This window comes from Solanum pennellii, chromosome 11 (genome assembly GCF_001406875.1).
Source record: "Solanum pennellii chromosome 11, SPENNV200".
Lineage (NCBI taxonomy): Eukaryota > Viridiplantae > Streptophyta > Magnoliopsida > Solanales > Solanaceae > Solanum > Solanum pennellii.
Window position 1 is genome coordinate 50647872 of NC_028647.1, and position 69860 is coordinate 50717731.

At 38.7% G+C, this 69860-nt stretch overlaps 1 protein-coding gene and 1 pseudogene across 1 annotated transcript; one reads left to right on the forward strand and one right to left on the reverse strand.

Annotated features, from left to right (window-relative positions):
- Positions 1-19874: 19874 nt before the first annotated feature.
- Positions 19875-48014, reverse strand: LOC107003911 (annotated as a pseudogene).
- A 5810-nt stretch (positions 48015-53824) lies between these two features.
- LOC114074752 (ATP synthase subunit a) lies at positions 53825-60108 on the forward strand. Its single transcript, XM_027912735.1, is given in 6 exon segments — positions 53825-53933; positions 59273-59535; positions 59537-59672; positions 59675-59739; positions 59741-59963; positions 59966-60108. Coding segments are annotated over 6 exon segments (939 nt in total).
- The last annotated feature ends 9752 nt before the right edge of the window (positions 60109-69860 follow it).

A 69860-nucleotide genomic window follows, 5' to 3' on the forward strand; every position in this document is an offset into this window, starting at 1 on the left:
CCGTCCGTAACAACACGTGCAAGTTTCCCTGCATATGGCTCGTTCGTGATAACTTCTTTGAATTTGCGTGAAATGGAGGACCAATAAGTAAGTGGGGACGCTCTCTCCAACATGAGCGAACCTTTTCAAAACTGGTTAAGAATGGGCGCTACTATCCTAGCCCAGATCTAGCCAGGTTCTATTGATCATGTCCCCTTCATTACCTTTCAACCAACCCTCTCAATTCAGTGTTTGCAGCAGTATATAATCTCAGACCCGATGGATGCCTACAGAAAAATGGGTTTTCTAGTAGTGATAGCAAGAATCCACGAAATAATTTTCTTTGTCCTTTTTGCGTTCTTTCTAAATGGAGGTACGCGAGGGAAAGCTCAGCTTTCTACTGTGCCGCAAAAGGGGGCCGCTTTCTTCCCCCAAAAAATGCCACTTTCGCCATCAGGGCCTAGCAAGAAGAATAATTCTGTTCCAAAGCTTCGTTTCATTCCAGCAACAGTAGTTTATGGTTCAAAGCTATGTGTTCCATCTGCCGCAAATCCTCTCCATACCTAGTATAGTGGAGGTCTTACTTGTATTTCAATAAAGAAAAAATATATGAACACAAATAATGAGCAGACCAACCCACTTTAATATGTGGGTTGATTTCAGAATGTTTTTTTGTTTTGAATAAAGAAGTGCATGAACTTTTAGTGTAAGGCAGGTGTTTTTCCAGGTGGATGGATGGAATAAATTCCTATCTTGTTTTATAATTTTATTGTTATGTTGATGTTATATTAAACAACGAAATCTAAAAAAGTTGCTTAGTCCCATTCGTTAGAATTGACTTTCTCATATTGCGTAAAGGAACTTCAAGTCTGAATTGTGTACTATACTCAACAGAAAGTGTCAGAACCACCCCGATGTCGATCAATATTATTAATTTGAGAAAGTCGTTTGTTTTTTTAGCTAGAGCGATTGGTTTACTTGTATCATGCAAATGTCTAACACATAGGTTCTTTCTATGATCATCCTATATGAAAGATGTATGACATTTATTGATAATGAATGACTTGCAAGGTATGCAAAATCTTAATTACAAAAGGTAAGACCTAAAAATATAAAGGAGATTAGCACAACACGGGATAGAATCCTGATACTAAAAGGAGAAAATCCATCACTGAACAATCATAGGAATATAAGAAATGGGTTCAGAACAAGTGACAGAACTCTCTATGGGTTGGGCTACATAAAAGATCTTTTTCTACTAAAATGGATGTAAGCTTAACTAAAGCACAATGCAGGTTGAACTCTATGGAATCTAAGACTCACTACTCTTACCCTCCTAGAGGGTTACAAGGAATTTTTGGACGGCCCCATATAGATTCATCTTAGGGGTTTATGATAGATTGATTGATGGACCTAAGCTAAACAAATAAGATTGAACCTAAACCAAAACCTATAGACTTAATTAGGAGAGTAGAGGTTTAATTCAAGACCAGGAAAGCAAGTTATATTGAAGCCTAATGCCAAGCAAAGCCTTGGATAATAAGTGAAGAAATTGGGTTCAACTAAGCCCTTAACCCAAGATGAGGTGGAGCCTTAATCCGACACAAGAGGGGCCCTGTAGGAGAGTGCGCTTAGTCAACCAAAGATAGGTTGTTAACCAAAAAGAGGAAGTCCCCTAAAGCGGTTGAGTGGTAGCAAGAAGATGCATTGGCTGATAACATATCCATCGCCCATCGTCGGTCCATCCCCATAGCAAGCTTCCTATTGGCTTCTCACCACGAACTGAGAATCTCTCTTCTCGTCCAGAAGAATAGTTGTCTTTCTTGTTAACTAGGCATTGGTCTTTGGCACCAAAGGAAGTCGAGAAGGTTGGGATGTAAGGTGGTTGTCGCTTAAGAAACTGTGGAAGCAGATTCCGTGAAAAAGTCGTGTGCATCAAAGAAATGGAAGGGCTCTCCCTTTCCATCTTGAACCTAGCTCTGCCCAGCTTGGATAAACAAAGTGTGCAATGCGTGGAGTGAGATCACTACCATACCCTTTTTAATTTATCTAGTGAACATAGGCTTTGAGTGCGTACCAGGAGAGACAATGACTCTTTTAAGTGGACACCCTCTAATCCGTGCTTCCATTTGTGACATGAAGCCAAGCCATTGGCGAGCATCGAAGGACCTTTTAAGCCTCCATGCTTCAATTCGTTTGCTTTCCCTTTCTCACTCTGAAAGAAAGAAGAAAGCCTAAGCGAGTGACATAAGAAGGAATGTTGGAGCTATTCCTTAGTTGATTCCTTGCCTCTAGCTTCAGTTCTTAAGCAACTGGGTGGATTAATACTGTATTATCGTATCATTCTGGGCAAGACAATTTGAAGTGATACAAAGGGTCGGCTAACTTTCTGGAAGAAGTAGCTGCTACAGTGATCATATCTGCTGTTCGTATATCCGATCAAGCAAGCCTGTCCCATGCCGGCCAAAAAGTTTCTTTTAATTTGATGTGAGGGATTGAATTACTTTAGTATATTAGTATAAATATATCTTTCCCGGGGAAAGAAATGATAGTAGCTTGTTGCACGATCTCTCTATTGATTTATAGTTTGAGGATTCCTAAGAAGTTGGGGTCGATTTTTTTCTTTGTTGTTGATATCCTATAGATATTAAGTCAGTATGTATTTCATCCCTTTGTATGGTAGATTCATTTTATTCGTGCTTTTATCGGAATGAGTTGATAAACAAAATATTCCTTATTCCCTATGTTTCGTTACTTTGTTTATCAACGAAATGAATTGAACATAGTGAAACAAAATGTTCCTTATTCCCAAATCCCTATTTCTTTCTTTTCGTTTATCTTAATAGCAACGAATAAGTATATCAAAAGCATCAAGTTCAAAGGCACCACCTGTAGCGAATCGAAGCATACCAAACGCCCCATTGTCTTTCGCTCAAACCCCCCACACTGATGCTTTTGGATCCCGAGGCAATTCTGCCTTTAACAAAAGAAAGGAGGAACTTATTCTTTCAAATATTAAACGATCTCTGGGATGGAAAAAGAGTTGCAAATTTTAATGTAACAACTAATTTGAGATTATTGAGGAGATGAAAAAGGAAGCGGGAGCTAAAAAAGAAGATTGCCCTGCGAACAATTCCGCGTTTAATGGTATTAGGGAATACAAAAGTCACGTCCAAGATGGACTGGATTGAGGGAGACCTAACAATTGTTCAAATCTGGAAGGGGGAAGACATGAGTACTCAACGGGGATAAGGGATCCCCTGGGTAGAGTAAGTAATAGATGGATCGCTTTTGGGAGGTAGACTTGGACAACAAGATATCTGTTGTCCTAACCCGGAAAGCAAAAGTAGCTCGAGCGCAAGGCGACAACAAGAGGTAGAATCAAAATCTTTCTTTTCTACATTTTTTTATATTACAAAATGGAGAGCGTTATTTTCAAATCATTTCAAGTAGTAGCATCTCAAGCCAGCATAAAAAGTGTTTCCATCAGATTAGGGCTTTAGGCAAGCTAGCTAGTCAGTCAGCCAGAGTGGGTAGGAGTCACTTCACTTCGAACAAGAATTCTCTTAAGCTTGGCACTAGTTATTACGTGCAAAAGGGCTACTTTTCTTCCTATCCTTTCCCTTGCCTTGCAGCCTATGCATCAATCCCATTTTACCAATATGTACTTCTTTGGAACAGCTTTCCCGACCCCATCATACTCTTTACCTTCGAACCCCTTTTTGGTATTTGGTATCTTGTGGTATGGTCCCTTAATTTTAGGCTTACCACGTGGCTGATTCCTCTTGCGACATCTGTCAAGAGGTAGCATCCCATAGATCTATCTACTAGGCCCTTCGTCGTGGAAGCAAATGGAAAAACAAAAGTAGAAACAACTAGATGAACTGCCGATTTAGTCGAAATTGAATCCTTCGCTCCTATATCCATGGTTGGGATAGCTGGCTTACCTTCTTAGTTAGGAAATACAAGCTTCACGTCTAATAACTGGACATGACAAACCCCGACACTCTAAGCACTCGTCTTTACATGAATTGTCGCAGCTAAGCATAGATGACTTCCCGCAGATTGGGCTACTTTTATTTATCAATATAGAAAGAAGATTATACTTTACCATGAAGACTAAAAGCGAAAAAGAACCTCTCATCTTGGGATGAGACCCCGGAAGCTTTGGCCCGGTATCTACTATCATAACAGGAATTAAAGGTGATCATTTCTTGATCTTAGCATCTATGGCTATTCATTTGAGTATTTAGGTAATGAATAAGCAATGAGCAAAGGGCGCAATGACCATAGCTATAAGTTCAAGTATCTACCCTATAGTAACAGTTCTTGCGGCTCGACAGACCTTGGCTAAGGAAATCGTGTATGTAATCCGCCCTCAAAGAGAGCTCAGCTCAAGAGGACTACATTCAACAGAAGAAATAACGAAAAAGGAATTCCTACTGGAAAGGCAAATTGAAGCCTTTGGAACAACATAATAGAATAGATAAACAAAGAAAGACATAGATAGGTTGCATCAAAGAATATGACTGGTGATTCTTTACTTCTTTCTTCTGTTTGTTCTCCATCCAAGTTCCTTATTGATTCAACTGCAAACTCCGAAAAGTGATCCCTCCTTATACTGCTTGCCGTTCGTTAGCCACTACAGTTCTCACTTCAAGTATTTCGTTCGTTTGGACTCTCCATTCTGGTTAGCTCGGTAGAGTTGCAGGCGAAATCCGTCTCTCTTTATAGATATTGAGATAGATATAAGTAGGTAGGCGGCTAGTCACTTCTTACTCGTGTGGTAAGAAAAACGTTATTTATTCTTTGTTCAATAATGAGTTGAAGGTTTGCGATATATCTTTCCTTTCCTGGATAAATGATGTTAAATCGGCTTTTTTATTATTACATATCTGTGAAAATAATCGGTTCATTTGTCCCTGTTTCCGGTTGGAAGTGTCATCTGTAGCGGGAATCGATATCTATATTTGTACAAATTTAAGAGATGCTTTTTGCTTGGTCTTTCAAGACGGATCTAGAATGTATGGGTAAGGAAGATATCTTCCCTGCCTATTTGTTTGGAGGGTTCTTGTCTCTACTCTGAGTCTTCTCTCATCCAAGCAGCTGAAGAAAAGCAAGAGTGAAACTACGAGCTAAAATTTGGTGTACTGCTATTGAGAATACGAGACCACCTCCCACTTTATTTAGCGCACTTGTTTGATGAGTGCTTTTAAGCCTATGCGCTCCATATGTAAATATCTAGCTAAAACAAGGTAGAAGTAGTAGTCTCAGTAGTGGTTGTAGGTGCAGATGAAGAAGACTTGGATAAAGGCGCGTATGTGTAGCAGAATGGAAGATTGGCTTTTATTATGAGGTGTCGAAAAGAAATTTTTTCTCTTGTGCAAATCACAGTTTTCCTACTTGTTTTACCTTTATAGTGGGTAGAGTCCCATCCAAGCATATCCTGATATCCTATTTTAAGCCTTTTAAAGTTGGTTTCGAGATAGTGTAAGATGCATTGAGTTCCTCGCCACTTCCAGTTGTTGTGCCAATTGCTAATCACTTTCCCAAAGGATGTCGTTGGTGTTGTGTTGCAAAAATCTCTTTAGAAAAAGTGGAGCTTTTTAGATCTAAGAGAATTTGATGCCACTGAGTTCAATTCTAAGATAAACCCATTCAACTGCAGTCAAAAGTTAAAATCTTCCCCAACATTGATTGAAAGAGTTCTCTTTTAATCCAACTATTAATATCATAAGAAAAATGTTAGCTTAGGGCAGAGGTATGACACAAGCCTACTGAGTTCCACAACATTGATGTCGTTGTTTATTCCTTTTTTGAGTGACCGTTCAGGAAGGAACAGTTACCAATTTCTGTTAAATCGAACTAGAAAATTAGACACCTTACACTCTAAACTCTGACAATTAGAACAACTAAATGAAGCTTCTATTAAATTTTTTTTTGCTTTCTATTCTATCTATATTGTTGATTGGATTGACATATGGTGAACCTATCAACATATCATAGAACATGTTCATTTTCGTCTGCTTTGCTTCATTAATTGCTCTTATATAAAAAGTTCATTAGGAAAATCCAATTGCAGCAATAACCATTAATGCATTCTATGTCAATAGTGAATTGTTCGAATATCAACATTTTGTTTTTAAATAGATTAAAATAGAAAGGAGGTAAGAGAAAGATTATGAATTTAGAGATAGAATCAATCGAAATTGAAAGGATGAATCAAATCCAATTCAAATCTAAAGGGAAGGACAATTAAGGAAAACAGAACTCAAGGTGCAAGTACTATAAAAAAGTAGTTCAGTAATACGGGAAATGTTTTCACCGATTTTGTATTTGTAGCATTTTGGCGACATGGCGGAGTGATAAGCCAGAGGACTGCAAATCCATTTTCCCCAGTTCAAATCCAGGTGTCGCATGATCAACAAAAAATTCGAAATATATTCTTTTGATATAACGCCCGGAAAATTCCCCAGCAGTCGGTTGATAATTGTTTGATTCTAAAGACTAAAAGTATTGCATATTTAGGATTCTTCAAGGAAATATTGGAATACTGGAGGTTCTATCAAGAGTTCTAAAGATTTCTTACTTTATACGATAAGTTAGTAAAGGCATTTTAGGATATGATACTAGTGAAGAAAATCCCTTAGTAAGTCGGGAGTGTCGAAAGGGAAAAGGAGAATAAGCAAGCTTTTAGCAAAAAAAGATGAAAATCGACTCTTTATCCCCTGTTCATTCTTCCAACAATTTATACGGCTTGATGAGTCACGCTTTTCATGAAGAATCAGTGTTCTCTTGTGCCAGCTGTTGAAAGATTCCCTAGTTCTATCTAGATCTGATATAGCACAGTTTATCGCGGCGGTGTGGATCAATGGCAAAGGACCCCTGACAATTTGTTCTAAGGATAGGGGTTAGAAGGATCCTTTTTGTGTAAGCGTACGTTGACGGTCCCTCTAGAGGAGGATTCCTATAGGTGTAGGGGTTAAGAATGTCCCCTTTCATAGGTTTACAAAGAAAGGGATGAAAACACATTAGGTTTTAAACCTGAGTTTTGTTTGACTTTAAGAGTCGAGAACTTTCTTTCTGAGGGTGATCTTTCACCTGAGGTTAGGAACCAAATAGCTTTAATTATTAAGGTGCTTTATTTAGTTCTTGTTCCGGCGGTTGAGCTTTAAGCATCTTTAGTTGTTGGTGTAAGCGCGTAAGCGAGGCCAGACAGATTGGACTTAAGCCAATCATTCGTATTTCAGTTTCCAACCCTTTTTTTAAGGAAGTCTTTTGCACCTCAGATCACCGTATTTTACATAGCCTTAAGAAAGGAAAAAGTATATACACACTATTGATGATCTATAAGATATAAATATCCCTTAATATTTGATATATGAGAAAACTCACTTCTTGTATATCCTATTAAAGAATTTAAGAAAATAAGTATATAGACTATCTAGTGAAAGTATATATACACTATTGATGATCTATAAGATATAAAAGCATCACGTATGTGAGGGGTAGAACTAACAACATGTATATACAATTACGCATTACCACCCGAAAATCAATTGCGTTATGATATTTTATTATCCTAAACCACTCTTAAGTGGATGATTTCCTCGAGCATATTTTCATGTATGACAGGTCATAAATCCTTTTTATATGAGTCTCGGTGAAAATGCTTTATATAACTATGATCATAAATTTTGTTGTATATCTAAATATCAAAACATTGTCTTTGATTTGTTGGATAAGGCTAAATGTGAGGCGTATACACACCACCCTGATTGTTTAATACAATTACAAAAGAAGATAGAGCCTCTTGCGTATCCTTACGATAGTAGGAAGAATATTTTTCAGGCTGCACCGCAGATCATGAAATAATTATTTAAGGATGATGAACCCACTGCTAGAGGTTATTTGCTTGATAAGGAAGAATATCTCACTTTTGAAGAGAGAATGTTTATAAAGTATTTTCATATTTATACCCTTGAAGGTATTATTGTTCATATATTTGGGTTTGTCTTCAATAGTATAGAGGATAGCCTCGCTGTTCGGCTTTCTAACCTAGTTGATCAACTAGATCGCACTGTTAGAACTCAAGCTCTAATGATGTATGAAATGGATAAATCTATAAGGGGTGAATTTTCTCTTGATGGTAAACATAAGAATGTAGGTATGTTATTGGTAGTATTTTTATTACAAAACTCATAACTATTACTAATAATTTCTCTATATAAAGTCAAAAGATAGAAATTAAAGATAAGAAGGGTAGGTTTTATAAGAAAAGAGCATCCTATGTTTTATGTAATTTTGATGTAGGGATTATTCCCATCCAGCTAAATCTGCCTATGGTATGTCCGCCTACAGATTGGTATGTTGCAAAACCTGGTGGTGGTAAATATACTAGTCTATCGGACCTTCCCGGGGATTATTTATACGACCCCGTCGTTGATTTATATTTTTATAATCTCTATAAGTTGTTAGCATTCCGTGACAAGGATAAGTTTTGTATATTATTGAATGATAAATATCAACAAATTTGTAATGCAGTGAACTCATTGCAAAATGAGTCTTTTGAGATCAATGTTGTTATTCTAGATTTTATTAAGGATAATTATAAATCCCTAATTAGGGAGGTGCTTCTTATGCCTCGTATTCTAGAATCGATTGATAAACCTATTGCAATCAAGAATTTAGGGGATACCTTCGTTAAATATGAAAATAAGGGGTCTATCACATACTAGTGTGTGCTAGATGTGTTGTTTGTTGATGTGCAACGAGCCTGTTATGAAGATTTTATACTAGATATTGCTTCAGCCTATGCAAGGTATGAATTTTATCTGTCGGTCTTCGTTAACTTCTGTGGTAGGATTTACCACTACGGAGTATTACATTTCCATGAATGTGATATAGAGAGGTATTTACTTGTATTCTCTAGATGAACTTTTAAAGAGAGTGAAATGAATACCCCCCCCCTCCAAAGGGGGGATGCTACAGCTCAAAATGTGTATTTTGCTGTGACAGCCTTTCATTATCAAAAATACCCTTCCTATGAAGAAGCCTTGGAAGCTGGTTTAGATCTTGAGAGTCTAAAATGCCCTGAGATCTCATAGAGCGTGCTTCAACAGCCAGGGACCCCTATCGGTAGATATCCAAGATTGTTACCCTAGCGGCGGAGTCTACTAAGGTATCAACGTATCAACTTCCTATAACTCAATATGCATCTGCTAGCGCTTATCAGATAATTAGTTACTTTATGTTAGATTTCGAACTTGGTAAATATACAAATTTTTTTCCTACTAACGTTCATAATTCTGAACCTCTACGTATAAATGATATTTTCGATTTCTTTCTATCGGAGCTTATACGTACTTAAAAGCCAATGAGAGTAGAATTGGGAAGGATAGTCCAATTATTATCAAATATGTTTGCTCCCTTGTTCATAGAAATTTCGTAAAATCACTCCTAATGCCCTTGGTCTATGGGAAGACTACGTACATTATGGCTGACAATCTATATAATGAGTTCAACTACTTTTAGGTGAAAAAGAATGCTTGGAACTGGCTAGACATATATAATTTTCTTTAAAAAGAGATTCCCTCATATAGTCATCCTAATGACATTAATATGAGCCGTAGGCAGGGTTGTATATCCAAGTGGGGCACCTTTCTACTATTCAACAACCCCTATGCCAACTAAAGTGTAGGACTATATGAAATCTGAAGGTGTTAATAAATGCTTATATGATCGTCAAAGCAAGAAAAGACGCCAGGTAACAGTACGTGTTCCTACACTCGAACGTGATCGAAGATACACTACATCAACAATTTTTGTGAATTTTATTCATCAGAAAGATGCTATTATAGCATTTAATATGATCAAAAATATGAAAAAGAGGGGAATCCCTATATATACAGTTCACGATAATTTCACCAGTACCATGGATTTTTCACATGCAATGGGTGAGAGTTACATCGAAATCTTACTAAATAGCCCCTACCCAGTGGAATATATTAACTCATTCCTTGCGATAAATCTCATTGATGAAGCCCATACCCCCGGCAGGCTGTGTTAGATAGATCTTGTTGGATGCTTCGCTGTAGATTATTTGTACAGGCGCCTTGATAATATACCCTGCCCTAAAGAATACACATTGACAAAAAAAGAGAGGGATATATGGTATAAGCGACTGACATACTTCTACCAAGCCTACTATCATTATATACTATCTATACGATTAAAGGAATCAGCCCCTGTACCTAAATGTATTAAATCTTCTTCTGATCATCCTACTATACTAGATTAGATAAGTACCGCAGGGAAATACATAAATGGATGTATTACCCATATATTTATAGTTTGCACTTATGAATAAGACTAACACATCAATCATGTGGTCTAATATAATATAGAAAAGACCTTACAGTAGGAGGATTTGTATGGACTACTTAGGGGGTCTTTAATATATCAGGAAAATGTATTGTAAAGACCCCTATCCCGGGCTGAGAATAGCTTATGCTGAACAGATCGACGGTTTATTAAGATGTAAAGAGTGTGAGTTATAGTGAATCTTATTATGTACTTGATATTCAACTACGCATACCCTAAATATTCGGAGTATGGAAAATTCACTATTCATTAGAACATAGAAACCACTACCGGTATAATCACTTATGCCCTAGACCAAGCTATCACGTTTAGAGTGGGTCGGGTAAATAAGCCTGTTTGAGATATAGTTGATGAATATTTTAGGGAAAAGGCTGAGGCTTACGGCGATTCTGTTCTAACTGACATATTCATTCAAATCTATAATGATCAAAACCTCTCTAGTGTAGAATGAATATCTCTAATGATCAGATAGCTTGCCTGATCGCTGAAAGCGTGGTGAGGGCGACGAGGTGTATGATCGTATAGTTGTGCGAAAGATTGAAAATCGTAAACCTAAGTACCTTAAGAATATAACAAGACTCAAACCTAATTGCAAGGAAAGAAGATCCTTCATTGTTGAAGATACTGAAACCATTCTAGTAGAAACCGTTACTGATCAGATAGATAAAGTGCACATGCCATATGCCGTGGCTTTGTAGTGGTCAAACACGGATCTACACCATCTAAAGAGTAGGTTGGAAGTATTCAAACATATTTCAGTGAAGATTATCCTGTTTTTCTATATGATACTTTTCGTAAAAGGATCTATAAGATGCTGACTGAGTTTATCGATCATTTATCTAAAGTAGTTCGGAAAGATCCATCTATTCATACAATCTACTTCCAGAACTTATCTCGATTTGACGGCTATCTCTTTTTGAAATTCTTTCTGTCACACTTGGAATCTAGACCTAGACAAGACCGGCGTCGTTGACCTCTCAAAGGTCGCTGACAAGCCTGCATGCGTCATCCTTACTTAATCTAGGTTTATTTTAACAAAAAATTTGAAACTTCTTGTTTCTTAACATACATTTATACATATTACTTAACAACATAGGCGTTCACAAATCAACCATCTAATAAAGAGATAATCAAATGAAAGAAACAGATCATAATTTTTATATAAGTATTTTTGCCAAAACAAAACCAATACAAAGTCTGAACAAAAGTTGAAAGAAACAGTAGTGGAACATGCTCCACCATCTATAGCCTACATCTAAGCTAGATTATAATGGTAGACATCCTCAAAAGCATGAGGACTAACAAGTCCAGACGAAAGCTCCACGTCCGGATAACTGTAACGTCAACCTGTAAACTCTAGCGTCCACCTGTGCCTGCACCTAAAATTGTAGAATTGTGTGAAATTAGTACACACTTTTACTAAGTATGGGTATATGCAAGCATAAACCAAGGACATGCATGAGTAATAACATCTCTTTCCTAACAACATGATTATGGAAAGTGAAGTCAGTGTACTTGACAAACTAGGAATAGGAAAGTTAGTAAGACTTCCAAATTTATATTAGGAAAATCATGCCATCAGAGTAACATGCATCATCTTACTAATCATACTGCACACAACACATAACATCTTACATATAGCACATATCGTTTTTCATATAGCACATAACATCTTACACATAGCACATATCGTTTTGCATATAGCACATAACATCTTTCATATCATTCATTCATATGGCATGAAATCTTAGAATCATGGAATTGATAATAAGAATTCCCAAAATGAGGTCTCAACATATGGTACCTAAACTACGATTTTTTAGCAAACACAGAGTCTGCTTTATTCATTATAAGTATTTCACTTCATTTTGTTCATAGGCTAGTGTGGACACCAGCTATACCTATGATGTAGTTTGATATTTTCATCAGGTTCAATGTGCAATGATCAAGAATGACCTAGTGTCATTAGTTAGGTCTAGGTCAGCTCTTGATTATCCTATCCTAACACCTTTGGTATCATTCATTTCATTGTGTACATCATTTGAAGTTGTCCTGATTCATTCATGTGGAACTTTAACTTTAACTAACATAGATCATGTGTGAATCATGAAATCCAGTGTCTCCCCTACACCGAAAGAGAGGTGGAATCACCGGCCAAAGTGACCCTAATTATGCTAGCGTACATGGGAATTGAACACCACCAGATTCCTATATTGGCAGTATAGGTTCGAAGACTAGGAGATATAAGGAGACCCATACCCAGCATGCTAGAAAGTCTCATCTCATGAGAGTTACGTGAACCTCCGCCCTTCCTTAAAGAAGGCATCATCGCTCATGGCTATTTTATCGTTGCTAAGTATAAAGTTCCTTTACATTCAACTCATACGTCATGGAAGCAGGTTTCTAGTATGAGTACATCATAGCTCAATAGATGATTTCTCATCTCATCTTTTTTATTAAGTGTGTATTAATCTCAATACTTTCATTAGAGTGTTCATAGATACTGGTCTCTTCATGAAATTTACACTCGTATAGGTGAGTATATTTTTGTATCATTCACTTAGGCTCATTTGATATTGTTCTCATCTTTTACATTAGCCTCTTATCATATTGTCACCCCATTCATTAACTTTAGCACATTTGGTCTTAATAGTTACCCACCCCTTATTACGTGAATGTTCATTTCATCATATGCCAATGCACTTGTCCATTTACTCTGTTTCACACTCTTACTTAACCCTTCTAGGGTTTCATCACGTCATTGTTCATTTCATCATATGCCAATGCACTTGGCAATTTAGCGTGTTTCACAGTCTTACTTAACCCTTCTAGGGTTTCATCATTTCATTAATCATTCATAATTTCATTAAATACATCTTAGATTCACTTACTTCTAAGTGCATGCAAGACTTATGGGTCCATAAATACAAACCATGAGGCTCTATTCATAGTTTGTTTAAATGATTCATTTCTTCCTAAGATTATGTGATAAAAAACTTATGCATCTTGTATGTATGCCAAGATCTCAGTTTCGATCTATGTAGGCCGCATTATTCTTGAACATTTACTCACGTATGACTTATGTATCAATAAGGAATTTGGGCAAGGGAACCCAATTTCAAATCCCATGGACAGCATTTACATTTTTATTTATTTTGATTTGATCAACACGACTGGGGGACCCAAGACGAGCCCCGAAGCCTTCATTTCATTTTCCCTTGATTTCTCCCTGTAATTTTTTTTCGTTCATTGAACTGAGCGGATGTGGGATCGAACCCCCACAGCCTCGTTTTCTTTTTATTTCCTTCTCTTTAATTTGTCTCGTTTGGCCGAGGGAGTGTGGGTTCGAACCCCCACAAGCCCCACTTTAATTTTGTTTCCATAATTTTGTTTGGTTCTGCCAAGAGGTCGTGGGTTCGATTTCCACACGCCTCAACCTTTAATTTTTCTTTTTATTCCTCCTTAAATCTAATTTAGAGGGGTGGATTCGAATCCCATTCCTCTCATTTCTTATTTTTTATTTCATTTTCGGATCAAGGCACATGGGTTCGAATCCCACATGCCACATTCTCTTCTTCTCACATTATTTCAATGACTATTAAAGTGGTGAGCTTACGGGTTCGATTCTTAGTAGCCTCACATATTTTGTTTCATTTTTACATAGCATGATAATCCCCTTAGCTTGGCTGAAACTCATCAACAAGATGCTGGATATTTTTACAGCATAGTTTCTCACATCTCTCACATTAAATGTTTAGACATTTTAAGTAGTTTTTAGTGAGTTCTTTAGATGCATTTTCATGGATTTATTTGACTATTAGTTTGCACTCAAATGAACATTTTTACATTAATTATGAACATCACGATTTAAGCAAGTTTGTGCAGACGAAATACAACTATAAACATTATATTTTAGAGTCTTAAACCCAAGAGCACATAGTCACGGTTCACATTGCACACACGTACACATAGTTTCGGATCACATAGCTTGTCATTCATACGCTTTCAAACACACTTTCATGAACATATTCATCACGATATCACAACACACGCCTAATATCTACCATCAAACATACCATACCTACGAATCATTTGGAGCTAGTGACACGGACATGCAACGGGGAACAACCCTTATTTTCGGATTTGAATATACTGAACATTAAGGGGTCTCTTGGGAAAGGGACCAAGAGAAAAGAGAAACCATTCCTTTTTGATGTTCAAACCTTTAACTTGATGTCCAAGCCTTCTAAATAGTTTCATCTAAGCCCAAAATCTTCAACCTTAACTCGACGAAAAAACTCCTCTCTTTTCCTGACGTTTTTCGTTGTGTTTTGAATAATTTTTTTACGTGAAAATCTTCAAGTGTGAAAAATTTTTAGTTGCTGATCAGTTCTTGTGTTGTTGTCAGTGAGAACATGAAATAGAAGAGGGATACTGTCGTGACAGAGAGAGATAGAATTAAACGTGAAAGAGAGTTAAAAGAGGTGCAGTAGTTTAGACTTACTCAACTAGGACTCTTTCAAATAATATTTAAAAAATCTAATTTCCCTTTTTATTTTGAATCAGCCAATAAATATTAATTAATTATATTAATTACCAATTTAAATGAAAACAATTTAAATCATTGCTTCCACCTAGGTTCGAACGCAGGTAGAGCAAGACTTCACTCAAAAAGATAATTTTAGGCCCTCTCTGCCAAAATTTCCCCTCAACCATATTGATTAAATAATTAATTACATATTTAGGGTAATTACAATATTACCTTTATACTGGAAAAAGACCATTTTACCCCTAGACACTCCAACCTTAAGATTTCTCCTTTTTAAGTCTGATAAAGACTCATCCGGTTAAATCTTCATTTCGGGAGCCGTACATGGATAAACCCAACCTTTCCTAGCTCAACTAAATCCCCAAGTTAGTTGGCTTGGCTGTCAAAAGGGTTCAAAGGTTTGTTTCTATGTATATCAATCCATGTGAACCCGTTCTAATTATAGGCATTGTAGATACATTAAGCATTATTTAGCTTAGCCATTTGTAGGGTTGTTACATTATCCCCCCCATAGGAATATTTTTCACAGAATGACACTACTAACTATCTAGCGTAAAGCCAGTCAGATCATAACATAAATATTATTCACAAACAAGCAATAGCAAGAAAGAGTGGAGACATAAGGAAATTTAGACTTAAGAGTAGGAAGTCTAACCTCAAGAGCTTAAAAGATGAGGGTAGCGGGATATCATATCAGCCTCAGCCTCCCACATAGAACCCTCAACAAAGTGATTCATCCACAATACCTTCACTATGGTAATCTCCTTGTTCCATAGCCGCTTGACCTGTCTGTCTAAAATAAAAACAGGTACCTCCTTATAGGACAAATTTTTATCACCCCCCAAACCTTCAACACGTAGAATCGATGATGGATCACCTAGTCACATTTTTAACATTGAGACATGAATGACTGGATGAACAGAAGCTAGCTACGTAGGCATTGCCAACACATAGGCCACCTTACCCACATGTTTTAGGATCTCATATGGCCCAACAAACCTCGGACTCAACTTCCCTTTAATGCCAAACCTCATCACGCCCTTCATAGGTGATATCTTCAAATAGACCTGGTTACCAACATGAAATTCTAGGACCTTTTTTAGTTGTCTGCATAAGACTTCTGCTGAGTGTAAGCAGTAGTTAACCTGTCCCTAATCACCCTGACCTTCTCTAAGGCCTCAGGAATTATCCCAGGACCCAAGATGGATGATCTCCAACCTGAAACCAATCAACTGTAGACCTACATCTCCTACCATACAGTGCCTCAAACGGTGCCATCCCAATGCTGGAGTGATAGCCATAATTATACGAGAACTCTATCAAAGGCCGATGGTCATCCTAGCTACCCCTAAAGTCAATCACACACGCCCTAAAGATATCCTTCAATGTATGAATGGTGCGCTCTGCCTGCCCAGCAATCTAAGGATGAAAGGCAGTACTAAGTTTCACTTGTGTGCCTAAGATCTTCTTGAAGGATCTCCAGAAATGTTAAGTGAACTGAGCTCCTCTATCTGAAATGATAGACAAAGGAATCCCATTCCATCTCACAATCTCTTAAATGTAGAGTCTCGCATAATCCTCGGCTCCGTAAGTAGACTTCACGGCATAAAGTGGGCAGACTTTATCATCCTGTCCACCATAACCCATATGGAGTCATGCTGTCTCCTAGTCTTTCGAAGAACAACCACGTAGACCATATTAATGGCTTCCAATTTCCGAGCCGGAACCTCAATAATTTGAGTAAGACCGCCAGGCTTAAGATGTTCTGCCTTAACACTATGGACAATTAGGACATTTGTCCTGATACTCTGCAATATCCTTCTTCATGCCATCCCACCAATAGATATGCTTAAGATCATGATACATCTTGGTGGAAATTGGATATATGGAATATCTAGAACCATGGGCCTCTGCAATGATTTTGGTCCACAAATCATCCACATTTGGTACACACAACCTGTCCTGGTACCCTAGTATGCCATAATTTCCCAAAGCAAAAGACTCATTCATCTTAACCAACACTGTGTCCTTCAGCTCAATCAACACAGGATCAAGATGCTGACCCTCTTTGACTTTAACTACTAAGGATGATTCAGAACTAGGAAGAACTGAAACACCCCCACTAGTAGAGTCAACTAACCGCACACCCAATTTTTCTAGTCTATGTATATCTTTCACCAACTCCTTCTTCTCATCGTCAATGTGGGTTGTACTTATCATTCTCATCCCACTCAAAGCATCCAATACAACATTAGCCTTACTTGGATTGTAATGGATATTTATGTCATAGTCCTTTAACAGCTCCAACAATATCTGTTGACGTAGATTTTACTCTCTTTGTGTGAACACGTACCGGAGATTCTTGTGGTGTTTGAACACATCCACATGCACCCCATATAAGTAGTGCCTCCACACCTTCAGTGCAAATACCACAACTGCCAACTCCATTTCATGAATGGGATAATTCTTTTCATGGACCTTGAGTTGTCTGGACGCATAACCTATTACCTTACTACCCTGCATAAGAACACAACCCAAACAAACCCTAAATGAATCACAATACACGTTATAATTCTCACCACACTTAGGCAATGTAAGCACTTAGGCTGAAGTGAGTTTATCCTTGAGCACCAAAAAACTCTTCTAACAAGCCTTTGTCCATTAAAACTTTTCCTTCTTCTTGTCAAAGCTGTCAGTAAGGCAGCAATGGAAGAAAAATCCTCCACGAACTTTCTTTAATAACCAGCCTATCGCAAGAAGGTACGAATATCTGTGGGAGTAAGATGTTTTTGCCACTTCTTAACAGCTTCAGTCTTCCTTGGATCTACCTCCACACCTTTATCGGATACAACATGACCTAGGAAGGTCACTGATCTTAGCCAGCATTCACATTTGCTGAATTTGGCATATAGCTAATGTTGACTAAGTACCTGCAAGTTTACTCTCAAATCTCATTCATGCTCTTCCTTGGTCTTAGAGTCGATGAAAATGTCATCAATGAACACAATGACGAAGAAGTCAAGGTATTCGTGGAAGACCCTGTTCATGAGATCCATAAATGCGGCAGGTGCATTCGTGTGACCAAATGATATAACTATAACTTATAATGACCATAACAGGTATGAAAGGCTGTCTTTCGGATATCTCCATCCCTAACCCTGAGCTGATGGTACCTTGAACGAAGATCAATCTTCGAGAAGAAACTAGATCCTTGGAGGTGGTTGAAAAAGTCATCTATTCTGGGAAATGGATACTTGTTCTTGATAGTGATTTTGTTGAGCTGCCGATAATTGATACACATTCTAGGGGTTCCATCTTTCTTTTTCACAAACAAAATGGGAGTACCCCAAAGGGATATGCTCGGCAGAATGAAACCCTTATCAGTGAGATCTTTTAACTTCAACTTTAAGTTTTTGAGTTCAGTTGGAGCGATTCTGTAAGGAGTGACTGAAATTGGTTTAGTATCGGCTTCTAAGTCGATACCAAAGTCAATATCTCGAGGGGGAGGAAATCCTGGCAAATCATCAAGAAATACATCTTGGAACTCATTTACTACATGCGTTGAGTTTATGGAAGGAACGTCATGATCTAAACCATTAACACTCACAAGATGACACAATAACCCCTTGGACATCATTTTATTTGCCATAAGGTTTGAAATTAAGAGATTAGGACGACTTGAGTTGTACCCCTCTCGGACTAGCTCTTCTTCATTAGGGAAACAAAATCTTACAACCCTAGTACGACAATCCATACAAGCATAACAACTATGAAGCCAGTCCATACGAAGAATAACATTAAAATCATGCATGGGTAACTCAACCAAGTATGCACACATAGTCTTACCACATACAACTATTGTGCAATCCTTGTATACTCGATGAGTTCTTACATTCTCTCCTAAAGGCGTTCTAACCACTATAGGATCATGCAGAACTTAAGGCAATATCTCAAAAGTGAGAGCAAGCAAAGGAGTTACAAAGGAAAGCATAGACCCTTGATCAAGTAAAGCATAAACATAAGTTGAGAATACTTGCAGCATTCCCATGACCACAAAATCGGACTTCTCCTGCTCCTCCCTACCCTTAAGAGCATAAAACTTATTACTCTTAGGAGGCTCAGCTGCTGCTGCATCCTTTGGATTAGGCCTAGGATGAGCATTACCTACAGCCTGAGCTCTTGTCTGTGGGCAGTCCTTAACCATGATTCCGCTCTTACCGCATCCGAAGCAGGCATTAGTGCCCTGTCTACACAGTCTACTGTGAGCACGGCCACACTTAGCACAGTCCTTTCTGGGACGCTGTATCTCACATCTATTGTCCTTCTTTTGCTCGGGTCTGCCTCCTCTAGATGTTGTACTCCTCTGAAAGATAGAGTTCCCTGAACTTTGTTGCCCCATTTTGAATCTAGGCTGCTCACAGACGCCAAAATTTTTCTATTGCCTCTATTGCTAGGACTTTCCTAGTCATGAGGCTTAGGACTCCTAGTATCACAGACGCCCCTGTTCTTCTAGTTTTACTCCACCTGCTGGACATGCACCATAAATGTGGACAGGTCTATGTTATCGTGGAGCATCGCAGAACGACACTCCTCCTCCAAACCACCATTGATTCAAGTGAGGGACCTGATCATCTCATCTCTGCTGTTAGATACAAGGGAAGTAGCATACCTGGGAAGTTTAATAAACATCAGGGAATACCCCCTGATTGTCATGGATCCCTTCTTAAGGGTGATAAACTCCTCAACCTTGGCCTCCCTCATCTCTTTGGAAAAGAACCTCTCCTAAAAGGTTGTATTAAACAACTCCTAAAGTGACCAGAACTCCTCCCAAAACATGGCTATCTTTCCACATCTTGGACCAAGTCTGTGCAACATCCTTTAGTTGATAGGAAAACAACTTTGCTTTCATAGTATCTCTGGCCCGCATAGCCACCAAAATCTTATGCACCTTATCCAAAAACTCCTAAGTATCCCACGAAGTGTTAGACCCTGTGAAAATAGGAGGATTCATCCTCGTAAAGTGTCTCATCCTGTCATCCATACTGCGAACCGGTGGGTTCTCCCTCTGAATATTCTCCTGGTTGACCTTGTCAGTCATGGCATGGGCCTGCATAGTAATGGACTGTGTCATCTGTTCCTGAGATTCCTGCACCTATGCATCAGTAAACACAACAGGGTTAACTGGCATAGCCATACCTTCACCTGGAGCCTGGGGTTGAACCTGATTGCCCTCAACAACTTATCCTACTCTCCTTTGACCAATTCTTATCCTAGTATTCATTCTCTGAAAACAAAAAGTATTGATTTTAGACACGCTCATAACACCAAGAAAATCATACATTAGGAAAGGCACGATAAGATTAGAAGAAGGGAAATTTTCCTACGAATGATTCAATCTGTAATCCAGGATAGTGGTGCACTTCACTACCATGACTTAGAAACTACTCAATGTGGTTAATGTGAACATATTTTCTTCAAAATATAACCTAGTGCTCTGATATCAACTTTGTCACACCCGGAATCTAAATTCCAGACGAGACCGACATCCTTGACCTTTCAGAGGTTGCAGACAAGCCTGCATACATCATCCTTGCTTCATCTAAGTTAATTTTAGCGGAAAATTTGTAACGTTTTGTTTCTTAACATACATTTATACATACTACTTAACATCATAGGCGTTCCCAAATCAACCATCTAATATAGAGGTAATACAACGAAAAAATTAGATCATAATTTTATTAAATGTATTTTTGCCAAAACGGCACCAATAGAAAGTCTGAACAAAAGTTGTAAGAAGAACTAGTGGAACATGTTCTACTAGATATATCATACATCTAAGCTTGATAATAACAGTAGACATACTTGAAAGCATGAGGGCCTACCATGTCCAGATGAAAGCTCCACGTCTGGATAGCTGCGACGTAAACCGGTAAGCTCTAGTGTCCACCTGTGCCTGCACCTAAAATTGTAGAATGGTATGGAATTAGTACACACTTGTACTAAGTATGGGTATATTTAAGAACACACAAAGGACATTCATGAGTAAGAACAGCTCTTTCCTAACAACATTATTATGGAAAGTCAAGTCAGTGGACTTTCCAAATTGGGATAAGGAAAATTAGTGAGCTTTCCAAATTTATTAGGAAAGTCATACCATGAGAGTAACATGCATCAAAATACTTATCATACTTCACACAGCACATAACATATTATACATAGAAAATATCATTTGTTATATAGCACATAACATCTTACACATAACACATATCGTTTTGCATATAACACATAACATCTTCCATATCATTCATTCATATGCCATGAGACCTTGGAATCATGGACTTGACATTAAAACTTCCAAAAATGAGGGCTCAACATACGGGACCTAAACTAGTGAGCCTTCATTAGCAAACACAGAGTCTCCTTCATTCATTCATTTGTACTTCACTTCTTTTGATTCATCGGTTAGTGCAAACACTAGCTATACCTAGGATGTAGTTTAAGACTTCATCAGGATCGCTGTGCAATGATCAAGAATGACCTAGTGTCATTACTTAGGTCTAGCTCACCTCTTGATTATCCTATCCTAACACCTTTGCTATCATTCATCTCATTGTGTACATTAATTGAGGCTGCCCTCATTCATTCATGGGGAACTTTAACTTTAAACGACATAGATTATGTTAGAATCATGAATTCCAGTGTCTTCCCCACACTGAAAAGAGGTTGAATCTCCGGCAAAAGTGACCCAAAACATGTTAGCGTACATGGGAATTGAACCCCGTCAGATCTTTATATTGGCAGTATAGGTTCGAAGACTAGGAGATGTAAGGAGAACCATACACGGCATGCCGTACAATATCATCTCATGAGAGTTATGTAAACCTTTGCCCTTCCCAAAAGAAGACATCACCACTCATCTCTAGCCTATCGGTGTTCAGTATAAAGTTCCATTACATTCAACTCATACGTCATGGAAGCTGGCTTCTAGTATGAGGACATCATAGCTCAATAGATTATTTATCATCTCATAAGTAGTATTAAGTGTGTATTAATCTCGATACTTTCATTAGATTGTTCATTGAGACTGGTCTCTTCATTAACTTTGCACTCTCATAGGTGAGTACGTTTTGGTAACATTCACTTAGGCTCATTTGAGGTTGCTCTTATCTTTTACATTAGACTCTTACCATATTGTCACCATAATAATTAACTTTAGCACATTTGCTATTCATAGTTACCCACCCCTTGTTACGTGAATGTTCATTTCATCATATGCCAATGTACTTGGCCATTTACTTTCACAATCTTACTTAAACCTTCTAGGGTTTCATCGTTTCATTGTTCATTTAATCATTACCAATGCACTTGGACATTTAGTTTGTTTCACACTCTTACTTAACCAATCTAGGGTTTCATCATTTCATTGTCTATTTCATAATTTCATTACATACATCTTAGTTTCACTTACTTCTAATTGAATGCTTGACTTATGGGTCCATACATACAAGCCATGAGGCTCCATTCATAGTTCGTTTAAATGATTCATCTATTCCTAAGATTTTGTGATACAAGACTTACGCATCTTTTATGTATGCCAAGATCTCAATTTCAATCTATGTAGGCAACATTATTATTGAACATTTATTCATGTATGACTTATGTATCAACACAGAATGCGGGAAAGGGAGCTCGATTTAGAATCCCTTGCACAAGAGTTATATTTTTATTTATTTTGGTTTGATCCACACGGATTGGGGACCCAAGATCGAGACCCAAAGCCTACATTTAATTTTTCCCTTAATTTCTCCTTTTATTTTTTTTAATTCATTCGGACTGAGAGGATGTGGGATCGAACCCCCTCAATCTCATTTTATTTTTATTTCCTTCTCTTTAATTTCACTCTTTTGGCCGAGGGTTGTGGGTTCAAACCCCCAATGCCCCACTTTAATTTTCTCTCCTTAATTTTCCTTGGTTATGCCTAGAGGTCGTGGGTTCGATTCCCACACGCCTAAACCTTTTATTTTTCTTTCTATTACTCCTTAAATATGATTGGGAGGTGGTGGGTTTGAATCCCACTCAACTCATTTCTTATTTTTTTTAATTTCATTTTTGGATCAAGGCACATGGGTCGAATCCAACATGCCACATTCTCTTTTTTCTTACATTATTTAAATAAGTTTTAACATGGTGAGGTGACGGGTTTGATTCTCTGTGGCCTCACATATTTTAATTCATATTTACATAGCATGATAATCCCCTTAGCTTGGCCAAAACTCATTAACAAAATGCTGGAAATTATTACAGCATAGTTTCAAACCTCTTTCACATTAAATGTTTGGACGTTTTAAGTAGTTTTTAGTGAGTTCTTTAGGTGCATTTTCATGTATTCATTTGACTATTAGTTTGCACTCAAATCAGCATTTTTACATCAGGTGTGAATATCACGATTTAATAAAGTTTGTGCATATGAAATGCAACCATAAACATTACATTTTAGAGTCTTAAACCCGAGAGCACATAGTAACAGTTCACATTGCACACACGTACACATAGTTTTGGATCACGTAGGTTGTCATTCATATGATTTCAAACACACTTTCATGAACATATTCATCACGAAAACAAAATACATGCCTAATATCTACCAGCAACATACCTATCCGATGAATCATTTGGAGCTAGTGACATGGACATGCAACGTGGAATAACCCTAGTTTTCGGATTTTAATATATTGAACCTTAAGGGGTCACTTGGGAAAGGGACCAAGAGAGAAGAGAACCCATACCTTTATGATGTTCAAACTTTGAACTTGCTGCCCAAATCTTTTCCAAAATTTTGTCTAAGCCCAAAAGCTTCAACACTAACTCGACGGAAAAACACCTCTCTTTGCGCAATGTTTTTAGTTATGTTTTGAATAAGTTTTTAACGTGAAAGTTCTTTAAATGTGAAGAATTTGTAGTTGCTGATGCGTTCTTGTGTTTTTGGCAGAGAGAACGTGAAAGAGAAGAGAGATATTGACGTGAGAGAGAGATCGAGTTACACGTGAAAGAGAGTTCAAACAGTTTAAGTAGTTTATACTTAGTCAACTAGGACTCTCTCAAATAATATTAAAAAAAGAACTGATTTATATTTTTATTTTACATCAGCCAATAAATATTAATTAATTAAATTGATTACCAATTTAAATAAAAATATTTTAATTCATTGCTTCCACCTAGGTTCGAACCCGGGTTGAGGAAGACTTCACTCAAAAAGCCAGTTTTCGGCCTTCTCTCCCCAAATTGCCCCTGCACCTTATTAATTAAATAATTAATTATATATTTAGGGTAATTATGATACCACCCTTAGACTGGAAAAAGACCATTTTACCCCTAAATCCACAAAATTTAAGATTTCCCTTTTTTAAGTTTTTTAAAGACTCATCCGGGTATATCTTCATATTAGGGAGCCCTACATGGATGGACCCAACCTTTCCTACCTCAACTAACTCCCTGAGTTGGATGGATTGGCTGTCAAAAGGCTTCAGAGGTCTGGTTCTACGCGCATCGATCCGTGTGAATCCACTCTAATTGTAGGCATTCTATATACATTAAGCATTATTTAGCATAGCCATTTTTAGGGTTGTTACACTTTTCTAGCGGTGCTAGCAAATACACCTTTAATACATTTATAAAGGATCATCATATATATGATCTTGTTATCTATAACGGTAAGAAATTGCTATTACGTCTGTGGGATTCCCTCTAGCTTTAACCCGGCCGACTCGATGACTGTGCTCTAAATCTCTGTCCTCAATTAGGGCGTAAAGGTTTCATACCGCATAACAATGTGAATGAGTCTAATCTCTTCCATCTGAGGGATGAATTGTTGGAATATATGAAAAAGGATATCCTTTTATTAGGGAGTGATATGCATAGAGCTTAAGAAATATATTATGAACTCTTTCAGATTGATATAGTCAAAAAAGGACCTTATCATCTTTAGCTCTCGATATTTTTCGCACTCTGTATTACGATAAAAAATGGCATATCTATTTACCCAATAGGAATGAAGATAAATTCATTCACCGTGGGTACTACGGCGGCCATAGCGATACATACATACCTTACGGCAAAAAACTATTTTACTATGATTTTAACTAATAATGTCCATATGTTTTGAAAAACATTCCAATGTCGGGGGAGAGCCTGTCAGGATGGATAAATCTGAAGATATGAATTTAGACAGCCTCTTTGGCTTTATTGAGGACTACGTTGTAGCACCCCCTGGTATGAAAATACCTTTCTTGCCATATATGAGTTCTAAAAAAAGCCTAATCTTCCCAACAGGTGAATTTCTTGGTGTTTCTTAATAGTGAAGAATTAAAATATACTAAAAGCATAAGATACCAGGTGACCGCTCTTTGCGGCTACATCTTTCAAAAGATTACGCCCTGCACCCCCTTCAAAGATTTTGTTACCACTCTCTCGGAAAACAGTATCAAAACGAAGAAAGATGGGAATGATTCCCAAGAGTTTTTCGACACGATCCTTATGAATTCACTCTATGGCCGATTTTGTATTAACCCCGAAACCACGGTGACAGAGGTCTGCGATTATCAGAGATATACGGAGCTAATTTGAACTACTAGTTTTATCGATGAGGAAATTTTACCGATGAGTTCTACGTAATTTCCTATAAAACGAATATGGAGCGGGGTCTAGATACTAAGTGGAACCCTCCAAAGATATTAGTTGTCCAGCTATCTGCGGCTATCACAACATGCGCTTCATCCATAAGCACCCTTACATATCAAGATATTATTTTCACTATACCGATATCGACTCGGTCTTTCGTAATGGCCTACTTCCAGATTTAGAAATATCCTCCATAGAGTTAGGTAAGATTAAATTAGAGTATGCATCCTATGAGGGTATCTATTTAGCGGCTAAGAGCTATACACTTTTTAAAGAGGGTCACAATGTAGTTATTAAACATAAGGGGGTGGCTAAGTCCCTTGTAACTCCTGAGTGGTATAAAAAACAATATGGGAATATAAATCGCACCACGGAGGCCATTGTGAAAACCCTATTCTAATTTAATTTGAAGACACTGGACGTCGGTGAAAGATCTATTAATGTCAAGTTAGGAAGCCCTACTAATACCAAGAGAAAAGCAGTCTATGATAATAATAATGCATGTGTTGATACAACCCCTTTACATGTGAAAGACTATGCAGGACAACAGATAATAGTATTAGAATTGAAACATCACTCTCTTCAAAAAGAGTATGAGATTTTTAGAGCTACTTTCAAGAAGTATAAGGATGTTAAGAGTCAAAACTCGGATGGTAAGAGTCAAAACTCGTACGATAAGAGTCAAAACTCGGATGAATCTTATAAATATACTATTCCAAAATCTTCAGATCCTGGGAGATCAAGTGTTAAAAAGCTGGAGGCGAGTCAAGCCCCTACTGTACACATCCATCCCCGGAAGAAGTCAAAGAGGAAGAAAAAGAGGAAGAAGAAGAAAAAGCCTGTTTAGCCTTACAGAGCAACGATTTCATCAACAACTGCATTTAGGCAGCGCTATAGTTTGTAATGATACCCCTAGCCCGGGAATCATAACCACTCCTTAAAGGCACAATAAACTAAAGTACACTCTGATGTACGGGGTCTCCAACACTCAATACTGAAGATGTCTTATCAAGGCTTTCTTTTTCTGGATTCATAGTAGAATAACCCTGTATATGATGAGAAATTAGCTCTATAGGTACATTTCTTAATCCATTTAAAGTCCCTCTAAAATATCCTAATTTCCAAAGGTATGTAATTGTTCTTTCATTCTAGAAAGAAAAGACAAATCCCTCTGACCCACATCGCTCAACCTACCTCACCCGCCTTTTTAAAGGATAGGGGTGTGGCCTCTCCTTTTACAGCTACGTAAATAAGTATAAGTCTGAATCCTAACTTAGAAGTATGAATATGCCCAGCCCATTTTTTATGGGACGATACCGACCACTAAAAGGAATGATATCATAATGCCTAATCCGAAACCATTAAGCAGAGAACCACAACCTTGTAAGAGATCGGTTAAACAACCTCAAAGATCACACCATTCTTCAAAGCCAGGATTATCCCTTCCCACCACGGATGAAATAAATGTAATGCACCAGAGAGAGAAGGCGGATTGACGGTGTGAGATGTCCAACTACTATGCTTTTCTTTCTTCCAATCCTCTAATCAGAGATGAAGTTGAGAGTCAACTGTGAATGGTGCTAGAGGAGAGTGTGTTAAGACGCATCCAAGACAAATTATTACTTTCTTCAGTCGATGGTACTATTGAAAGGAGAATGTCATGTCGCCCAGCGCACTTGACAACTACGATCGATCCGATAAACCAAAGCATCCTATCCAACCAACCATTGAGAATGGAACAGAGATAGAATTCTTCTCTCTTCTCTTTCAACCCTTGTTCTTTCTTCAGCTTTGCAAGCAAAGCTGCCTTATTACGCTTTGGACTTCCACCTTAAGTAAGAATCTAACCCGTAGGACGGGATCAACCTTCTCTTTTCTTTTTAATAGGACTTGCCCAAAAGAAAGGAAGATTGGCGTGAGAACCCGCTAGATTAGGGAAATAAGAGCTTCTTGCATATGCGTAGGAATGGACCCCATGCGGTGAGACAAAGACTTGACTTTAGAATGCCAACCTCTCTTAGCTTAGATGTTTATGACCTTTTCCGCCTTCTAAGTGCCATTCATCGTATAAGACTACGTCACCTAAATCAAGAAAAAAGAGGAAGGCCTTTCTCATTATTTGCTAGCCTGGGCTCCACACCAGATTTTCTTTGAGATGGGCAGAATTCTTTACTAAAGGCATGGCTTAAGCCCACTCGGGATAGGAGGTTTTTAAACTACTATTACAACTTGTACCACCTTGAAGAATCGAGACTAGTCTAATAAGTTACTAGCCTTGTGCTACTTCTCCACAGAGGACTTGCTAGAATAAATACCACCCTTCTCTTTACTTTCCTTTGCCATAAAAAAAATCCCAGGTATGAAGCTCTCGGATTACGTACGAATTAATAAAATAAGCCAAACCAAGGCCTTCCTTCTAGAGAAATCAATTGTCCTTCTATACCCACAATCTAGCTGAATGAACTACCTCGGAGAGTAGTGGAAAGGCACTTGACTCTAAGGGGAGGAGCAAGAAAGCAATATCTTGGGGAATGGCCTCTACTTTGCAAACCAAGCCTTTCTAATGAGACGCCCACTTTATTTTTGATCCCTGAGTAGCATTTCCTTTCATTGAGGAATAGGTGGATCCTTTAACATAGGTGGATGTGGGACACAGAAACAATAGATTCAGGTGCTCCTGAGTCAAGAGATTCTTCTCCCTAAGTAGAATTCTTGTAAGTACAGAGGGAATTCTCCGGTGTTTGAAAAGATAAAGCTAACATCAATCTCTGGTATAGATATTGATATTGACCCACCTCTACGGGAGGTGGGTGGGGATCAAGAGAAGGAAGGATAGAAACATCATACTCTTTAGGGATTGTGTCATGTCTTCATAGTGAATATTTTGCGTATTTACCCTGAATGCGAGAGCTCGGGACAGTGGGAAAGGATAATCAACATGATAGGATGCTCTGTCCCAACTAATAAGAGTAGGAAGATTCGAACTTTTAAACTTGTGCTTCACGGTGATATTTTTTGCCACGTCATAACAATCTTTAGTGCTTTCTGTTTTAATAGTTTGGAACCCTTCTTACATTTTTTTATTATATCAGGGAATTTTTTCTCTTGGTCCGCTAACTCCATAAAGGGCTGGTGTGAGGGGGTAGACACTCTAGCGCCAATGTCGATGAAGCAAAGGTTTCTGTTTATTGTATGGAATAAGAAGATCAAGAATTGAATGGCCATGGCTTGTCGTATCATGTTTGATGACCTTCTTTCATTCATCAATATGTCTTAGGTAGAGTCCTTTTCTCGTATGCTTGGCATTACTATAGTCGCACGAGACATCCTTCCTTTTTAATGCACATGAAATGGAAACCCTAATAGAGACTACCCACACAGTTATTAAAACTCTTCCTTTTCTAGTTCACTGTCAATTGACTGGCGCATGAACGAAGTTGTAACGGAGCATGGACGCGATGATCAGACACGACTTTTCCAGCTGCAATCATGATCAGATAGTTCGTGTGAGGAATATTCAACCTCACCTTTGATCTTTCCCTTGGTGTGTAGGTAAAGTTAGAAGAGAATCATTGGCCCAACAACTGACAAGCCAACCTTCCATTCTTATGTTTACATCACTTCTCTCTTTCTCGCATTGACCGTACAAAGGTTTCAAATGAGCTTCCCATGGGGCAGCCATATCTTGAACCTTCCTTCTCCTAGTCAGCTATATAACTCAGGCAACAAAGGTTAGAGCAGGATGGCGGTTAGTGTTCCTCATTTCTTTCGGGTGGACGGTGGGAATAACTCTTCTAGCATCAGCATGGATTGACCAGAGATTGGGAGTAGTCATCATCTTTTTACATAGTAGTAATCCACGAAGAAAAAGAAAGACCACTTAGCGCAGTGGAATAGGAAGGAGAGCATTGAGCATACCTTTCGTGTCACCAAAAATCCTTTTTCATTCATTAGGAGACTGATTGAAAAACGCTTTCTCAAGCAGGCATGATTGTCACGTCGATCGATAGTTGAGAAATACTATATATCCAGGGCCCTCTCATTAGGGTTATCTTTCATTATTGACAGACATGATTTAACGTTCCAGCTACGCTTCCTTTCGTATAACAGTTACAGCCTAGTCTGATTCCCCCATCCAGAAGCGGTACAACTCTTTCTATCACAATCCCAGAAAATAGGGCATTCGAAGCATCAATCTCATTCTATGCACTATGACATCTTCTTTATACTTTGACTATTAATTCATGTGAACAAACCTCCCTCACAAAGGAAAGCGTGAAAGGGACCGAATCAAACTTCTTTCTTTGATTTAAAAAGAAGGTTAGAGCCATAACCCTATGGTCTGTGGGTAAACCCTTCAAAGATAGAAAGATAGTGTCCTCTTTGCATAGTTCTTCGGTGAAAGGATCGCTAGCATCCTAGGATGATCTTAGCTGCGGTCTAGCTTCAAAGGGATAAGGAGCAGAGCAAGTTGCGTAAAAAGAAGGCATAGGGTCCATACTACATAGCCTCCTTTTCATACAAAACTTTTGAATTTAGCACTCTTATTACATTAAATTTGAGATGAAAGGACAGTAGATAGTCTCATTCAAACAAAGAAATATAGGTAATGGACTCTGTCCAAGACTGAGAAAATATAGGTGAAAGGGTCTTAGGGGAATCCTAGAAGATTAAACATCAAGCAAGCGGATGCAACCAAAGAGCATAACCACTTTCTCCGTCTTAGAATTTTTTGACTTTATTGAATGGTATGCTGCGGGAAAGGGGTTAGACTGGCTATCGACAAAAGCAAATTTTCCTTTAGCTACTCGCGAATGGACACCAAAAAGGAACTCCCACTAAAACCATAAGGAAGATTGAATCCCCTAGGTGCAATGTAAACATCAACTCATGAAAGCGATAGGCGAATGGGGATAGGCCCGGAAAAGGCATTTCCCCGTAGACGAAAAATATGATCACTAGCCTTCAAGCCCATTCTCTAAGATTGAACTTCGACCGCTCTTAGTTCTTGGACCGAATGGAAAAGATACAAAGCTAAGAGAGAGGTTGAATGCTTACACAACTGAAAAAACAGAAGGTCTTTATACGACAACAAATAAAGCAAAAGCAAATTAAACTTTATCCAATTTGAAGGCTAGTTTAATAGCTAAAGGAAAAGGATGTGGTGATATAACCCAAAGAAGTTACCCTTTCTCACACCTTAGCCTAATTCAAAACCAAAAGCCATTGCATTTTTAGCTGACTGGGAGGACTCCTTAGAAATTCCTTGTTTAGAGAAAGCTGTACAATCAATGAAAAAAGAGGATAATATGATTACTGAGGGTGAGTAGGCTTACATACTCAAGGAAAAGTAGATGGTGAAAGGCCTTCCAAGCACATAAGCTCGATCGGGCCTTACACACTCAAAAAAGGAAGAAACTTCACTCCCCGTAGAAAGAAAAAAAGGAATTTTTAGGGAGAAGGATTTGGCCCTGACTGATAAACTAACAAAAGGAAAATAAAAAAAACTCATCTGAATAAGACCAATTGGCATAGCCCATAGACAGAGAGTATGAAAGAAAGATCTAGGAATTCCCCACTGAAGCTAAAGGGGCCTCTCTCCATCCATAATGGAAGAAAAAGGCAAGACAAAGTCATTTAGTTGTTTTCGATTTCCATTTTTCCTTCACCATGCCAACACTGTAAAAAGGATTCTCCAACTAATGATTTTCCAGTATAGGATGTGAAGGATTAGGATTCAATTTTTGTTATAGGATTTCATTATTCGTCGGGGCGCTGATTTCCTTCCTTTTCCTAGAGCTTAGGGATTGTAGTGCAGCTCCTGCTGAAGGCTTCTTTGTTTGGGAAGACGTGCTCTTGTTATGTTTTTGCTATTGCGGCCTCAAATAATTCTGGCTATCCTCTCTCTTCTTTTGCATGTGGCCCATGATGTTTTGATCCTTTATTTCTCTATTGATCTATCGCTTTTTTTAGGGCCTCCCGGACCCCATTGTCAATAGTGTTCTTTAGCGGTATGTATGCCTCGGCTAATGCTTTTGTTTAAAAAAAAAGCATATGCTCTTTCGGCATGTCTTTCGGTTGTCCAGTAGCCTCTTCTTTCTCAAAAATAAAAAGTAGGAAACCGGTCTTGATGCCCCTAAACAATAGCAATAGCACGAATCCCAAGCTACAACATGTGAAAAAATGGTTCCATGAATCATGGGTGGATCTTAACAGATTTACAGTCAGAGGACTTCTATGACTACATGATCATCGAGGGGTCCCGTTCTTAACATGTTAGGTTGGTTGACAAACTCAAGGGAAAAGCCCGTGGGGAGGGGGCAACCGTCAATGATAGTTCTTGAGCATTTAAAAAATAATAAACTGGAGTGTGGGTACATACAAACCTTACTTATGGTATAAAAATCATTTTTTGGGCGATCAACCAACCCAAACCCAACACTGACTCGGCTCGGAGCGAGTTTGCATATTAAGCAAATAGAAAGAGAGAAACCTACTTCCGCTTGGTTGCTTTTGATTGACCAAGGAAGGCACTAATAGAGTATAGCAAGCTGCTCATAAGATAGCAATAACTTGATTGCAAGCTCACCAACCAATAGCTAAAATACCATATTCCACCAGTCATATTGATTTGATAAGCTTATTCTTCACGAGAAATTTCTTGTATAGAAATTAATAACTTCAATCACGAAACAAATGTAAAGAAAAATGTTTTTCTTAATCAAACTTGTTTGTACAACTCTGTGTATCCCCTGATTATTGTCTCTAATTTCTTTTCCTTGATTCGAGGGCTGAAGCAGAATATTTCTCGAGCGCAGAATGATGTTGTCCTCCTTTACTTGATCGTCAAGAATAGTTAGTATCGCTTCGTATTGATTACGAGGGACAACTTCTCTTGATCACTTCACCCATGCCATAGAAGTTTGAGAAAGACGATGTAGTCGATATCTTGATCTCCTTGTGAATCTTCCAAGATGTTATGGAATTTTCAAGATGCCTCCAAAGAGAATATGTAGCCCTTTTGTTTTATATAGTCATTGATTAGGGCTTTAGGGTAGCCTCAAAGTAATCCTGATGGAACCTTGGGCTAGATATATCTGGGGGGGGAGGCGTTCTGTAATGGCCCAACCTAGCCCAATGTAGTTGGATTTGACCTAAGGCAATCTTGACTTAAATAATTAATCTGGATTTATTAACCCAAAATAATGACTTGGGTCAATATATCTTCAATTTAAAACTCAGCCCATAAAAAATTTGGACTTAATCCCATAAAATTTTGCAGGTCTACACTTACCAAACTAGGTAAGCTTGTCATATAGCTTGCTTGGCACAAAGTTTAGCCTGCTTGCTCCATTAAAATACTCATAGAGTAAGCGAGCGTAGAGGAACGAAAGGACCATCTCTCGTAGCACAGTAAGGCAACGAATTTGCTGCGTTTATAGAGGTCCCTATGATTGCTGGTAAGAATTGCTATTGCAAGTCTATCGAAGCCTACGCTACATACTGATTACAAAAAAGTGAACCCCCTGGCCCTTCCCACCTACCCTACGATAAGACGGTTCCCTACCTTAGGTTTTGCAAAAGATCTAACATCACTAAAAAATAGCAATTCCTAGTCCGAATCTTGGACATGGTTCACGTTTGAAAGAAACAATTCTTCTTCCAATTTAGTACAGAAAATTGTGTATATAAAGTAGAGTTCGACCTTGTTCAAAGAGGTAACGTCGCGCGACCCTTTAATTCAAGATAGAGGCTTCCGTCGTCGTTACAATCCCAGGGCGGGGAATATTACATAAACAAAGGAGACTTATTTCAAAGTTGTTCAGGTAGCTCAGCTGGACTGAAAATCCTTGCGTGGTTCAAAAGATAGAGAGTTGATGAGAAGGATATTCTAAGAAAAATATCATAGTTCTTTCAGTTCTGCATCCGGGGAAAGTAGCTTCCACTAATACCATATCTGCTACTCTGATATTATCTATTCGAGTAAAATCATAGCATTGCTACTTTCTTGCCTTGGGGAATTGCATTCTGGATAACGTAATAAAGTCTTTCTCTACTGTCTTCAGTCTTGTTTGCTTTAGAAATAAGTAAGCAAAGACAATTGGTAGCTAAGAAAGAGTGCTTGTGATGATGAAAAATCTTTTTATTAGAACAAAAAAAAAGGAACCGCTATTCTTCATTGCAGTATTTACTCTTGAAATAAAGGGTAATACAACCAGTAGAAAGAAAGTGTAAGCAAGGAGTTCTATTCTTGTACCAGTCAACGATATCCCTTATTTTGTCAGTTTTAATAATACCAAATGTCCTGCGACTTCGTCCTCCCCTTTTACATATATGTAATCTCTTCCCAATCAATTGATTGAGATGATCCAAATCATCAAGGGCATCCATATATATATTTATGTATGTCAATAGGAACTTCGATTGATTTATTTACATCGAACGAGTTAAATAAGACATCAAAATAGAAGTGACTAATGTAATAAGTAGACAAATAGCACCACGTGTACATGGTTGTTTTGTGTTCAAAAGCATGAACACATAGTCACGCTTTCAGTCCCCGCTAAAGCAATTGTGTCTGGTCTTCATTCATAAATAACATTTTCGCACATTTGCAGGACTAGTTTGACTAACTCTAAACCTGTTGCACGCATTGGTCTCTGCCCGCTTCCTTCTTATAGTAAGCATGACTTTCTTTTTCCTTTTTTTTGATTCTCCGCTCCCCCCCAATCAAAATTTTTCTGGTTAAAAGAAGCTAGATGACTGAGAGTCACGGGATTTTGAAAGCGCCGCTTCTAAACTTTCAGCTTTATCAAAGATATGACGGATACAGAGCGGTTACCACTTGTAGGCTCCTTCACCAACTAGACTAGGACATGACTTTAACGAGTGCACGAGCAGAGGCAGAGATAGAGTTGTCCCATCTTTCAGTCATGCCTATCCAAATTCTCTCGATCCAGTCAAACTTACATCGATATAAGATGGAGTTTAAGTCATTGGGTAAGCAGCTCTGTACTCTTATTGTTGATAAAATGAGATAGTTCATGTTTCGAGCCTCTTGCAGTGACATAGGCATGCCTGAGGGTTGCAAGCCCATCCAATTAAATTCACAAAAAGAGAACCTATGTCGATTAAGAATCGAAAGTCGTCATTCGTTAGACAAGGCCCACGTGTTATACATCTTTGGTGTTCTCCTCATGGAATAGAAAATGTTCGTTGCATTAACAAAGTGTATTATTCAAAAAGGATAACTTAAGCTCATCGATGTGTACTCCTAGGCAGTCAAAGAGAGGGTGGACCAGGAATGGAATCAGATATATCGAATGCTCTTGCACTGTTCGCAAGAAAATAAGGAGTTTCTATTGATTGAATAAATAAAAAGATAACCTCGAGCGGAACTTAGTAGGCTTTCTGAAGTCAAATTACTATTTTAAAAAAATTATTGACAGCTTAAACAATTTATTGTCCTTTTTTTGTTCTTTTCTGAGTGAAGTGACTCACACTAAGCCCCACTTCCGTACTTAGGAAGATTCATCTCATTCCTTTTTTTGAGAGAATCGTGGTAAGGGCTGAAGAGAAAGTTCATGCTTTTTTTGAGCTTGCGTAAGGATTTCCCTATCGGTTAGATGGAGAAGGGGCAGTTGACTTCCTCCCTTCATTCATCAATTCAAGTGGTAGGAAAAAGACTTTTACGCTTTATGGTCTGAATTCAACGAATCTCAAATCATCCATTTCTGAGCTTCAAGCCTTGCAAGATTTCGATGTCTTGCATTCAGTTCTGTCTCATTTTCAAGTAGAATTTACCTGACATCAATAGGAACCCTATGATCTTATGGGGAGAATTCCTACGAAAGAAGCTCACTTTGAAGGAGCAATAGAAGATATAGCCTCATTCAACAAGAATTCTTTGTGCTTTTTCTAGATTTTTCTTGGCAGGGTTTCTCCCTTTATTGAGTTAGCTTGGCTCTTGACTTTGGTATATGGAATAGAGTCTTTTCTTATAGATAGTCTTCTGACTTGCTCTGGAATACGTATTTTTCATGCTTAGGTTAATGGGAAAGATCATATCTACAGTAGATACCGAATCTCATTCCTTATCAATTTCATGGTTCATTCCAGTCTTTAGTAAGTCAAGGCATTCGATAAGAAGGAGATCGATCCGCTCTTTAAATCTCTCTTTCCGTCATAGGCAAACTACATGTGCTAGAGTCATTTTCTTTCTTAATCCATGTCCATACTAAAAGGGTTAAATCGGATGGTTGCTAGATTCATTCCATAGCACGAAATTCTGTAATAACAAAAATGTTGACCCCTACTACCGAATCCACATTTGAATCTGAGAAAGAAATACAATCTCTCCCTAAATTCCAAAAGTTTCATACCACGGGCACATCTTGACTATGAAAAGAAGAGATATAATCACACATAAAAACTGCCAATTCTATTAAATACTATACCATATCCGATTTGATTGATCTCATGGATCCAATCGCCAAGGAAAGGCCAGTCTACTGACTAGGGTTAAAAGAATTTACCCAGGCATAGGATAAAGGGCAAGAAAAGCCGAGATGGAAAATCGAGCAGCCTATTATCCTAAATGTAATTGATGAAGGGGAAGAGGGATGAAGCAAAGACGGGGTTTACTCAAACGAGTTGAATAAGCAAGCTAATAAGATCAAATTTCTCTAATTGAACTAGCTACTAATAATCAAGTCCTTTTTTTTAGCCAAATCATGTCGGGATAGCTTGGTTGGTGAGAGAATTTTAGCATTCATTTGATTGATAGATGCAAAGAATTCACCTAACTAGAACTCCACGAGAGAACGCAAAGAAGCAAACCAGACTAGGCTGAAAGAACTCCGAGTAAACAAAGCAAAATCCCATCTGGCTGATCTCAAGCAGGATGACAAGGCAAACCAACCCTTCGAAGAAGGAAACTATGACTCATTAGACCGTTAGTGACCAAATGACAATGTCGTTGACATAGGAAAAGAAGGTGAGATAGAGGATGAAAGCAGGGAAGTTCTAACTCTGCATCCGCAGCTATTTGTCTCTTTCTAGAGAGCATCAAATTAACCGCTTTCATTTACTTTGAGATTGACCCTCTTCTAGGCAAAAAGGGGAAGAGCTTACCAATCGATCACGCGCATAGAACAAGAGAAGGAAGGGAAAGAAAATAAATAGGCACAAGCATATTGACTAACTGAAATATGGACTATATATGAAAAATGGGGAGGGAATTAGAATAAAGCTTATTTGTAGGCAGCAAGGATTGGATACTTTCTTAGTTAGAGAAAGGAGTTACCTAGCGAGTGGAGCCAAGTAGTTTACTTTCCTTTCCACGATTCCTACATTGAGATCTCTATACCCTAATTATTATGAGTTGACAAATTGATATAAGAGTGAATCCTCCAGCGAGAAGAGAAAGAGGGTATAGGTAAGCCCGGGGAATATTGTTGAAAAATGACCCCTTATAAAAATCTCTTGGCCCACCCTTCACTTTATTCACGGTTAGCTGGGAATGAGACAGGGAGTTCTATTTCATTTATGACTTTTGCCTTGCACCTTACACCAAACAGAATCTCTTGTACGCGCGTATAATTAGGAAGAAAACCTTGCTGGTTATTCTTTATTCTTTATAGCACAGTAAAGAGAGATTTCGGAAAATCTTGACTTCACCGCTACGCACCATTCAAACATATTTTTCTTAATCCAAGAGAGAAAAGAACATCATATAATCGGTTATACCATCCGAAAACATAGTAGAAGTAGTACTTGCTAAAGCTAAATGTATATCCCTCTCGACACTTGAAGGCTAAAAAAAGTCTACTAGATAAGCCATATAAAATAGTGCCAAATACGGATGAAATTGTTTTTTTGTCCTTTTTAGGTATAGAGAAGTAAATTACTTATTCAATCCTACCCTGAGAAAAATCTTTAGAGAACCCAGTTCCAGCGGAAGACTAAGTAAGGTGCGTTATAAAGTCCAATCAATCTCCTCCAACATACAATAGATGGCTCTTACCTGACCAAAGTCATCAGTCTATTGTTCTAGTTCTATAAAGTGTAACCCTGAAAAGAGAAGTCTCATCTTTTTTAGCCTGGTCTAGGTATGGGATATCCATACCATATAGTATAGTAGCCCAGCCCTTCAGACAAGAGCAGTTATAAATTTTCCTAAAGCCCTTTCTAAACAACCAGGAAGTAGTCTGCTTTGATATAACCTGGACTTTGCCTAGCTATCACGGAAAGCATAGTCAGAAGAGCTTAAAAAATTCATCTTACTCTCGGACCTTACCTTAATAAATGAAGAACTTAAGCCTTTCTTTAAAAAAAGCCCTAAGATGAGCTGACTTGACTTGGTGAAAGAAATGGAATCACAAAAAGAAAGAAGGCTAGAAGAGATAGCATACTTTCCTTTTTTAGGAATTCTAACCGAGGATGACCGAACTGCCTTTCCTTTCGAACTGAACTACCTCGACTCTCGCTAACTGCATCAGATTTATTGGATAAAAGAAAGCTACCTTTTAGAGTGGATTCTGTCCCTAAACTAAAGAATTTACTTACCTTCAATCAGTATCATTTCTCTTGGGCCGGCAAATCCTGTATACCTTACGACAGGTATTCGTACTTATAGATATCATAAAAAAAGCAAAAGACTAAGAAGACTTTTCTTTGTCTCGTCAACACCCAGGAAAGAAAAGATCAGATCGGTAACGGCAGACTTCAAGTTCCTTGTTCCCATGTAAGCATGAGTGAACGGTCAATTATTGTTGAGAGTATTTGAAAGAGCCGAGTCTGTAAAAGGCTTATCTGATGGGTAAGAAAGACATTGGTCTATCCAATTCAAGTTCAAGACCGGTTAAGAGAGCTACGTCCAACAGGTTTGGGCTGATAATTCTGAATCAAAAATGAAAGGAATTGCTAGTGAAAGACGAGATACTCTTTTTCATCAATTGTAGTATCTATGCGCCAATCCTTTTAGATTTAAAATCCTATTTCTATTATAAGAAATGAGGTTTTAACAAACATTAAAAAAGTCCTTATGGTCATAAAGAGACCTTAAAAATGAGTTTTATAGAGTTCCATTCTTTTTTCCGGTTGTAGTATACGGCATTACCGGTCTTAGTCTTAGGAATCCCATCCCTAACGAGCTAGAAGTTATATAAGTGCTCTTAGCCTTTTTCTTGAAAGTAGGATTTGGGAAGCTCTTCCCTTTTTCTTGACTTGTGTATTTAATTAGCTCTTTTCCAGGAAATAAAATCTTGTGTTAAGAATATCGCTTTTTTGGAATGATTTGATCAATCAATGGAAGTTATATGAGATAGCCTCGGTTAGTACCTTCGGAACAACTAAAACATGAACAGTGGACCTAAGCAAAGGAAATTTTAATGTACCGTAAAGAAGAAAGGGATTACCAAATGAAATTCCCAAAGAAGATAGGATCACTTCTGGCGTAATGGAACTCTACAGACTTGATGGACGGGATTTCCTTTCAAAAGGCAACAAAGAAAAAGAATGACATATGTGGCAATGAATGAATTGATAGAGGTGTGGAGTTTAACTGTGATAAAATAGAATCAAAAGGTCTAGGAGCTCTGGCCGGTAACGAAACTAAAGCTTCACACGTCTTACTTCTTATTTTCAAACTTGAAACGGGAATAAAGCATGTTTGCGAACTGCAGATAAACTCATTAGAGGGGAATAACAACGATTAGCAGAAAGATGAAATCTGATAAAAAGGAGGAGTAGGTAGTCTTTAAAAACTTGGCTTCCTTTCGATGTTGGTTCAAATAATCACTAGGTGGAATCAGAGCGTCGGCTCTCAATCGCTGCTTGCTTACCTATATCGGTTGCGTTAAGCTTTCAGTTCTGCACAAAGCGCTGGTGGGTTCCGCCCTTTTGAAATCTTAGTAGGTGAAAGACCTGTAAAGTTCCCACTTCATCCTTCAAGTCTATAGTCTATACTTCTTGCTTTGATGGCAATCGTTGGTCGATTGCTTGATTGGAAGGACTGATGCAATTATACCGTTCCTGTTCTTGCTACTACTTACTATTATTACATAAATAGTTTCTTTTAGCATTCGTCCTTCAAAGAAATTTATTCACCCCTTACTTAGGTTAGGAGTGGGGGAAACTGAATATCAATTGAATAAGTTGGTTTATTTCAGAGGAAGATCTGTCTTATTAAATTTCTTCTTGATTTCCATCTAAAGCATAAACAGCCAACCTTTCCTCTTTCTTTAAAAAAGTGTAAAACCTATCTAATTCATCGTAGGTCCATTTTAACATGAATTAGTGAAATGAAGGATGATTAAGAAGTGGAATAAACAAGTCAAAAACCCAACCAAGCAAATCGAATCTCCTTGACCCTGGCACAACAAGCAGTTTTCGTGATGGAAAAAGCTGCATCGTTGACTCCAGAGAAGTAAATGAAGGTCCGTCGGCAAGCAGAACCGGCATCGACTGCGGTAGTACGATTCTATCTGTTATAGTCTTGGTCAACCGGTTGGTCGTCCTATGAGTAACTCTCGCAAACAAAGAAGAAAAGAGATGGAATTCAAGCCAGCAAAGGAATGAGGTAGGGCACGGTAAAAATAATGAGAAGGGTCCGTCGTTGGTGCATAACCGAGCTTTCCTACTGACGATCTTTCACAGTTCATAAAAGAGGCTTAGCCTTTGAAGTACCGTATAAGAAAGAAAGCCAATAGACCTTGAATAGTGTGTAAGAAAGGACTTATGGAGAGTATTTTACTATAGTATCAAATCCACATATAAATCATGTACGCAAGTTTGCACGGTGCTTTCGCATTAAAAAAAATTCACTCATTTGGTCTGCGCGGTCAAATCGGCTCTCCTGCCTGTGTATCGCATGCCCGGTGCCATTGATCTGTTTGATGGGAGAGATCCACCAATAAATACCTTTATTTCAATGTGTTGTATCCTTTTTAGGGGTGGAGTACCCTCTATTCGATATATGATTTCCTTCCCGGAGGGATATGGAAACATTGAATTCACCAATTTGCGAACTTTACTTTAATCTTGATACATGCCATGCTGATTTTGAAGAAACAGAAATGAATGTGTAATTCCTCTAGAGAAAGTTGAATATGAATTAAAAAAAAAAGGAGTTTTTGACTTAAAAAGTAGTGGCATGAAAGGAAGCAGCACACTAGGAGAACTCCTTCTTTTAAATATCAACTCAAGGCCTACTTCCCTTACTCATTATTTTTAGTTCTTTATCGAAGGATTGATATATAGAAAAAAGGACTATATTTATTATCTAAGCCCACCTACCTTGGGATTAGAGGTCACGAGAAGTTTGAAGCATACTAACATGAGCAAAATTTTCTCGTTGGGTCAGCAAAGCTGGATCCTTTAGCCACTTTGATAGTTAGAGCTCACCCCACACCAACAGAATCATAAGCTTTCTTCTCCATCTCATCTTGAGAGTTTCTTTCTACATCAAGATCTGTCCCTCAATCGAATCCGACTATGGTGCGATTCCTGGCATATGTACACAACAGTAGCTAAGGCAAAAACCTGTTCTAGCTCACATTGTATTTGAATTTGAGGATTTCACTTCTTATGTAGTCAGTGAGAAGTTAAGTTCCATTTTTAGCCTTATAAAGACTGTGACTCCCTGAACAGAGTACTCTACGCTCAGTCAGCATTCTAAATTTGTCTCGATACTTACAGTTCAGGGTAAAGCAGATAGAGATATGAAAATAAGTAATTTCGAAAGGAGACTCCTCCGATCTTGGGCGCTACTCACCTTAATTCTACACTTTGGCAGCTACGAACTAAGACGCTTAAGAAGAAATGCTACATTCACTACCTGCATTTTCCTTCACAGGCTAACCCGAGCTTACCCAGGGCCTTACTGCGCTAATCATCAAGACAAATGTCTACTTATACCTATGAGAGGTCCACTTATACTATTGATAAAGTCTCTAAATTAATAAGGCCCAAGTATCGTTGTTATATAAGATGAAATTCAATCTAACAAGCGGACTACGTTTGGATACTACAAGATCTTTATAAACCAAAGAATGAGCCTACTTTATGCACTTAAGAAAGAAAAACTACACAAGCAAGAAGGCATCTCCTTCGGCTTCCAATCCAATGACAAGATAAAGACGAAGAAGTAACTTAGTATAGCTTACCTCCTTTTTCCCATAGCTTGACCCCCACCCTTTTCTACCTGCACGGATTCCTTCCCTTCCTTACCATGTTAACCTAGTCAAGCTATGGAAGGAGAAAGGAAAAAGACCTTCCTCGCGCACAGACATACCATCTTTAGCTAAGTCCCTCCTTCTCAACCTATCCTACATCATCCATTTCGTAAAAGAAGGATAAAGCAGGAACACTGACTACTGATATTGGGCGTGGACTGGGAAAAAGTATCATCTAAAGGAAAGCTAAAAGGGTTTGGTGAAGAAGTAATATAGGATCTGATATAGATTGAAAAGAGGGAAAGCTAAACTACCTTACGAAAGGGTTGGGATTCACCTCGCCTAGTACACCAACCAAGAAGAAAGATTTTATACATTTTCCCTTTCCGCCAAACAAGAATGATAGCCATTCGCGTTGATACGAATGTCCTTATTTCACAGTGATACGATTGTCCTTATTTCACAGTGCAATAACATTCTCATGTTAGAGTCTTACTATCTCTATTCTAAGTAGCACCCGGGAAAGCACACATGAAGAAGATCTTTACCACATACATATCTCCATAAGTATCCAAAGCTGCCTACTTAATGGTAGTGAAAAAGAAAAAACATAGATATGTTAACGAAGACAAGAGCCACTCATCTGAGCTAGCGGATTCGAATTCTGCTATGCCGGTGCACAAATCAAGCACACAAGGACTGCATAAATATTTTGTTTGTCTATCATTTCCCATTTTGGGCTGAATCCTTTTTTTAGGCAAGAGGACCCCTACTGATATTAACAAACCTGTTGATAGGATATAAGTACGCCGTTTGCTATTGATATAAGGGTTGCTCGGCTTTATGCGGCTTGGCTTTGCTATCGCTCGTAATGGTCGACAGTATTCTTGCCATACAATAATTCCAATTATTTAGAGCTTAAAGCTTCGCATGAAGCAAGCAATATGAGGTCGCTCTACTTCGTAGACAAGGCTCGTTCGGTACTTTACTTACAAGCTCGTGTAGTGCTCACCCCTATCTCTAAGGGGGCTTATGCACTCCACTTGTTGTCTACAAAATGAGCGTTAGAGAGAGCAATCGAAGCCCTCAATTTAGTGGCTTCCCTCTACCTCCTCTTTTATTTCAGCTTAAGCTTCCGCCTCATATGGCTCCCCAACTAAAAGAAGAATTCATCTTTTATAATAGAAAATACTTTAAATAAGAAATGAATAAATTCATTGTCCAAAAGTAGATCACATTTCTTGAGCACCTGTTCAACCCTTTGAAAGAAAAGGCTTTGTGCTTCACCCTCCTAAAAAATTTATCTTAGGGGCAAAGCGTGGGTCTTTTCACTAAGCGCTGTCCAATATGTCGAGAAGAGTAACTCCCAGATCTCATTCCTCTTCGCAACAAGCGGTTCTAGGGAATAGTCTCTGCGCAGAAGTTTGGAAAAAATAACCTTTTGGATCTCGAGTTGTTTGTCCATAATAGAGGTTAGATCTACCCCTAGATAAGAACCTCTACAAGAGTTCATTAACCTGCTCTCGAGTTCTACTCGACCGGTGTCGGCTTTCAAAACTGGGGTCTTGTTGAGATCAATTTAGGTCCTTCTCGCCACGCCACCCAAATACTCAGAGCTTTTTATGTATAAGGGAGAGGGGACGAGTACAGGCTCTTTGTTGGGTCTTTGTGGGATTAATTGATTGGATACCCGAGAGCCATAATATTTCGAAGGAACAACTTCTACGACGATAGGCATAAAGGCATTATTAGGTCCACAAATCACACTGCACTGACCATAGTATACTCCTTCTTGTTATACCAAAACAAAGCTCTGATTTAAATGACCCGGTACAAAATCATATTTTATACCTAAGGAAGGTACAGCCCAACTATGAGGTACATCAGCAGATGTTACAATAAAATATATAGGGCTCTTTACTAGTAGAACCACCCTATTGTCACTTCTAATAAACAATATTGACCCAATTCTAGATAATCTTATGGAATTGTATTATTGTAAAAAGCAAGAGATTGTTCATCGGAACTGTTATAGTCTGAATACACATAAGGTAGGGTCAACGCCTTCCTCCCCCCAAACTGTACTTGCAAGTTTCCCCGCAAAAAGCTCTGCACGCCTACTCTTAGAAAGAACACTAATTTTCTTTAGTTAGGTATTTCTACCGACCGTAAGACCCTTCATGAGTAAGGTTAATCAAAGAGGGGGGAAATTTTATTGGCAAGAGGGAACTATTTCTCACCCAACCTTACCTACCCTATGTATTCGAGGGAGAGGCTGGAACTGAAAAAGACCAGGTTCTAGACATATGAGAGAGGTAGAAGGTATGGTACAAGCAGTTTCATGAAAAGCGAATTCGATCCTATAGTCATCTTCTTTGTTGGAAAAATGCATAATGGAAAGGGATGCTAGTTGGCTTGGTGAAGTAGTAGCCCAAAAAAAGAAGATCCAGAGTGATTCCTTAGCTATCATGTCAATGGCCCAGTGGAACGCTTGAGTATAGATTCCCTATGCTCATGTAAATGGTCGGAGCCGGCCGGCGCGTAGATATAAAAGGATCCATCCATAGGCCTGACCGGATATCGTTTGTCCACAAACAAAACAAAAACAAGGTTGGTTTTTAGAAGTAGTTCATGAGACCTCAAATTCCCATGCTCTAGTGTGCATTATGCCAACAGGTCCAGCCACCAACTCTAGCTAAGAGTTAGAGTCACCCTTCTTTTTTTATGAAATAGAATAGAATAATGAATGAGATAGTCTATATACTGTATCAATCATAGGATCACTCTATGAATAGGTCAATTATATGTGACCTCTCACCGTTCACGACATCTCTTGCTTCTCGCAAGAACGACTCCTTGGTAAAGGAGTAAAAGTGCTTGTCCCCATCGGTCAACTTGCTTGTGCTTGTTGATACCTACCATAAGACTCTGTCCCCGAAGCAAAGAAAGAGGCGCAAGAACAAGAGGTTGTCCTCTTCTTACAGTCAAGTGGTTTTCCGCTCCTCTCCCAACCCATTATTTCCGCAACTACTATTGTGGTTGTTGGCAACGAGGATCCCCCATTTGAAAAGGTTACTAGGACAACCGTTAGATGCAAAGTTGTATACCACTGCTATGGTGCCGATAGATTCACTACTTCAGCGCCGTTCTCGGAGATTGCAGGATGAGCATCTATTTCTTGTATATCGTTGAACAGTGAAAAGAGGGATGTGTACCTCCTGCAACAACAAGAGTGGAGCCATAGGCTCCTATGCTCGGAGCATTTTAGCGTATAAGTCTAACCACCTCAACTCCCCGTTTCTGGCATGCCATAGTAATTAGAATCTCTCGACAGCGGGAATGGGAGATTACTTGTAAGCTAGATGCTCCGCAAACCCTATTCAACTTTAATGCATTTCGTTTCACTTTAAGAACCCTCGGGGAGAAGCGCACTCCGATACCATTGATTTCCGATAGCTTTGATAGTAATGGGTGGATCTACTACTACCTCGTCTATTGAGTATAACAGAGCAAATGACGGTATATCAAAGAACATAGGGATGATACTAGGAAATATGGTCCAAAGAATCTCGATAGTAGTTCCATGAACAATCGTTTGCAAGATTTGATTTTATTATAGTCGAAATTCCATAAAGCGCGACCCAAGATCCATGATACGAAAATGAAAATAAGAATAACGAAGAAAAAGACACCGTGATGTAAGTCTTTTATGCCTTGCATTATAGGTTTTGGTGCGTCTTGAGATCCTAATTTCCATGGTTCCGCTTCATCACAAGGAGCAATTGTGAGGAATAGACATTATAGAACAATCATTTGCTTTGGTTCATGCTTTGACTGCTCTGCTCCCCCCTAAAAAAGAGAGACTGAATTTGTTCCACCTTCCTTATAAGAGTAGTGAAGAAGTATAGATTTAGTTAATTGTTGACCAACAGAAAGTATGGGATCAAAAAAAGGCAAATATTTTTCTTTTTTGAGAAAGAAATCATAGTGATTGATGGCTCTTAATATCCGGTGAAATGGAATTGGCATGTACCAATTTGGGTCAGATGTATATGGTTATGACCACTGAACAAACATTAATGATGAATATAGTTTATCCGCCGCTAATGTAGCGGCTTATCGAGCATTTGACAAAATCCCACCACCCATTTCAAATAGGATCTGTCCCCTTGAAACACGACCAATACAACCCATAGGATTTTCTTTTCCTGTTCCTATTCTTACTTCAATAGGTTTCCCGGTAATAGGGATATCTGCGAGAGCTCTTACACATATCTTACCATTTCATTTGAAATGCCCACTCATAGCACGATGGAAGTGTCCGATAATAGCATGATGTGCTGCTTTAATGGCTCGATATAAAAGACGACAAGCTCTACAACTTTTAGTGCCATATCTTCCTAAACCAAGTTCTGTACCATCTGGTTCGCAACCCCTACTACATCTGCCTTTACGATATTTACTATTTTTCGTATGTTTCGGATATAGCACGTCTCCGCTTTTTTTGACTATATGAAATCCACACTTTGACACCTAAGATTCCTTAATAAGTAGATACTTCCGCCGGAGCATAACCTATTTTATCGTTAAATACATTACGAGATGTTTTTCCATACTTTCCACATTCAATTCTAGCTATTTCTGCACTTCCATATCGACCTGAACAACATATACGGATGCCCTCCACCCCATTTTAAATTACTAATGGAATATCCTTCACTATTTGATTAAAAATGGAAATAAATGATCTTGTTTTGTTCATGGGTTGAAAACAGTTGTCTACAACAATCGGAGAAGCACTTTGATAAACATATTTGATCTTGACCGATTCAATTAAGGTATTAGTGGTTGTTCTATTATACAACAAAGATCACATTTTTTGCAGTTCAGATAATAGTTGTACCCGTATGGAATTTTCTATTTCTCAGTATGATCTCTATCATCATCTCTATTCCCCTTATCAATTCTCCTATCCTATTTAGGTTTATGAATTTCTCTATCAATTCCATTACCTTACCCTTACCCATGAGGTTCTGGCATTTTCTCCTTAATTGACTTATCTGTTTTTCCCGGGCATCCTAAAAAAGGTTATTATACACTCAACCCCATCCCTTTGATAAAAAGGTAGCATCGAAGAAAGGAAAGAGCGAGGTGGTGGTTTTTGTTGTTCTCGGGAAGAGAAAATCATTCTCTTGTTGAATAAAGTGGGTCACCCTCTTTTTAGCTTCGGCCAAACAATTTTTCTCGCTGGTCGAGCATTTTTTTAAAAAAGCGATACAAGAACGTGTTCTTTTATACAAGATTTTTCCATGTGCATTCCCTCATCGTAGATGGTTAAGCCCCGCCCGATGCCATGAAATGATTGAGAACTACGACGGGGTCGAAATGCGTTTCCTTCTTTGTATTCAGTAAGTATTGGATGACCGAATATTTCAAGGAAGGGCGTACTTTGGGGAGGGTCTTTTTAAGTAGATGACTCGTCGGGGGGTCAGAGCAGGACATCTTTGGGAAAAATAAGTTTAATAAGTTTGTTTTCTTGAAGGAGACGTCATTTTCTATCAGGAACGCTATTTCATTTTCATTCCCGGGGTATTTCGGATGCTTGAAGGACCCACTGACACGAAGTGATTTAGAAAGATTTTTCTTTATCGATGGTGATCGGTCATGGTATCCATAGCCTTGCTTCTTTTTCGCCCAAATCCTGATTTTGTTTTGCTTCTCCCGATCGTTAAGCCTGATCTACTCGACTCTTTTCCCTACCCCTGGCCTCTCACTTTGTTTCGTTCTTCTTCTGTAGCGTTGCTTGAATGAAGACACTCGATCACCCCAACTTTTCCAAGTGGCCCCCAATGGCCCTTCTTTTTTACGGGTCTGGATTTTTCATGTCATTTCAGTCGTCCTGGTCGACGGGGAAGAAATAAATGAATGAATGTTCTTTTAGGAATATGTATAATAATACACCTACCAGGCAAAAAACAAAGGTGAATCTCGTAGGTGGACGTATTGAACTGAAATAAGATCTCAGATTGACATCTTAATACACTTACTAGAAAAATAAATAGAGTCAATGGTAACTCCGCCGTGGGAAGAGCCGCTTCCTTCTTGTTTGATAAGGGGGGGCTTCCATTCACCAGCGCAGATGAAAAGTGGTGTCCGAACCGTGCTAGATCGTCACCCATCATACGACTCTCAAACCCAACCTGTGGTGGATCCCGGGAGACAAAGTCAAAACACAACATCCTTTGCCCCATTCTTTGAGATGCTCTTCTCCTGTTTTACGAATTCTACAACTCTCTTTACTGAGTAAGACTCCATCCATATCCTAAATAGAGGTTTTTCTTTCTTTCAATCATTAGAGATAGGGGTTTGGTATTAATAAAAAAAGGTCAAGGGCGCGTCGGAACGGTCGGTAGCTGATAAGTATCATTCGAGAATTTAATTTTCTCACTTCTTGTTGCTTTTTTCAAAGAAAAAAAAGAAGGGGGTCGATTTATGCTCCTTCCCTTCCACTACGTAACCGCGCTAGCTGGTACTACGACCCCTCTATCCCACACATCTAACCAGCTTGCGTGGTTCACCGGTTCTATCGAAAACTCTCATTTGTTGAAGCACAGTTTATTAACTGATATGAAACTTAGCACTTGTTTTCTTATTGATCCCGGGGCGGTGGCATTCCTAAATGAAGTCTACCCGAACTAAATTAGCACTTCTAATATTAGGCAAAGCCTCTCAAACTGAGCTCGGAGCAGGGGCCCTGGATGGGTTTCCGACTGGAACATAGGGGAATAGTTGTCCAGGTTTCTCGGCCTAGTATCCTGCACCTCGCATTCATGATATCTACATTCAACTGTGCCCCGGAGACACGGTCGTAGCACACCCGTCCAGTAAGATTCTTTAACGACATAATATAGTCCTGGGTGTCTTCAAATTGTCTTCTAGCCTTAGAAGAAGTCCTGACCGCCCTCGGAATCTTCAACGTCCTCCTTTGATATTCTAATCTAGTAGAACTAAAAGACTAACCCATTCGTTGACATTCACGGTCGCCCTCACTAAACCAACTTGAATTTGAACTATGATTTAGATCAAGTCTTACCGTAATAGGATTTCCTTTTCATGACATATGCTCTTAGAATTTACATTTTCCTCCTTTTTCTTCCCTGTCAAATATTTGTTCTCGAAGGTATTCATGTCCGTGTAGAAGAAAACTCTCCTAATTTATGACCAACCTTTCCTTTAGTAATCTTACAACGAACAAGATTTTTTCCATTGTAAATTCATACAGAGTAATCAACGAATTTCGGTCAAATAGAAGACCTAGGTGACCAAATTTTCTTGTTTAAAAGAAGATCTCTCTTCTTATTAGTTCTCTAGAGGAATGCATCAACAAAAATTCCCTTCCATACAAATCTTCGTGGCATGAACGAATTTCTTCTCTTCAAATTTACCCCTAATGCTAGCTCCTACTCCTACTGCTTCTCTTTTTGGATAGGATCCTCCTTGGTCCTTTTTACATAAAACTCTCGGCTGCCCAAGAGGACTGTATATCTTTCTCGTTATACGCAATATCTTCAAAGGCAAAGAAAAAGATCTACCATGGCCTTATTTTGGCATGGGATTTGGGTTACAAGCAGATCATTCTTGAAAAAGATTTTGAATATTGTTTTCAAGCTTTGATTCATTTGATTTCCTTTAGTCACCCTCAAGCACAATTAATCCAACCTTGCAGGAATCTTGTTCAAAGGGATTGGCAGTTCTTTTGTGAGCGTACTCATAGAAAAGATAGAAGGTAAGATCGCGGCCGAATGGTTGTCATCTGAAGCTCTCAAGCCGCTCTCGGGTTATCAACAACATTTGACCAGCTTTGCTGGACATAAAATACTCAAAAAGGAAGAAACAAGAGGAAAATGTTATTGTAAATTGCACGAGAAATGGACTCACTCTACAAATAATTGTGTAAATTTAAAGAATCTGATTTAAGATTACTTGGAGTAAGGTTTGTTCTAGATAGCAGACCGACCCATGGGAATCGAGACACCTCCATTTGCGGGAGCAGTAGAGTGATCAATATTATGTCTGCTGACTTAAGGAAGTTGTCTTAGCCACAGAAAGAGTTGGAAGAGGCTGAGCACATCCCATCCCACAAGAGTCAAGCCCTTTAATGGGTTAGAAGTACCATAAATTGGATTTTAGTGGACTCAAAAACAAAATCTTGATATAATAGATATCCTGGTAAGATGAAATAAAAAAAACCATACGTTGAGCCCATCACAGAGATGCACAGAGGAAGAAAACGAACGTTAGTCTCTTGAGAGACCGATCAATAAGTGCAAAACTAAGGGGAATGGTTAGTGATGAGAGCATAAGACAGAGAAAGTTCAATCTGACTCTTTTGAATCCCAGGGATTGCCTTAGGGAAGAGGATAGTCCCTGAAAAATCAATATCTATTGGTATCATTCAAATGCGAATATAAGCCTGATGAAGCATAAAAGTTAAGTAATAATAATAAGAGGCTTTTGTGTGTTGATGGTCATGTTACCTGTCTCCTACGCTACGCTCTCAACTGGATAAATCACTTTGTCCTTATTTATTGAAGAGGTACCCTGTGGAACATATTTTATGGAATTGAACTCTTTATTCCATATTTCGTTTCTTGCTGATTAAATGAAACTTATGTAGTCGATACTCATGGGAAGATCCCTCTAGGATCTCGGCATCTATTTCGTCAATGACTCAACCTTTAGTCTACTTTGAATGATCCTATATGCACTTATTCCATCTAGTTAGTCAATGTAAGTGATTTCATACGTCAAAGTCTAATGAGATTATATTAACAGTCAATGTAAGTGATTTCATACTCAAGAAATATCAACTAGAATAGTTGGCAAAGGCAATAATTCGTTGAAAGTCATTTCAGTACATAAACACTATAGAGTCTCTTCTTTATATAACTTTTCTATCTCATCTATCTTACTTTTTGATTAAGCAGCCCTGGAATCACATCACTCCGGGCGACAAGCCTACTCATCCTCAACGATAGTCTAAGCCCATGCCAAAATGGCCTCATTGTCATGGGATCCCTATCCTTATTACTCAATATAGTCGTTCTATTTGCAGCACCTATTCAGGAGCTGGGGAATTGGCTTGCAAGAAAAATCTTGATTAAAATTCCATATCTTTCTATTTTCCTCTATCTCCGGCTAGAAAAGAATGCCTCAAACTCTGATGTCTCACTAGTTCATATACGAGGAGATAATCATCAAAGTTCGGGAATCTCAATGGGAATACCTCACTGCATCGGTATCGGTTATAAGCCACATTCAGCGAAGAGATTATGGACTTTGTCCCCTTAATGCAATATAAATTGCTAGGAAAAATGAATAAATAGTGGAATTCTATAGGTTTAGCTAAGACGATTTTAGAAATTTGAAACTTATCCTTTTTTGTTTGGTCTGAGCTCAAATTAAGCAATATATTACCCGAGAGGAGCTGTCTGGGTGCACCCGAACTGCTCTTCAACCACTTGCGGCAGAATTTCCAAATCTATTTAATATGGAGATGTTGGCACAAAAAGGTGAACTCTAATTATACATCAATCTTTTGCTCTGGCTGCTATTGACATGACTACGTTGTCTCACTGAGATGTGTTTTCTCATGGAGGAAAGAAAGATGGGCCAAATCATGCGGTTAAGTTCCCAAGAAATTTCATACTAGCTTCTTCCATTACTGCCACCCCTAAGTATTGCATTATTTGTGAGAGTTCGGCCATTTGAAGAAAAGACATCGGATTATACAAAGTGCCCCTAATGCTATGATGGTGACATAATAAGGTTGTCGTCATTTTCAAATGAATAACATGAAAGATTTTTTTGATCATTGTTCCAATGTATCTCAGCGTTTCTGCAGGTTCCAATTTAGATGGCTGAAATTGACCATTAGAAAACAAAACAATGGAAAAGAAAAAAAATTCTTCTTTGAAGTTGATTTTAATGAGCATAAAAACAGGCGAAGAATCTAATTACTCCTTTTTGTTTCACTTTATAGGGTAGGGTCACCATGCCTATGTGGGTCATAGAAAAGAAAAAACATAAATCCTAACAAGCGAGCCATGCTTACTTGAAATTTTCTAGAACTGTCATCACCCATGGTTGATTAAGAAAAAAATTTGGAAACAAGAGACTAGTTTTTTTCCAGTTTCTAATTCCATAATGTCTGCATCTTTTGTTCTTGTTATATATGAATGATTTGATGTACTACACCACCTGAATTACATCCCTCCTTGCATGCATTTGTTCATTCACATCCCTGGACAACGAGAATTTAGAGTATATTGTATGGCCACACAGTATTTTATGATTTTTTGGAGGAATTTATAGCATCCATCTCCTAATGTATAATGTGCTGCCTAGTGACAAATCACCAACTCAAGAGTCCCTGAAAGCCTTCATCTACATAACTGACATATACTTGTTCCTCAATGCATGCATCGTCAGAAATGGCATACAAAATATTCTCATCATTGAGTCCATACAAATTGAACATTCCGGAAGCTTCTAGAGACCGGCGTTTGGGCATAGCAATTGAGGTTTCTCCTGCTACAGTTCAAGTGCCATTAGCGGAAATGTCTCGAGGAGTAGTTAATCGGGCAGGAGATAATAGCAAAATAATTGTGTGCACTGGTGGACCTAATACTTATGTACCCGGGCTAGAGACCTCTCTCTTCTGTGCCTCTCTCTCTAGAGAATGCTATCTGTTCTTATTCATGTATTCCTTCAATTAGAAAAAAAATGAAAAATGTTAAGATATTCTTAATGATATTCAAGCTTCTACCCTGTAGAGTCTTTAATAACTGAATGACCCTTTAAAGGATAGCCTGACCCTTTGAAACCCGGCAGTTATTGATGGCTTGCAAAGAAAGCTGGGCTAGGTCTTCTTCCCTTAGAGAGTCTTATTCTCCTTTCCCGAGTTCTCAAATATTTTCTTTTGTCTCTATTTATTCTATTATATTATATTTATCCGATTCACTTGTGTTTCAAGAAATCTTACAAAAGTCAATTCATTCAACAAGAAATGTTCATATAGGATCTACCAGCGACCGGTTTACGGAACAAGGAGTAAAGCAAGGTCCAGGAAATTGATAAAATAACCTGGCCGAAGTAAGTCTTGTGTTCAATTCCGCGGTTGGAAGGATTTCTTTCTGCCATCTGTCTTTCCTTTCTCTATGTTCTTTTAGCGAAGGTAGGTGAAAGTCAATCTTTTGGCTTGGGGGCTCAGGGACTATAGTGAGTTGCTTCCCCTCTAGCCGTAAGCTCATTATTAAAATATCCTATTGGGTTTTCATAATCTGGAGTAAAAGAATTTGCACCTTTGCATGCCAGTACCAAAAATCGATGCCTTACCAATTGGCTATACTCGATAGGTCTGTTTTGGATGGAAGGAACGGGGAGAGGTGAAGGGAGAAGCAAGGCTCGAAGAACGAGTCGAGCCATGCAAGAACTCAGGGATATAGAAAGTAAGCAGCAAGGTTCTCCCTTAGGACCGACAACAACAAGCTCGCGAGTCTAATAGAAAGAGAGGATAATCTCTCTGCTCTATATGCTTTCAATGTTATGCCTATCAAAGATGGCAAAGGTTTCTGTAACCTTAGACTCGTTACGCTGTTCGACCAAACTCGTTGGATCCGCATCCACCGAAAGTCGGTAACCTTAGATACCATCATCATTTTGTACTCTCTCAATAATTTCAATAGTTCAATGAAAGCCTTTGGTGTAAAAAAACCAAGCCTTCAGAAAGAAAGACATAATATAATAATTATTTAATTAATAAAAATTAATAATTCAAAAAGAAAGGGTTGGTTAAGAACTATTGACTGTAAACCATATCAACTACATTCACTTAATTGAGATGTTCGCCTTTGTTTGGAATGTAGATGGATGAAAAGGAACTTGAGGCTGGAACTGATTAAATTCGGGGAAAACATGGAAGCGCTCACTATACTGGGGGCCAAGACATTACCGCGACATAAGTAAAATGTACCCTTGAAAAGACTAAAGGAACGGGGGAATGACTACCTGTAATAAAGCACAAAATAATACGAGCCGACCAGAAGAAGCAAGGCTTAGATTACCAGATCCTGGACACAATCTTCCTAGAGATGCAAAGGCACTTGACTGTAAGGAAAGGGGCCCTTGGGCCACTTGCCTCACCCTTTTTTTGCACCTATCCTTCTTGCTTGCTTACCTATAGCTCTCTTGTCTTAGTGACTCTTCCACTTTTCTAGATTTTTTTCTTAATGTTAAAATGAGAGATTCAAAGTTATACTATAGGTTTTCCTCTAGAGCCGATATTCCTCAACAAATTCAGGTTTTTTCTCTCAAAAAATAGGGCTTATTGAATATCATATTGGTTTGGTTTTGTTCTTTTTCATTTTATTAGCAGTAATGTTTTGGGCTGTCTTGTACCTCTTTGTGAGCAGGTCTATGTATTTCTTTATGAGTAAGGTTTTGCAATCCTCCCCCTTAACCCCCCGGCAGGGGGTAGATGGAGTATTGACAAAGATGCTTGAGACTGAACACATCACCCCTTACTTAGTTCGGCTATGGAACGATATTCGCAAATGATTGTTCAATATAGTTACTCACCTCACACCCAATTTCCTTTGAGGGGTGTATACCGGACGGGTTGCTACCCGGATGACCAAACCTGGCTACTGGGAAAAGCTTGGTATACTATCTTACCTTTATCAGCAGGCGGTATAGTAGCATTGCAATTATTCCACCAGTACATGTCACTTTATCCGGATTTATCAGTGTAGTAGAAACTGTAGACGAGGTAGGCATGAGACGTATGTTGTTGATTAACATCCTTTTGCCACTATCTTTCTTTACAAAAAATGCATCCCCTACCATTAGTCGTCTATGGTGATCTGTGATTCGTATTGAATCAATCTAACATTACGTTCGGTAACTTCAGCAGTCATAAAAAACCTAATTCCATTGAGTTGATTCCAAATCCTCGCCTTTGTTCATATTCAGTAGCAGCTTGCTGGTGTCCTTTAGGTCTTGAACTCTTGCAATCGGACGCCAACCTATTGGAAATAGACTACTCTCATCCCTCTTCTTTCAGTCGAGTAACCAAATTTTTTCGTGCTTCTTTAGACGACATTGACCTGTATATAAGTCAGATGTTGGAAAGTGAAGCCCCATAATATAAGCACTCTGTTGGTAAAGTACTGCCTTTATAGCCTATAGTATATCTGAGTAGCTAAGAGCTTCTACAATTGAAAATCGCAGGAATCGACTTGATTTGCGTTAATGGGGTTTTGAGGGACGTCTTCTCTTTCCCTGACCAAGCAAGTCACACCTAATCGCACTTGTTGCCATCTTTATAACTGGCCTTTATGTCATATCATAGTCTATATACTATTGCTGGTTGTAGCCTTTAGCTACCACACGAGCCTTGTAGCTATCAATAGTCCCATCAAACTTTGAATTTCTCTTGTATAACAACTTGCGAGCCGATACACAAATTTCGAAATCAAAATTTCGCAGGAAAATGGGATGAACAAAAAGATTTTGAAAAAAATAAAGGAATACTTCCATTGTAGTGCCTACAACGCCAGGAAGCCTTTATTACTATGCTAACCACTATGGGGTCTATGTTGGCTTAATGCGATGAAGAAAGACGTTTGTAAAGGGCCATATACTACAAACGTAAGAAAATGACTGAGTAAAAGACCAGGTATACCAATTTTGAGAAAACCTGCTTGGCGGGTAATGTAGAAATTGAGGCATTACATGTTGTCTTACCCAATACATTTAATAGCTTCCATGGATCTACGAAAAATGTATTTGTTCGAGAAATTCGCTTTAGCGTAACGGGAAGGACCGCAAGATGTTTACTGCTGATGTCTTAATTTGACATAACGTATGTAACCAAAAAGGAAGGGCAATAGCAGCACACCTTACACCATATCAAGGAGGAACATGAGTTTGAGGATTGCTACCCAGATGAGGAAATAGTTGTCACAGAAGAGGAGTTGAAAGCCACTTGACTGTAAGGAGATGAGGGCATGGAAATTTTACTTTGATGGCACCACTAATCAAAATGGGTACGTAGTAGGGGTATTGCTGATTGCACTTGATGAATCGAACACCTCGATTACCATTAAGTGTAACTTTTAAGGAACAAAGATTAACACTAAAGATGAAGCCTGTATCCATGGACTAAATACTGCCTTGAACCTGGGAATATAAAAAATCAAAGTATTCAGGTATTCGACGCATATCATCTGCCAAACACAAAAGATATGAAAAACCAATATGATAAATTTTTGACATACCAAGCTAATCTTGAAAATCACACTGAGCAATTCTAGAAAATAAGTTTCTCTCTAGTTCCCAGAGAAAAAGGAAGTTTGTGGATGCATTGGCAACACTGGCCTCCATGATAAACATTTCTGAGGGAAAGCCCGCCCAATTAAGATAGAACAAAGAAGCAGCCCGGTGCATTGTTACCTAATAGAAATTTTTGAGTGGACTACCGGCATGTTAAATAGGGATATTTTGGAAATTGAAAGGTAACCCAATTGTAAAACATGCTTTATTAACATCAGGGAACATATTAAACACCAAACGTCTCCCAAACATGCAACGGAAAATAATAAGAAGATAATCCTGACGTTTGCAATCCAATTCATTGCGCGGGGATGCGATTTTCCAGGCTGGGGCAAATCTTTCCCTTATCTCTAAAGTGGGACCCTGGGCCACTTAACTGTAAAGAAAGGGGTTCGACTTTATACTCTTGCGTGTATCCTTTCAACTGCTCCATCAGCTTTTTCTTGACTTTATAGACCCACTTGTAGTCAATATCTTCTTTCCCTAAAGGAAGATAGACTCCATCCCAAGTATCAAACCATTCTACTTCTACAATCTCTCTCTACATAGAGCTGCCATTAGGGTTGAGATATGGCCTCTGCAAAGGTACCGGGTTAAAAAAGATGGATGAAATCGCAAAAAATACTCATGGGAAGTAGATATGAACTTAGTTTATATAAACCTATTAATAAGAAAACTAAGAAGGGTGGATCAACGTACCCCGAGAATATAAGCTAGAGAACCTAAGTTTGAAGAACAGTCTTTTTTCGAAGTATAAGGAGAGAGGGAGACAACTTAATCAGTTCGCTCAGCTCTTACAACTGAGTGACGAGAATCTATCTTTGCAAACCTGCGAAACTTACCCTTAAGTTGATCACTCTGGTCACCCAGATCTTGCTGACTCTATTAAATCAGAGAATTATGATACTGTGTCACATAAACTCCTCAATTGTTCCACCCCTCCCCTCCAAGGGGAGACAGAGGAACATAATGGTCCACCATCGAAGGGAATCTCAATGCCCCGAGCTCCGTAGTAAGTTCAAAAAAGGTGACATGTCGAGAAAGGTTGAATCATCGTGCAGAAGGATCATTAACACTTCTAGCCCTTTTGAGTGAGGGCTACCCCAACCTCACCTAGAAAACACATAGAATGAGATTTAGGGCTTAGTATGTCTTGTGCAGGAGATGGTTTTTCACAATGCACGTGCGTCCGAATAGGCATTGGTTTGAATAATCATCTCATTGAAAGAGAGTAAAACTCCCAAATATAACGTGTAGAGGAGATCGCTCACCAATAATAGGACCCATCGACTTGTTACTCAAATAAACGACCATCATTAAATTGGGTTTACTAGGGATCCTAGTGGAATTCCTTGAGCAACTCTAATAATGCTAATAAATAAGGGGAATTCCCAACATTTTATATATAAGAAAGGCGCTAGCTAGCCCCCAACCTATACAAGGGATTCCACCTCCATTTGGTCGTGCTGCTATGATGTAACGTGCAATCGTCCCAAAGCAGCAAGATGTATTGTATAGGGTCCCCTATTTTATTTCTCTTAAATTCCTTTATGTATTTCGAGTCCGGAATAGAGTTGTGGCTTATTCAAAGCTAAATCATAATGCATTCTTTGGCATAGCTATTCACGAAAGGTGGCATTGGACATCTGTCAGCGGCGGGAGTCTTACATCCGAGCGAGAGGTCAGACCAATCACATTCATCCTGGTCTGATTCGAACAGATCTTGTTGATTGAATAAATCCATTGTTGTATGCCTACTTCTTAATCAATTTATTCATACTAGGACCAGCCGTACTGTCTTTGACTACTCCTTAGATATTGTGGAAATATTTTTTCATGGTGGAGAGTGGGGAGTGAAAAGACCAATGCAGCAGAGAAGGACTGTATGAATCGGAATCGATTATTAAGATTAAAAGATACGACCGAGAAAGAAAGGCTCCCCGTTCGAACATTGGTTGATCTTAGATTAGCGTGCTTGCTGCTGATTCATGTTGTATAGTCATAACACTTTCTCTTTCATAGAGGTCCACCCCTCTTGTATAGTAAGGGCTACTTTTGTTGCGCGGCTTTCTCTTATAGGGTCACTTGACTCAGCTTGAGCTACTTGACTCAGCGACTAGAGTAATGCGTTCATACGGTGAGAGTCATTGGTTCAAATACAATAGTAGGTAAAATCGACCGAAACCCCTACTTTTTCCATATTGAGAACAAGCCCGGACTAGAAGCATGGTGTCAATTGTATGATCAAGGCATTGGTTTCTTCCATCATTGTCGTTTTTCGACCACATTGACATCTTAATATCAAGGAAACCCCCCCCCCCCTTATTTCACAAGTAGGTGGAGACCTGGAGGGTCGGAAACCTCAACGGGAAACCTTTCACCGTGCCACACGATTCTTTCACAAAGCGCTCTTTCCACTCCTATTCCCGCAAGAAAAGATGTTTCAAAATAAGATAGCAGGCGACCAAAAAGCTCCAAGGAAATATTCTAGAGCGCGTACCCTTAGTTTTGACTCTTTCTCTATGCTAAAATGATAAATAGAAAAAAGAAAAAGAAAGAAATTCTTTTGAAGAAGATAAATTGCATAAATTCTTCCTTTTTTGATCCCATGGTTTCTGTTGGTCAACAACAAACTAAATCTATACCTCTTCTCTACTCGTACAGGTTTGACAGAGTTAAGCTGTATTCAAGGAATCTTTTTGTCTCAATCAATCATAAATGCCCAATAAAAGACCCTTCTCTTCCATTTATGAAGATTTCTCTGCCATTCCTTCTCAATTGACCGAGCCTTTTTTTAACTTGAACTACACAACTTTTATTTAGAGTTGTTGGCCCAAAGTCTTTCAAGTCATCTTTAAAAATATCCCTCTCCTTGTTATCCACGAGATAGAGGAGCTACATTGAGTAGGAGAGCCTATTGTTCTCGAGAAGATTGAGGATAAATTAAGAGAGCCTATTGTTATTGAAATGATAAAGGAAAAATTTGGAGTAGGAGAGCCGCCTGTTGTTATCGAGACTGCCACAAGAATTTCACCTCCACAAGGCAATTACGAGAGAGTGATCGACTATATATAATGTGGATTTAAGTATTTATGCATAAAAGATATATGAATAGCGGATCTCTGTCAAAGGAAACACGCGCGTACAAATAACCCCGATAAAACTGAACAATTAGAAATATGTGTCCCACCTGAACAACTGGATCTAGTGAATGATCTCATCTTCATCCCACTTAATCAATTTGAGATTGTGCCAATGATGGATTTTAATATTGGAAACTTATATTTCTCATTCACAAATCCATCTTTGTTTATGCTACTAACTATTAGTTGGGTCCTACTTTTGGTTTATTTTGTTACTAAAAACGGAGGAGAAAACATCAGTACCAAATTCATGGAAATCCCTGGTCGAGCATATTTATTATTTTGTTCTGAACCCGGTAAACGAAAAAATAGGTGGTATTTCCGGAAATGTTAAACAAAAGTTTTCCCCTCACATCTAGGTCACTTTTACTTTTTTTTAGTTTGTAATGACCAGGGTATGACAAATTATAGCTTCACAGTTACAAACATTTTTCTCATTTATTTTGGGTCTCTCATTTTCAATTTTTATTGGCATTACACTAGTGGGATTTCAAAATAATGGGCTTCATTTTTTAAGCTTCTTATTACCAGTGGGAGTCCCGCTGCCATTACAACCTTTTTTAGTAATCCTTGAGGTTATCCCTTATTGTTTTCGAGCATTAAGCTCAACAATACATTCATTTGGTAATATGATGGCCGGTCATAGTTCAGTAATGAGTTTAAGTCATTTGCTTGGACTATGCTATGTATGAATGATATTTTCTATTTCATAGGGGATCTTGGTCCTTTATTTATAGTTCTTGCATTAACTGGTCTGGAATTAGGTGTAGCTATAGCACAATCTTCATCAAAGTGCTTATTTTTATAATTGAAAAAAGGTTATTATGAATGGGTATACATAGTCGTGGAGTATTCCTAGATTTTTCTTTAATGGAATCGTTCATTCACATCACCTTACTTTATAGCAGTTATTGCTCTAATTTCAGACTGTATAAATCTCGTCTAAACTTTTTCTTTGAAATTGGGGACTATTCAAGTTTCATAATAAGATAGGCAAGTGGAACGAAAACTAGACATATCGTGCTAGGCAAAGACAAGTTAGAATAGATAGCTCGTGGGTGGGATTAACGTGACAGATTACTATTGCAGAAAGTGGTAGAATAGGGGGAAGAATTATGGCTATAAAGGTCCTCTCCCTCTTAGAAAATTGTTCTAAGGTTAAATCTCAATTCCCCAGTCAGATGTCTCAGAAAGGGTAGTGATCTCCCCCTGAAATGTATCACGACCATAAAGAGAAGAAAAGGGAGATAGCATGTTGATAAGAAAAAATGGTAATCTGTTGATGAAATAAAGTGTAGTATTGAATGCTTCAACTCATAAATGATTTGGTAATCCATTATTTATCATCAAAGTCATTGTCATTTCAACTATAACTATATGTTGGTGTTATCTTCAAGACACCCCATTCTGCAGCTGAGTATGAACACACGAGAGCTCACGTTTGATTCATATCTTCGGGAGCATGAAATCAAATGCCCTTGACATGTATTCTCCGTTGAGTTCAGATCTCAACCTATTGATCTGATTGCTTTCATTCTTCAAGTAGTGAAGTCACTCCGGTTTATGTACAAATTGACGCTATAAAGTCTATATCTTGCCCTTAGTTACTTAATAGTATTCGACCTTTATTGCAGATATAATATCTCTTACGCAGTTCATTCAATTAGCTCTCTAAGTTTCAAATCTTTCCATTCCTTCCTAAGCTTCAGTTGGTGTAATAGGCCGACCCCCATTAAGGGGAATCCTTCCTAAGAAAGAATTTTTTCCGTTTTGCTGAGGCATGATGAGATAGGGCAGTTCCATGTTGTTGTTGTTTTGAAAAAAATGGAGGTTGGCCATATTACTATTTTTGTTACGGTTGGAGGATTCAGTGGTTGTGGTGGTGGTGGAGAACATATTAAGGAGAGAAGCGGCTCTTATGAGCATTCTGGTGTCCTCCAAGAGCTTGAGAAGTGCAAAACTTGCGAGAACAGTAGAGGCAAGAGAACAATCTAGAAGATGGAACCTTTTCTTTTAGTTTAGGGATCATGGAGGGGTGATGATGATCCCCCATATATGTGGGGGAGGCAATGGAGGAATAAGAGGACTGGTTCTAGAAATCGTAAACAAGCTGGCTGGGGTCTGCCATTAATTAATTAGTTTTCTCAGGGAGGAGGAATGAGAATGTGTGAATGCAATTGTGATGATGAGAGGGTAGTGTTATATATTTATAGGAGTTGATTGAGTACTGATATGAGTGGGGTAAGGGGAATGGTTGCATATGGTGACTTATTTGGCGGAGAAGAGTGAGTGCTACTGGCTGTTTAATTTGTTTGTATGTATCTGCTCTACCCCCACCCACTCTCCTCCTTTAGTATGTACGTACTAATATACGATTGTTAAAGTGAACACCTGCACACCTTCGTTACACTTTTACTATTTTATAATCATTTCATTTACAGTATCCTTGAATTGCATGCATACTCAATTACCCATCCTATAAACTCTTAAGTAAGTACACGTGCTACATGTTATCAGTAATTAATGATAGTTTTTTTGAAGTGAAAGTTGATCTTAAGATTACATTACAATACACTTAAAACCTAAAGAATTTTATGTTTATCAGTGTAGTTAATAATTTTGTTCTGTACTAGTACTAGATATATTTATCACCTTTCTAGGTTTCCTATTCACGTTAATTAGAAAATTATTATTATTTAATATATTATTATTTAATACCATATTCTATTAAGTCAGTAATCATAGACAAGGAATCTAGAAAACTTCAAATCAACAGGTCATACTCCGCCATCTACGCATGGTTAAAGCTTTATCCTGGTTTGTTTTATTTACTTTCAAGTCTAGTGGAATCACTATTATCGGGATCCCAAAACATGATTCTATTAGGTCACGAACTCATGACACATTTTCTTTGACCGAAGTGCTAGATCTTCTATATATTTTATTGACCCTGTAGCTCGAAAAGACTTCCCTACCATCGACTGAGAGTGTCTTCGCCTATAAACTCTTCTTGCGTACTTGATTTATAGGCTTGACGCCCATTTTATGTAGGCTAGTTCATTCCCGATAAAGAAAACTACTTGAATCAGTGAGGATCCTTAAGAAAGTGGGTTCAATTATGTCAGCTTCGTCCCAATGGATATCTATTCTCTCAAACCGGAACCTAAGGAATCTCTCTTTCCTCATGATCTTGAGGGATAAGGTCTTCTTAAAACCGTTTCAAGTGGGCAAACAAAGTCAAAGAAAGAAGCAACTCTCGCAGGACGGGAGAAGCTCAAGTACAAAGGTTAGGAGTTAAGTTCATACTAGTACTGCTGAGGAGCGATTACTCTGAATTGCAAGTATGAGTTCAACCGCCCTTCCTTCAGAGGATGGAGTCAGGGAGTGAGAAGACAGAAATAATATTTTCATACCTTAAATCGATAGCGATAAACAGTCCACACCTTTGGTGTTGTCAACACTGAGAAGCGAAGAGCTCAAGGTTAGGCAAGGCAGTCTAAGAGGATATGGAATAGTTGCCTAAAAATAAGGGGTTATATATGATTTTACATTTATTGAGAAGTTTCTAAATTTGTTTGTGGATCTTTGAGAATTTATTTTCATTTCTCTGAGATCGAGGAAAAGACATGTCCAGTCCAATGAATTTCCATCCCTTATCTCTCGGCTCGCAAGGTCACCAATGGTCGTGTTATTATACAGTATAGATGAGATAAAAACTATGTTATTATGCTTGGAGCCTTTTAAAAAAGCCCTTGCTTTCTTATATTGTCTAATTGAAGTGAAGTAATGTACCTATACCCGAGAGTAGAAGAAAGAATAAAATCTCTCTGGTAGTGGAATGATTTTTTCCTAAGGCATCCAAAGTCCCTTAAAATGCGACTTCATATGCTTTTAGGGGTATCTACTCATTTGCCTTCAATCCTGCCTTTTGAGAAAGAGTCCCATAAGGAAGGCCTTCGAACCATAATTCCTCCATGAACGGGCGGTGTGCTCCATTCTTAGTATTGCACAGTCAGTCCCGCATAAGTAGAGGCGCATAGGCAAGCAAATAGAAAAGTAGTCTTTATTCGCGGAAAGCATATTCAAGTACAAAACAACACGAGGAGTAGGTTTCCCAATGATGAACTCTATTCCTTAGGTTGGGAGGTTCATAGGTCTGTAGGAGGAGCCTTATATCGTAGGCCTTCTTTTTGAAAAGTGGAGTTTTGACTGACTCTCCGTGTCTATGTGTGAAAACAAGTGTGTGAACATAACATCTTTAAAATATCGAGATGAAATAATCCATGGGGCCGGCAAACGGAACTATGAGCTGCAAAAGGCAGCACTAGCCTTTGGCACAACGATCAGGCCAAGAAAAGCGATATTATTTTCAATTCATTTTGTAGTCCTGGGTACCAATCAATCCGTTTAGATATATTTCAGTTGCAAATGAAATGGAATATGGGTAACTCTCCGTCTAAGTGGTTAATCATACGAGTCATTTGTCAATGCGATGCTGCTATCCGTTCGACGATCCTAGTAAGTGATGCTATGTGCTGTTATTTGTCTATTCTAACTGTAGGTCGTACCCCTTCCATCTTTATTCTGGGGTTTGCTTCCGAAAAGTTCTAAGACCTTATCATTGGAAAAGCATGGTTTAGTTAATTGATCTCTGCGAGACCTTCCAATTATCTAGGGAGCATGGTGTAGTTTCTTTCCAAAATAATTCTTTTTCAATCCATAAGGACAAAAAATTCTATCTACACCCATTCTACCAGCAAACCCTTTCTTTTAGTCGGGCAAGGACTCTCTATTAGATTTTCTAAACCTTTTCCAGAAGGAAGTTTCGTAGGGCTGCGAAAATGGTAACCTTAGACCAGAACTCAATCTATGCCCCCCTCAAAGTTAGGGTCACTCAAAAGTGTTGTTTCCAACGATGCAATCTATGGTGCCTCAAAGGAATCCAGCCGATCCTTACCATTTTAAATGATAAAAAGTGCAACACACTTTTTGATAAGCTTTGCTCATGAATTCACGTTTGCTGAATCCTTAGTGAAGGTTTTGATTCTTTGCTCATCTTGTATCGCGATTGAAAACTCTTGAAAAGGGGGAAGTCACAAACAAATCTTCTTACTGCTGATGAAGTGTTTTCTGAGCCAGGATCACATCCTTTTAGTATGCAAATAGAATTACAGAAATCACGGTTCTATTCGATGAAGAGTTCCCTAGCTAGAGGGTTTTGCACCGAGAATGAATGAATGAATGAAATAGTGGAGTCTTAATAAGAGTAAGGATCGAACACGCGATTCCTATAAACAAAATTTGTATGAAAAGAGGTTGAAAATCGCATTTTGGGAAGTCTTTCTTCCCAGTGAAGCGCCTTAGAATCTCGTTGAGAAGCATGACAATGGGTACGACCTCTTGTTAAATCGGTCGTTCAAGCTCTTTTCTACCCCTTTCTGTTTCGACTTCTTTGAAAGGTGAAAGAGTATGAAGCTAGACGAACTTGCTCTTAAATTAAAAGCAACAAGAGCAAGTAAGTAGGCTTTTCTCTAAAAGAATAATCTTGACTTTCTTTAGACATTATAATATAAGGCCCTTTAAACGATCGTAAGTGGCCTGAAATATAATGACCTATGAGAGAAGAGTTTTCAGAAAAGAAAGCTTACCAATCTGGCAAACAAAGCAAAAACAACGGCTCCTACATAAATAGAATAGAATAAAAATGATGTCACTAGAACGGACCACACAAATAACATCTTTCTAGCCGCCTAAAGGAGTATTTAAAGATAAGATAAGGCTATGTTCACACAAGGTTACTTCAGGTATGTAGTTAGTTCTCAAACGATTCCCTCGGATCTTAGGTACGACCTTAGGGAGCTCATTTTGGCAGCTACTCTCTTATAGTTATGTGTCCTGGTTTCTGAGTTCTAGTTCAAGGCAGGGTAGGACGGGACTCACGTGGGTTGGGGGGAGCCTTTCCCCAGGAAAATCCTAATAAGACTCATTCTAATACATGAGTTCAAGCTCCTATTTCAAAGTAAGCCTATGGGTTGTTTCGAAGCTTAGTAGCTAACGTGTACTTGCGTATTAAAAAGGTTCCCCGATTTAGGCTATTAAGTTGAACCAGACCATCCAATTTTCCATTTTCACTCTCCTAGGTTGCGATCGTAGGAAGCTCTATTAGCGAATGAAATTCCCCGCCCGATAAGACTGATCATGCCCTGCTTCTTGTCTTGGAATCAAACTAACCTATCAATGCCCTTTATCCATTCCGATATGGACCCATATTCCTATGTTCTTCCAATGTTTACTATATTACTGGATATCCTATTTACTGAACCATATCAAAGAAGCTACTTTCATTCTGGATTTTATACCCAGATATTAAGGAATAGTTTGTCTAAGAGAGTTCCAAGAAAGAACACATACCTATACTTTTGGATGGTTTGGAACCCTCGATTCATCCAACTCAAGGAGAAAAATAGAACAAGATGAGGGGGCTTGCCTCCTGTTCCCTTTTACCTATGCCATGATGATTATGGGTAGCTTATCTCTAATTGGATTTTCTTATCTTCTTCAAATTACGAAATGAGATTTTGGGAGAGTTGATAGGACAAGGTGGTGGATTACGTAATGAAAGGGAAGTCCCATCCCAAGCTTTCGAGCAATTTTTCCCGCAAAAGGCTGATCTTTTTCTTTCCGTCCCAAATAGAACAAAGGGGAGGCATCTTGGGAATCTAGGAGGCATCCACTTTTGGAGCCCCTCACCTTTGAGTACGGCAGCAACCCAAACATAGACCTAATTAGGGGCCTAAAATCTTGATTATATCGCCCATGGAAGCGAGCTTACTCCAAGATCTGACCCCCCCCCCCTCTGTGTAGGAGGTCGGGAAGTCCAGAAGTAAACAAAGAGTAGTAGAAGAGAATAAAGAGTTGCGCCTATGCATTTCTTTCATTGTTTGACAAAATGGAAGGAGACGTCGTACAAGCTGAAGACTTTGACAAGTGTCGGTAGGCACGCCTCTGATAACGGCTCGATCCTCAGAATCAATACCAATCAAATCTGTGGAAGGGAGACCCTATATCCAATTAATCATTGGAGTAGATATTACATATATGATAATAAGTCCACTGGGTGCCCAAGAGAAGGAATGATAAATAGGAATGTTGAAAGGACATAAGGCTCAACTAAGGTAAGGAAAGACCGTGACCATCTAGGTCATCAATATTCTTTTTAGGGAGTTGGAGACGATCGAAGAGGCAGCAAAATAGGAACTTTCGATCAAGGAGAGCTCAACAAGGTCGAGACCAAGATGATGGATATTACGATGAAGATCGAAGAAGATGAATGAAGGTTAATACCTACCCCTAACTGGCACTATGAATCAAATCCCATCTACATAGATTTCCTAGCCAAAGATGAGGGGGTTCTCTCTTACTTTTAAGCAGTCTTCAACTCTTCTTTCCTTACTAGTTTCCGCATCGAGGCTGATAATATGATAGAATCTCCTTAATTAAAAAAAGGGGGCATATAAATTATGTTTTTGGCTCGCAATAAAGCTAGGATCCTGATCGAGAAACTAGTAGTCCTATCTATCCACCTCTAGAGACACATATCTTGAGTGCCTATGATGGTTACCACATCTTCTGGCATGTGATGTTCAGACATAAAATAAAGTCCTTGTGAATAGGCAAAGCAAGTTGCTCTTTTTTTTATAATTGTAGGAACGATTGCATCCAGTACTGACTAGAAAGACACAAAATTCTTCTTTAGGTGATTCAACTTCGGTATAGGTAGAAGGATATGGTACAAAAATACTTTCTGTATAAGGTTTGAAATTGTTAATTGAGGTAGAATAGACCGATGATCATGTAGTCATTTGGCCGGCTATTGAAAGAAAAAGCTTGAATCCGCTTCGCCTATTATATAACTGGTCCCATATATCTCCAAACCTAATGTGGTAGTTTCCCATCATAGGGCTTTCTGTCTGTAGGTTAAGGCATGACCATAGAGCAAATTCGTTCAGAATTCAATTGACTTCTTCTATATTGTAGGCGGAGCATGCTGGGCTTAGCATTAAAGCACATTGGGATTTGCCTCTACTACAACGCCTCACTAACTCGAAGTGCCTCGCTAACGCTCGGCTAAGTCTTCAACTTTCTCGCTGACCGTTCGCTTTTTCAGTAGCAAAAGAACTTCATTTTGCCCCGTAACCTTAAGTAAAAGGACAAGAAAGAGATTATTGGTTTTCTCTCTCCCTCTTCCTCATCTGCGCTCATCAAGCCAACTTTGCTCTTTGGGAGGTGAAACATTGGTTGAAGAGGAGATTTTTAAATCACACCTTTGAAGAGATATTTCTATATATAAACGATTACGGTTATCTCGGACTGTGTTCCAGAAAAAGCAGCCTACTTATGGGGCATTGTTTACTTACAGCCTCTACGATAACCAAATGAATGTGGCCGGTGCGTGGTGAATAGTTAATCAAGCCATTTTTCGCCTCAACTCCCTAAATAGGAATATGGGTAATTTCAAAATTTGGGTAAGAAATTCGCACCTGACTGTGATAGCATTCTCGATACCTTACTGGAACTTTGTAACTAGTGGACGGTTTCTTGTCATGTTAGCCTTTTTCCAGTGCGCGGAGACAAAATGTTGGGTGAATAATGCTAATCCCACTTTTTGTGATACTCTTAGGGCGGGAAGAAGATAAGGAAGCACGAAGCATTCTCTTTTTTTCCCAACCAATTGTTTCTAAAGGCTGCCCTCTGAATCTTGGTCCAGCCTACTACGAGGATCCCGTATCAGGCAACCCAACCATGACAAAGGGCAGCAAAGCCCATTGACTAGGCAGGATCTATAAAGCTTACCTTATTTATTATTATTAAAAAGGGAAAGGGCCTTTTCCGCTAGTGCACAGAGGAACACTTCTATTTTCCCACTACTAGTAGGGGGTCCCGTGGTTCCTATGCCTCAGCGTTTCCGATCCTTTTCTTTTAGTTTTTTCGACCCGAAGCGATAGACTCTCGCTAGTTCAATGGATAAGATGGTTGCGTTCCAGCTACCTCAAGAATGGGACGGTAGTGGTCCGCTGGCAAGCTCGTTCTGATCTTGGATACAGTACATTGGAATCCTGAAGCACCACCACAAACGCTACCACGCGTACGCCTGCGCTGTGGTAAGGCACCACCCTGTTGCTCACGCAGCCAACTTTGGCGTGTTAGCTTAGTTATCCTCATAAAGACACTTACTTTATGTCTAGATTCCCAACTGGTAGATGATTCCATTTCCCCCAAATCAATAAAGAAGGGAGACGTAAATTGATTCTTATGAACAACCGGAAACCAAGTGATATTTCTGGGCGTGGGGATGAAAAATAAACGGCTCTAAAGAAAAAAAATTGGGGTTCCCAACGCTTCCCCATGCTCAATGAGATGCACCTACCTCGGGATGCTTTACTCCTAACTCTACAAGGTTTCGAGATGGAGCTTAACCTGAGTCTCAGTTAAGAACTACGATGGTATATGTTTCATATGGCGCACGATTCCATGGATAGTATTATTCGATATCATGACGGAGGATATAGATTACGATCATTGTCTTTGATCATGCAACTAGGCATTTGATTAAAACATTGCATAATGATCCGAAAAATATATCCCATCTCATTGATATGACTAAAATAAAAATCATAGTTATCTCCTCTAGTACCTACTGGTATATTAGGACCCAATTGGTCATGAACAGCGTAAGAGTCTGCTTTTCGCAAATCCCAGCATACCCCAGAGCCTCCTAACATTACACCACTGAATCCCTAATCTTTTGTTTTTTTGTGCAATGACAATACAAATATCCACTAATCGTTGTTTCCAGATATGGTTGCCGGTTGACATCTCTTATAAATTCGTCAATACGAGAAGCAAATTGGTGTGTGAATGAATCAATATCTATACATAATCCAAGAGGAACATCTTCTGCCACTCCACCTGGTCGTATGAAACTGGCATGCATCCTGGCTACCGAGACCCTTTCACAAAATTCCAAGAATTTTTCCCGCTCCTCAAAAGCCCACAAGAACGGAGTTGATGCTCCTACATCCATAGCATGAGTAGGTAAAGTAAGTGAATTATCTGAAATTCGAGTGATTTCACGAAATAACAATAGTATAAATTGAGCTCATTACACTACCTTGCAATTCTAAAGTCTCTCTACAGCTGAAGAATGGGCGTGTTCTTGGGCCATCATAGAAACATAGATAGGGTCGACGATGGAACAAAGAACGAAACATTACGACAACTTTTTCATAGACATTCACTTGCATCACATACACAAGTTCTCTCTATTTCGTGAAATAAGGTCACCCATAACACGACTCTCCCACTTTAGTTACTTACCCCCAGTCCATGCTTTTGAATAATATTTGAAAAATGGCATCCTGGGTAACAACTAGTATGGAAAGCTTGTCGCCCTTGGAAGCCTTCGCCGGTGACCAAAGCGTATCGCTCCCGCAACCACTTTGCTACTTTGTTTATAGATTTTTCAAAATATGTAATAGACGGGGGGGGGGGGGGGGGTCG